Below are 66875 nucleotides of genomic sequence, written 5' to 3'. Positions count from 1 at the left end.
AAAAAAAAATAAAAAAAAGAAGAGCCTTTCTATTAAAAGTCTTACATTTCATTCTCAATTTTTTTCCAAACCAGTTCATGTGTGCACTTAGGGATTTTTTAATACATATTTTTATTGACCATTTTTTTATTTACACCTAAGATTTTATGCACGATCTCCAGCACACTAATATATTTCCACCCCCTTCTTTCCACAGTAAAAAATCCTTATTGGAATGCTACTCAGTGAGAGTGACATTGTCACAGGGGTAACCTTGAAGCCACTCTAATCTATTAAACACAAAAAAGTAAATAATTCATGGGCTGCTTTTAGTAACCCCCCCCCACGATGATCCTTGTGTGTACTTATTCACAGCCTGCCTCCTCTCATGGACTTCAGCCTCCATGTGGGCAGGGCAGCACCAGCTCTGACACAGATCCACAGTATCCCCAGGTGCTGCAAAACATTTTTGGAGTTACTGAATTTTGAATAACAAGATGACATGTTCCACTACTTACACCTTGTCTGTGTGTTAAGATGCAATAGAGAAGACTGCTACTCCAGCTCACCACTGTGTTTGCAGATTAGGTAGAATGACTTGCCCCAAGTGACTTGATTCATAGCACAGCCAAAACTATAGGAATAGTTGTACTGGAGATTTACTGAGCTTCCCACTGCCATGCGTATGTTATGTTCTTCACAAATGAGGAAAGACAGCCTTCAAGAAGTTAAATAACTGTCTCAGTCAAGCCATGGAGCTAAGTTTGAGACCACAAGGGACACCTGCAGAGCCCCCCTGCCCACCTGCTCCTCTCCCACCTCCTGAGGACCCCTCTGCATACTCTAGATTTCTCTGCACCAGCTCATGAAGCAAAATTACAGAGCACCAGTTTGTGAAGATTTGTAGTGAACAGAGGGTTTTCTTTGTCAGCTGAGCCCTTGATGAGTCCAGACAGCCCTTGATGCATAAATTTATTTCTGTAAAAGTCAACCTCAAAACCTAACGTTCATCTATGGAATTCCAAACCCCCCATTAACACCCACAATAAAACAGTAAATATATTCCAGGGAGAAAGCAAAGACAGGGAGCCATTTTTTCACTTGACTCAAAAACTTGCTGAATGCTTCACCGGCCCCAGGCACTTTGCAAGCAGGGGCCTGTACAGAGGTAAGCAAGGCTCAGCTTGCCCTAGGAGCCCAGGATACAAAAACAAACAATTTCAAGACAATATGCTGTGTGGTCAGTGAAGGGAAAGGTGCCGTCTTGCTGGTAAAGACCCTGAAGGAGGTGATGTCTACAGTAAGTCTGAGAATGTGTGCAAGAGGGAAGTACGAACAAAGACATGGAATCAAGACAGAGCATGGTGCACTTGGGGAACCATGCCGGGGCCCTGGCACAGAGGGGGAGGGAAGAGCAAATGTTATCCTTGAGGAAGTGCAGGGAGCCCAGGTGATAGGAAGCTGGGAAGTTATATTAGAATCTGTCCCATAGGCCAAGGGGACCATAGAAGTTCTTATTGTGAGAGAGCAGGGCAGTGAAATGTAACCGAGCGCACACAGCGCGGAACCCAAAAAGTTCAGAACACAGACATTAATACTGTAGGTGACAAAATCAAACCCAATCTGATCTTAAGGCCACAAAACCTGACCTGCACTGGTGTGAAGCTATATATAGACTTTATTTATCCAATTAATGTGAGCAGAAATATTAATGCTTTGGAACTTGAGGTGCTACCTCAGATTCTGCTGGGGGTGTTACAGAATATATGGAATGTATAACGTATTGCCTTTCTAAAATCTACAACATTCCAAAACCTGGCAGGCCCCAAGGGACTGGGGCAGCAGACCTGTACCATTCCAGCAGCTCTGTGAAGGATGGAGGGGAGGGACTGTGATTTGAGGTGGGGAGTCCAGATCAGCTGTTGCCATATGTTCAAATGACGGGGGGGGGATAGGGGGGCTGAATGGTGGCATGGTAGAAGGATAGAGGAAAAAAGAAATGATTTGGAGAGAAGTCAGCAGGATTTGGTGACTGTGAGCAATTGGGTTAGGCTAGGGCTGAGACAAGGACTCCAAGGCTTTTGCTGGGTGCCCATATGATGGTGGTGTCACCTTAGAGATGGTTCACAGGAAGCAGGGCAGGATTAGGAAGTCGCATAATAGGTTACACTTGAACACACTGAGTTTGAAGTACCGGTGAGACATCCAGATAAAGCTGTCCGACAGGGAGTTGGGTATACAAGTCAGAAGCTCAGGGAAGATGTTGGCAATGCATGGTGGTAAATTAAAATTTGATAGAGTAATCCCAAACAGAGGCAATTCAGAATTATTTTCCATCTGACAAGCAGAGAAAGGCAGAGAGCATCTGGCCAGGCTCTCCAGAAACTCTGTAAAGGAAATCTGTCAGGTACAGTTGAGGCAGGTGCAAGAAAGCAGAGAAAAGGCTCTCGAGTTGCCCTAATCATCTGTTTCTCCTGAATTCCTTGTGCTGGCTTGATCATGTACAAAGCTGCTTGCTCCCATTGGGTCCCATTAGCACCAAAACACCTCTCCCTATACAGCCTCCCCTATTCTTCAATGGTGGTCACTATCCATGTCCTCTTTTGTTAATTCCAGAGAGACGAGTTATCAGGCAAACAACACGGTAGCAATTCAAACACCATTAAATGGCAATAAAATAGAGACAAGTTGTTCGCTTTCTGTTCTATTTTTATAGAGGTGGGAGAATGTGGGTTTGTGCATCTTCAGAAATTGATGCAATAAACAGTTACAGAATCTTCTGAGCTGACTTTTCATCAAGTATAGGCAGATATAATAATAAGACAATCATATATCCTTCCACCACCACACTTTCCCTAGTGCTGGATTACTTGTATATGTATTTTTAGTCTTATTTGGTTAACTCTGAAATGGTTTCAAAAGTCATTTGTAAAACACAAATGTGTCTCCTAGTAATAAACCACTGAATTCCAAACCAGAAAGAATGTATAACAGTGTACCCATCAAACAGTCACCAACAAGGTGGCTTTATTGAAAAGGGTAATCCTGGAATAGAAAATAAACAACAGAATTCCCAATGACTGCAAAATCAAGTTCTATGACACAAAGTCTTCTCATTCAATGAACATAGATGGTAGCACAGCCATTTTCTGTTTTTGTCATTAGAATTTGTTACTCATTTCAAGTGGACAGAACTCTGCTGTGAAACACCCAGCATAAAGCTGCTAAAGATGAAGAACGCTGTCTTAGATAGAAAAAAAGGCAAGATGAAATAAAGGGATTTAACAATATAGTGACAATAATATCTTTCTTGATTTCTCTTTTAACAGCCCAGAGTATGTGGGCTGGACGCTCTATTCTATGAAAGTATTTCAGGAACTGAGGTTTCTTCCTGTCAATCTCTGCCATCCCACCAGCCCCTAGGACATTGGGCTTGTCTTCAATGGTCAAAGTTGAGTCTCAAGGTCATATGTGTTTCAAATCATGGGAAAGAGAAAGATGGGGGAATGAGCATGTGATGTTTGCAGCCCAGGTCCAAAAAAGCCATAAATCACTTCTACTCACATCCATGGCTAGAAATTAATTAGGTGGTCAAACCTAGCTGCAAGGGAGGCTGGGCAATTGAGTCTCTAGCAGCGTAGTGATGAACTCAGCTACCCACTAGCTGGGAGAAGGGAAGAATGAACTGGAATCGACAGTGGTCCCCACCTATCTGTGGTCCCCACATCAAGCCCAGTGACAAGGTAAGCCCAGGCAGATACTGTCTCAGGGTTCCTGGACTACCCATAGGCCAGATCTCCTCTGCATGGAGATGAAGTAAACATATTCAAAAAATTAAACAGAAAGAAGGGGGCATGTGATTGGGATACATAAAGGGAAAATTAGAATACTGTCTTCTAAAGTGGACTGTCTCTCACTCCCAGTGGAAACAGAACCAAATCAAGGCACTTCACTTCCCTAGCTTACATTTGTTTCAAACTAAAAGAAGAGGGAGGAGGAGGAGGAAAAGAAGAAGAAAAAGGACAAGGAGGAGGAGAAGAAACTAATGAGGGGCCATCGCTTCACCACTCTGGAATGTGGTGAAGGTAAATGAGATTGTGCCTGCCCTCTGCTTTGCATTCCAAGAGGGACTGCAGCTTGCAAAGGACAGTACAGACTGCAAGTTTGGACTGCCAAAGCAGAGTCAGGAGGAGCACATGAAAATCCACTATGATTTAAGAAAAATGCTAGGTGGGAATTTCCAAAACATAGGAACCTTAGCGGACAGCCCCCTTCTGTGTTGTAATACAGTATAAAGGAGAAAAGCTTGAGCGAAAGTCAGAAAGCCTAGGTGCAAACACAGATACAGCATGAACTAGCTAGTTTGCTATCTGTAAAACAGGGATAATAAGTTCCTTGCTATGTTATTTTAAGGATTCAAAAGTAAGGTACGTAAAGATAGCCAAGATCTGATGAGTGCTTACTGTGTGCCAGGCACTAATGAAAATACTTCACAAATCCTCATGTCCTTAATCCTGACAAGAACTCCTACACAGATAGCAAGAGAGGACCAAGCTAAGACGCAAAGAGGTCTGCAATCTCATCCCAGGCCACAAAGTTGGAAGAAGTGGTGGAGAAGGGGATTCAAATCTAGGCAACCTGATTACAAAGTTGATACTTTTAAACACTGTGTTAAATGACTTGGTGGGGAATAGTTTTTTAATAAATGTTGAAAATGATACTACTGGCAATTCCACTATTCTTAAAATATCTATCAGTCTCATTAATCTTCCACCCCCTGAGAAAATGCAAATAAATATTCTTTACAAACTGATATTACCCAAATGTGAATTAACACCAGTATGATTAATACTGCACTGGGTTCTCAATCTCTTTTTATGAATAATTAATTAAGCAGCATAGTTGGAACATGTGATTCTTAAGTCCAGTAGATTCCCATTTGGTGAAGGCACTGCAAGGCACAAATTGGCCCAGTGTCTATTGATACAAACCATAGCTGATTTATTTACTGCCCACCAAGTGAAAAGTTCTCATTCTACGTGTTGAAAACAAAACTGAGGCTCTGATTGGGTCTCCTCTCCTGTACATATAACTTGTTTTCAGACCATTAATCCATAACCCACTGTCTTGACCTTCATGTCATAGTTTAAATATAAAATATTTTATCTTAAGTATAAAGTAAAAGGATAATTCTGTCATTGGATTACACGTTGTATTAATTCTTTCCCCTAATCTCTCACAAACTTCACAGCATAGTCTGAATTCTGGCATTTGCTTCAAATGCTCAGCCCTTTCTAGACAGCAGTAGCTAATCAAATGGGTTTATAATTTGTTCATACATTTGTCGCATAGCCCTTAATATAGTTCCCTGAGTGTGCTCAGAACCATCGGGTGTGGTTCCCAATTTAGCCTCGTGACAAGCTGTCACGTGTTTCTGAGATAAAAACAACTAAACAGGAATTTTGAAACTTAATTCCTGTTCTGAACTAAAAATATAGAATTAATCATTACAAAGCATCTCCAAAAAGGTACTCTATATGATATAACATATACATCTTGATTTTCTTGTTGGTTTTTTTGTTTTACTTCCACATCTCCTTTGTTGCACGTTGTAAGTCAAGTCACTCTCTCCTAAATTAACAGCGTGCTGTCCCTACATGAAGGCTTCATTTAAAACTGGGGTGGGGCACACTTCCAGCCATCACTCATCAGGAAACGCTCCTCCCCAGATTCATCTGCCCCTCTCTGGCAGATCACTTCAGTCCAAAATGGTCGTCAAGGACAAATATCCTGATACTTCTTCCCTTCCTGTGAATTCTCCCTTTGTCTGCTATTTGGCAAATTTTAGGAGCTCTTCCTTATGGGAAAACATCAGGCTATAGTTGTAAGTAAAGGGAGCTGACTTGTAGTTGGATTCCCTATGTACCAGGATCACACTAGCATCCATTATATCCTTTTATCTATGTAACGGCTCTGGAAGGTTGGTACTGTTTGTAATCATTTCACATTGTTTATATTTTTATTGTGGTGTAATTGGCATACAATAAACTTCACAAAAGTATATAATTTGATAAGCTTGACATATTTACACACCCAGTGTATCAAGATCATTAATGTATCCATTATTCCGAAAGTCTCCCCATGTCCCTTGGAAGTTCTTCCTCCCACCTCAGTCTACTCACCTCCAGGCAACCATTGATCTACTCTCTATAACTCTACTTTAGATTGAATTTTCCATATTTTACTTAAATGGAATCATACAGTATGCAGTATGTCCTCCTTTGTGTCTAGCTTCTTTCATTCAGCATAACTATTTTGAAATTCATCAATGCTGCAGCATATTTCAGTAATTCACTTGTTTTTATCATTGGGCAGTATTCCAATGTATGGATATGCTATAGTTTATTCATTTACCTGCAGTGTACATTTGGGTTTTTTCCAGTTTTGTGGCTATTATTTAAGAAACTATGTATTTTTATGAACATATGCTTCTGTTTCTATTGGGTACACACACTGGAGTGGAATCACTGCATCATACAGTAAATATTTGTTTAATATTTTCCAAAAAGATTGTAAAATTTTATATACACCAGCTGTGAATGAGAGTTCCAGTTCCTCCAAATCCTCACCAACACTTAGAATGGTCTTTTTTTTTTTTTTTTTTAATTTTAGCCGTTTTAATAGGTGTGTGATGGTATCTATCTCATTCTGGTTTTATTTTGCATTTTCCAAATGAGCAATTATGTCGAGTATCTTAATGTACTTATTTGCCATTCATAAATTGTTTGGTGAACTATTCAATATTTTGCCCGTTTTCTTGAGTTTTGATAGTTACATTCTGGATATAAGTCCCTGGCTTGTTACAAGTCAAGACATACTTTGCAAACATGTTCTACCAGACTGTGACTTTTCTTTTCATTCTCTTAATAGTATCTTTGAAAGAAATTGTGCTCTTTCTGTGTCGTATCTGAGAAATCTTTACCTAATATCAGAAATATGTTTTCCTTTGTTTAATTCTAGGAGTTTTATAGTTTTTTGTTTGATGTTTTAGGTCTATTATCCATTTTGCATTAATTTCTGTATGCAAGGTATGAATTCAATTTTTTGCATATGGATATCCAATTGTTCCACACCATTTGTTGAACAGTTGTCTTTCCACTGAATTCCCTTTGCATCTTTGTTGAAAATTAGCTGCCCATGCTGACAAGGGTGTGGAGCAACAGGAACTCTCATTCATCGATGGTGGGAATGCAAAATAGTACACACTTTGGAAGATAATTTGACAGTTTCTTGAAAAAACTAAACATACTCTTACCGTATGATCCGGCTATTGCAATCCTTGGTACTTTCCCAAAGGAGTTGAAACTTATATCCACACAAAAACCTGTACTGGATATTTATAGCAGCTTTATTCATAATGGCCCAAACTTGGAAGCAACCAAGATATCCTTCAGCAGGTGAATGGATAAACTGTGGTACATCCAGGCAATGGAATATCATTCAGTGCTAAAAAGAGTGAGCTATCAGGTCATGGAAAGACATGGAGGAAACGTCAGTGCACAATATGAAGTGAAAGCAGCCCATCTGAAAGCACTACCTGCTGTATGATTCCAACTTACAACATTCTGGAAAAAGCAAAGCTATGGAGACAGTAAAAACATCAATGGTTACCAGGGGCTTACAGGGTGGAGGGATAAATAAGCAAGCACATACGGCTTAGGGGGCAGGGAAAATACTTTGTGTGTTACCGTAATGATAAATACATGTCATTATACATTTGTCCAAACCCACTAAATGTACAACAACTAAAGTGAACTGTAATGTAATTTATGGACTTTGATTATGAAGTATCAGTGTAGGTTCATCAACTGTAACAAATGTACAACTCTTATGAGGGATGTTGATAATGGGGAAGGCTATGCATGTGTGCAGACAAGAGGTATATGGGAAATCTCTGAAACTTCCCCTCAATTTTGTTGTAAACCTAAAATTGGTCTAAAAAAGGATTAATTTTTTTAAAGTATATAGATGAAAAATGATAAATTTAGCATGCCAAATCTCTTTTTCAGTGATCTTGTTGCTAACTTATATTTTCTTTATTGGTATTTGTTTTCCAAGGTAAAATAGAGCATAATAAATATATTTTTTAAATTAGGGGTCTACTTATATATGGGTCTATTTATGGACTCTGTATTCTGTTCTATTTTCTCTTTGTCTATCTTTTTGCCAATTCCAGTCCTAACTACTGTAGCTTTATAAGTCTTGAGTTCAAATAGTGTCAGTCCTCCAACTTTTTTCCTTTTCAGAGTTGTTTTGGGTATTTTAGATCCTCTGCATTTCCATATGAATTTTAGAATCAATTTGTTCATTGCTAAAAAGAAAGAAGAAAGAAAGAAAAAAGAAAAAGAAGAAAGAAAGAAAAAGAAGAAAGAAAGAAAGAAAGAAAGAAAGAAAGAAAGAAAGAAAGAAAGAAGAAAGAAAGAAGGAAGAAAAGAAGAAAGGAAAAGAAAAAAAGAAAAGAAAAGAAAAAAGAAAGTGTGAGAGATTTTCATTGGCAATTGCCTTAGATGAAGATATCAATATGCAAAAAATTTACATCTTNAAGAGAAAGAAAGAAAGAAAGAAAGAAAGAAAGAAAGAAAGAAAGAAAGAAGAAAGAAAGAAGAAAGGAAGAAAAGAAGAAAGGAAAAGAAAAAAAGAAAAGAAAAGAAGAAAGTGTGAGAGATTTTCATTGGCAATTGCCTTAGATGAAGATATCAATATGCAAAAAATTTACATCTTAACAATTCATAAATATGGTATATCTTTCCATTTATCTAGACCTTCTTTCATTTATCTCAACCCTGTTTTGTAGTTTGTGGTGACTTGATCTCAACTATCTTTTGTCATATGCACCCCTAAATATTTTTGTCCTGTTAAATGTTATTTTATTTCAATATCTGATTATTCTTAAGAATTTATAGACATACAATTGATTTTTTTCTATATTGATCCTGTATCCTACAGCCTTGTTAAACTAATTTTTTTGAGTCTAGTAGCTTTTATGTGGATATGGTCAAATTTTCTAAATAAATGATCATGTCATCTGCAAAAAAAAAAAAAAAAGGATAGTTTTTCTTCTTACTTTCCCATCTGGATACCTTGTATTCCTTTCTCTTGCCTTATGACTCTGACTAAGATCTCTAGCACAATGTTGGATAGAAGTGGTTAGACTGGACATCCTTGTCTTCTTCCTGAATTTTGAAGCAAAGCAGTCGGTCTTTCATTAAGTATGATGTTTACGTGGTTTCCTTGTAGACCTTTCATCAGATTGAGGAAGTATATTTCTATTTCTAATTGGCTGAGGATTTTAATCAAGAGCGATTTTAATTATGTCAAATGCTTTTTCTGATGTTTATTAAGATGATAATGTTGTCTTTCTTAGCTTGGTAATAAGATGAATTACATTGATTGATTTTTAATTGGTTAATCAACTATGTTTTCTTGTGATTAATCCTACTTGGACATGATATATGATCCATTTTACATATTGTTTTGGATTCAGTTTGCTAAAATTATATTTAGAATGTTTATGTCTATGTTCCTGAGGGGTATTTTTTGTCATTTTCTCCTCTTGTCATGTCTTTATCTGGATTAATTAATAAAATAAATTTTAAAGTAATTCCTTTATTTCAACTTTCTGAGTTTACCTTAAAATTGCATTTCTTTTTCCCTGTTTGGTAGATTTTAGAGTGATGCCTCTGAGCCCAGAGTTTTATTCGTGGGAAGATTTTTAACTACTAACATTAAATTAATTATGAATTTAATAATGACTATTAATATATAGTGCTATAGTTATATTTAATTTTAATATTAATTTATTATATTATTACTATTAAATTTTAAATATTACATTAAATATTAATAAAATAGGCTACTCATGTTATCTACTGCTTCTTGAGTCAGCTTTATTTGGTAGTTTACATTTTCCAAGGAATTTGTCCACTTAATCTAATTGTTTAATTTATTCAACATCAAACAGTAGCGTCAATTGTTTCTGATATTCCCTTATTTTATTTTAACATCTGTAGAACCTGGGGCAATGCCTAATCCTTTTGATTTCTATAAATTTGTGTTTTCTTTTTTTTCCCAGTTTGGCTAAGATTTATCGATTTTATTAATCTTGTCAAAAAACAGCTTCAGGTTTCATTGATTTTTTTCTACTGTTTTTATGTTTTCTATTTCATCAATTTCTGCTCCAATCTTTATTTTTCTTTTCTTCTGCTTACTTTAGGTTTATTTCCTCTTTTTGTTCTAGTTTCTTAAGATGGAAGTTGAGATCATTGATTTGAGAACTTTCTTCTTTTCTAATATAGGAAGTTAGTGCTATAAATTTCCCTCTAAGTATTAAGTTAGCAGTGTTCCACACTTTTTGATATGTTGTGTTTTAATTTGTATTCATTTCAAACCACTTTATAATTTCACTTCCAACTTCTTCTTTAAAGCAGGGTTATTTAGTATTGTGTTGTTTAGTTTTCAATATTTAGGGATCATCCAGAAACCTTTCAGCTAGTTAAAATCTATTGTGATCAGAGAACATACTTTGTATGACTTAAATCCTTTTAAACTTATTGAGATTAGTTTTATGGCTCAGAATATCTTCATAAATATTCCTTGTGCACTTAAAAAGAATATATACTCTGCTCTGGGAGCCAGGGAGGGGAGTGTTCTATAAATGTCAATTAGGTCAAACTGGTTGATAGTTTTGCTTAAATATTCTATATTCTTAATGATTTTCTGTCTACTTATTCTATCAATTATTTAAGAAAGTTATGGAAATCTCATATTATATTTGCGAATTTGACTACTTCTCCTTCCAGTTCTAACACATTTCATTTCATGTATGTTGAAGTTTTCTTTACTAGGTACATAAATATTTTGGATTTTTATGTTCTCTTGATGAAGGACTCCTTTATCATCATGAGATGAACTTCTTTATCCTTGATACCATTCTTTGCTGTGAAATCAGTTTTGTTTGATGTTAATATAGCCTATCCTGCTTTGTTTTGTAGGATGTTAGCATGGTATATTTTTCCATCTTTTACTTTTTATTTTTCCATCTTTTTACTTTCCATCTGTGTCTTCAAAGTTTGTTTCTTATAGATACTGTATAACTCAATTTTGCTTTTTTAAATCCAATATATCTCTGTTTGGGGATGTTTACATCATTTACTTTTAATGTGATTATTAGTATGGGTAGGTTCAAACCTATGATTCATAGTGATTAGTATGGATAGTTGCAACTCTATGATTAGTGATTGGCTTAGAGTTTTATACCACACATCTTTAACTTATTGTGATATTTAACTTATTATACCACTCTGTGGATATATAGTATAAGAACCTTACAATAATGTACTTCTATTTATCCCCTTCTAGGTTTATGCTATTGCTGTCATGCATTTTACTTTACANACTGATGTGGGGCTCGAACCCAAAACGCTGGGATCACGCCCTGAGCTGAAGGCGGACACTTAACGACTGCGCCACCCAGGCGCCCCTATACCACACATCTTTAACTTATTGTGATATTTAACTTATTATACCACTCTGTGGATATATAGTATAAGAACCTTACAATAATGTACTTCTATTTATCCCCTTCTAGGTTGATGCTATTGCTGTCATGCATTTTACTTTACATATGTGATAAACCCTACAGTACATTTTTGTTATTTTTGTTTAAATAGTCAATTATCTTTTAAAGAGATTTAAATATGAAAAATCTTACATATTTGCCCATGTAGTTACTCTGGTGCTCTTCATTTCTTGGTATAGATCCATATTTCCCTGTGGTATCTTTTTTCTTCTGCCTGAAGGATTTTAAGATTTAGAATTTTTAACATTAACAAGGAATATTTACAATTTAACATTTCTTGTCGTACGGGTCAGCTGATGATAAATTCTTTAGTTTTTGTATGTCAGAAAAAATCTTCACTTCAACTTTGTTTTTGAAATATATTGTTGCTGGGTATATAATTCTTGTTCAAGAGATTTGTTCTTTCAGTACTTTAAAGATGTTACTCCACTGTCTTACTGCTTACATTGTCTCTGAAAAGAAATCTGCCATCCTTAACTTTGTTCCTCTGTATGTAATATGCATTGTTNGGCTTACATTGTCTCTGAAAAGAAACCTGCCATCCTTAACTTTGTTCCTCTGTATGTAATATGCGTTGTTTTTTTTTCAACTGGTTGCTTTTGAGATTTTTCTCTTATGACTCGTTCTCAGCAATTTGGTTATTATGTGCCTCAGTGCAGTGTTTTCGTTTTTGTTTTCACATTTATTATGTTTAGGTGCACAAAACATCCTGGATCTTTGTGTTTGTAGTTTTTATCACATTTAGAAACTTTCTGGCCATAATTTATTCAAATATTTTTGTTTCCTCCTCTCCCTCCTCTCTTTTGAGGACTCCAATTATATGTATATTAAGCTGCTTGAAGTTGTCCCACAGCTCACTTTTGCTCTATTCAATGTTGTTTAATTCCCTTTTACTCTGTCTTCCTTTAGATCGTTTCTATTGCTATAATTTTGAGTACACGCATCTTCTATTTTGCAATGTCTAGCCTGCCATTAATCCCATCTGATGTAGTTTTCATATCACACATTGTACTTTTTTTTTTAAGATTTTATTTATTTATTTGACAGAGATAGAGACAGCCAGCGAGAGAGGGAACACAAGCGGGGGAGTGGGAGAGGAAGAAGCAGGCTCATAGCAGAGGAGCCTGATGTGGGGCTCGATCCCAGAACGCCGGGATCACGCCCTGAGCCAAAGGCAGATGTTTAACCGCTGTGCCACTCAGGCGCCCCCACACATTGTACTTTTTATCTCTAGAAGTGAAGTTTTAATCTTATGTTGCACCTACCCTGTCNTTGTTTAACCGCTGTGCCACTCAGGCGCCCCCACACATTGTACTTTTTATCTCTAGAAGTGAAGTTTTAATCTTATGTTGCACCTACCCTGTCCCAAAATTCTTTTAAAATATGGAATATAGTTATAATAGCTATTTCAATTTATTTCTCTGTTCATTCTAAAATATTTGTCAGTTCTACATCAGGTTGAATTGAAGTTTTTTTCCTCCCTCTCATTATGGGTTTTATTTTCTTGCTCCTTTGTATGTCTGGTGATTTTAATTGGATGACAAACATGTATTTTATCTTGCTGGGTGCTAGATATTTTTTATTTCCCATAAATTTTATTGAGCCTTGTTCTGGGATGAAGCTGGCTTAAAATAGTTTGATCCTTTTTGGTGTTTCTTTTCAAACATAGGTGTGGGGTGCCTGGGTGGCTCAGTTACTTAAGCATCTGACTTTGGCTCAGGTCATGATCTCCAGGTCCTGGGATCCAGCCCTGCATCAGGCTCCCCACCCCTTCTCCTTCTGCCCCTCCCCCACCTCATGCTGTCTCTCTCTGTCTCTCTCTCTCTCTTAAATAAATAAATAAAATCTTGTAAAAAAAATACATTAGGTGAAAATAAATAAATAAATAAAATACTTTAGGTGGGACTGCGATTGTATTTAGTCTGAAGCTCATTATTCTTCACAACTGAGGCAAGACCCTTCTGTGTACACTACTCAGTGCTCTATGAATCTTGAGGTTTTCTAGTCTGCCTGGTAGGAAGAATTACTACTCTTTGTAAGCTCCAAGCACTGTTACCTCTCATCTTTTAGGGTGGTCCCTTCTCTATCCTCAGGTTATTTCCTTACACTCATGTACTAATCAGTGTACAACCCCTTTCTAGAGGGCAGTAACTAATCAAATGTATTTATAAATTGGTCATACATTTGTCACATGCTCCTTAATATAGTTCCTTGAGTGTGCTCAGAACCATTGGGTGTGGTTCCCAAATAAGATAGCCTCATGACAAGCCATCACATGTTTCTGAGATAAAAACAGTCACACAGGAATTTTGAAACTTAACTGTTGTTCTAAACTAAAAATATAATCATTATAAAACATGCCAACAAGGTATGCTAAATGACATCATATTAGCTTTATGCATGTTTTATTTTTCAGAGACATTTTTTAATTCAAGGTCAAACCAAAAAGGAATTCCTTTGGGAACAATTTTAAGCACCCAGTTGAATGAAAACCGAAAGAAGATCTTAAGATGGCTTAAGTCCATTATGTAAAGTACCTGCTTTAAAGAGATGGTATTCTGCTTCAAACCACATCCTAGTCCTCTTCTCAAAGAAAAAGTAGTACTTTATATAAGAAGAAAAACTTATGACAGTTTATCACACTTTTACAAGGGGTAGGCATAAGCCAGCGAGTCAATATACAGTCATATTGTATATGAGAACAAATTTTAACAATTCTGTTTTTATCTTCATAATCCCTAGAATACAGTATGTATCAAAAATTGCTTCCTGAATAAATTAATGAGTTTCAATGAAAAGTTCCCTTCCTTTAAATTTTGGTCAGGTTCTAAATCATCCCTTGGGTATTATATAGGCATGTTGAAAAACCAGGGGTTTATCTAAAAATAAAACTCAATAGCTGAACAATTTTTTAAAGTTTGTTAAAAATAAAAGCACCAAATGTGAGCCATGACTACAAAAAATAACTTTTAGTTACTCAAACTACAGTAATGCTTTCATTATTTCTATTTTATTTTTAGTTTCCTATACTCCGAGCTTCTGCTACTTCAAAAAAAAATATGTCCCAGGTGTCTACAGTAGCCAGATAATTATGTAGAACAACTAATCTGAGAGGCAGTTTAGCCATACCAAGGTACTGATGCGTTTGAGAACACATTCAGGACCACATGGAACACAGAACAGGACCATGGCTTATGGATATGAACTAGATGTGACTAAACTATATTTTCAGGCAGGTTAATTCCCTTCCTTCAACAGGAAGCATTGTTAAAATAATGCAACTCTACCGCAAAATATCTATATTTTAAAAGAAATAAGCATTTTGCATCTGGAACCAAATGAAAGCTCTGAGACAAGCGTAGTAGAATTCAGTCTTCTTGATTGGAAATACGCCAGGAGGAAGAAACGGGAAGCATATATATAGGCACATTAGAGTCACCACAAAATTTAAAGTTGCTTCTCTGAAGCTGATCATCAAAAGAAATAGACTGATTTCTAACTTTTCACCCATTTACCCAAGAGTCATTTACAACTTGAATCTGTCTCACTTCAGTTATCGGGTAAATGCAGCATCATAGAAACATCCTTCCCAATATGCCTTGCTTTGAGTACCGCTCTAATTCAATTAGCCCTTATTTCCTAAGCCAAAGTTGGGATCATAAATCTCTTCCGGGAAAATTCCAAAGACCATCCATCACATTCTGTCCATTCTATGTATTCTGTATCATGCCCTAAACATGTTTACTCTTTAAATGTGGAGTAGGGAGGAGGGCCAAGCAAGTGGGAAGTCAGAGTACTCCTATAACAGAAGAGGAAATCAAAGCAAGCAACGAGGAAATCAGAAGTTGATTAACCACAGATATGTAAGTCTGATGAAGACAAACAATGAAAGATGTATATTTCATCTCTCTGCTATGGAAGCTATGGTCATATACCCATTTATATTTCAGTGAGGTGAATTCTATGGGAAATAAAGTATTTTCCAAAGCTCCATTAGTTATTTTAGCTTCACTGAGTTCTGGTACTCTTAAAAGACCTCACAAATCTACAGTTAATAAACTTTTAGAATTCCATTGTCTTTTCCTTTGGATTTCCCTAGAGAGGGAAAAATGAAACAGTGTCTGTTCTAGTTTTGGTTTTTCCTTCAAATGAAATCCATTTACTGTCAAGAAGGAGCTCATCTCCTGAAAGAATCTGTATCATCAAATCTGAGAACACTCTTAAAATGCTTAAAACAATAGGATTTGAATAGGGTTGCCTCTGAGTTTTTACATATTAGTGTAAACTGACATAGTTGAAGAAAATGAAGCTCATGGAAAATTGCCAATGTTGTCCTAATTACCTTGTCATGTGGACATTCCAGTCCTATAGTATCTTGAACAAGTACTGTGTGTTTGTATCATCATTGACATTGAGCCTAGCCTGGTATTTAGGATCAGATTGTCAGGTTTTCTTCCCTATTATATTCTCAAAACTGTCCCATGTTATATCACAGTTGTTCAGTGCATATTCATTGAAAGAATGAAGTGCATGTTTTAAAAATTATGTTTTGGGGAGCCTGGTTGGCACAGTCAGTTAAGTGATGGACTCTTGGTTTTGGCTCAGGTCCTGAAATCAGGGTCCGGAATCAAGGCCCAGGTGGGGCTCCACACTCAGCAGGGAGTCTACGTGAGCTTCTCTTCCTCTCCCTCTGCCCCTCCCCACCCCATTCTCTCTCCCTCTCTCTCTCTCTCTCTCCCTCTCAACCTTTTTTAAAAATTATGTTATATTGTTCCTCTTTTATTATCCTATATTTTCATCGCTATTATGTTGTGGGTTTTGCCTGTGATGTAAGGCAAATGTGAGGGGGGAAACTGAAGTGATAATATGAACAAAAACGAATAGAGTCAGCTTCCTCTGGATAAAAACCAACAGTAACCAGCAAAAGAACATTCTGAGCATGGCCTCCAATTCAAAAACTGATTCTGGTCATCTCCATGAACCAATGCCCCTCCACAACGGGTAGGAAACCCTCCAAGACCAATGCTGGATAGTCAACCAGCACTTTTTACATCCTCAGGCTCAGTCAATCACAGGCACCCAGGAAGCATCAGTAAAGATATGATGAGTCTAAACTCTCCAAGTACAAAGCACTTTTCGACCCAGTTAGAATGCCAGTGACTACAGCTATCTTTTCTGTACCTCCTATCATTTTTCGCATTTCACCTTAGACATCACCAGCCGTAAGTCTATACTGGGCACACTATGCCCCACAGCCCCTGGTACCTTCCTTACCATGCGTTCATCCAATATACCAGGATGCCTGTTTGTTGAAATTCTTTGTGTGCCACCAGGAATTGGGTCTATTCATTTCTCTGTACAATAAAACAAAGGAAGGCACTGGGGGGGGGGCAGGGAAGGAAAAGAAAAATAGAGGGGGAGGGAAAGAGACTTTGGCGAACCATAGAGTAAAGAGATGTTCAGAGTATGGCTTCCTTCTAAAAGAAGAGTTATAATTCTAATATTGGCACAGACTAGGAAAAGCCTTCTTTTCATTAGTTGGAAACAAAAATCTCACAAAGCTGTCATTTAGCCTGTACATATGCATACACTAGAATGCAGCTTACAGAATGTTTCGCAACATCCCACAAAATGGTTAGGAAAAAGGCGGCATGAATGTTTTTAAAAATAAGTGTCTCAAAGCTGGACCATGAACACCATCAATAATGCTTATCCTTCCTCTGTGCGAGGAGGGCAGGACCAATTGTTCACCTTCGAATGTCTTCATTACACTTTTTAACTCTTTAGTTCCCAGTATCAAATGTTCCTGGCTAAATCCACTAATAACAATGAAAATCATAACCAGGAATGCATATATCAGTAGAAGAATCCTCAGAAAGGACAGGGGAAAAAAAAAAAAAGAGCCGGTTAGAAGTGCAACTTGCCAAGGGCTATTGAGATATTTGGTACGCCTACAATTTTTTTCAATTAAAATTTTAAGTTTTAAAAATGTTTTCCAAGATATCAGATGGAATGTAATTGGTGGTAATAACAACTCTAAGAATTTTCTTTGACCATTAACCAAAATAACAAAGAGACCTCACTTTGGTGTTTCATTTGCCTCCCTGGTAGCCGTCACAATAATCATCCAACCTTAGAGCCAAATGTCTCTCAACCTGCTGACTAAACCAGCATAGAAGCAAGAGGGAGAATACACATTAAGAATACTCATTTTCACTTTCTTTCCAAAGAAAACAAAACAAGAGGTTATTTCTTATTTCCACATATTCCTGTCTGGTGAAGAAAATGTTACATCAAAAAAATGCTTGTAGATGATGGATGGTAACTAAAGTTATTGTGGTGATGTAAGTAAAATCATTATGCTGTACACTTTAAACTTATACAATGATGCATATCCATTTTATCTTACAAAAACTGGGGACAAAATTCTCCTACAGACCTAAGAGAAAGCATTCACCAAAGCACACTGTAAGTAAAAGGTAGAAATCACACTCCCAGCCACTGTTCACACTTTGGTGACCACACCTGTTGTGTCCAGGGCCATGGTGCAAAGCTGAATCCCAGAATTTGGGGCTACATGCTGAAGGAGGTAGGCACTGTTTATTCTCATAATCCCTCCCCCTTCCACTTTTAACAATAAAATATCAATTGTAAAATGTGAACCGTCTATGGACAGACCCACCGGGCATTATGTGGCATATATATCACATGTACACACACACACACACCTGAGGGGGCCAGGTGGCTCACACACCTTTTGAATCCATCTGGCGTATTTCCCCACCCCCGCGATTTCATTGCTCTTTCGTGCAAGTGACCACAAACAGTGGATCTAAATTTCAAGGTCAAATGATACAGCACACAGAATTTGACCTCAAACGATATGCCTTTGTCCATTCACCCATCCACGTAAATGTGCGCACACACTGCGCTTTGCTTGCTGTGAGTTCATAAGTCTTTATCCCAGATCACTCATTTCTTCATCTAATGCTTACAGAAAAGACATCTGGATATGTTTGTTCCTCCCCCTCCAGCCCCCACACCCCCCATCCCCTCAACACACACGCAACAGCTGTAAGAGCAAGGAGAGCATGTTTTTAAAATTCCATTGGTTCATGTAGGCACATAATCTGAAGCAGCTCCAAAATGGACATCAAGTAAAAAATACCAGTTTTCAAAAGTCTGTAATTATGTATTTACACAAATTACATAATCCTGTATGTATTTACATACAATTACAGATTATCAAGTAAATAACACAATGTTGTAGTGTTAATGAGATGAAATAGAAGGAAAACACCATAAACTAAAGCCATTCATTTATCTACAACACAGGACCTGGCAGGGACAGATTCCCCAACACTGACCTGGCATGTCCTTCGCACTGCCTGGGACGTTCACATGACAGATGCGAGGGTGGTTCAGTCCATGCCCGTTAAGTCTCTGACCAAGGTGCAAGTGCTGGCACCAATAAGACAGTGGTTTGGCTATCTGAGCATCTGTTTGTGGAAACTGGAACCACCCATTTCACAGTGGCTCAGAGCTGCCATCCAATGGGCTTTGGGTCTCTTACGACAAGAACCGGAGGCAAACCCACTCGCTCTAACGCCCACAGGACAATGCCCACACCAAAACCCTGAGCCATCTACTCTCCCAGAACACTTATTTACATAAATTGCATAAGTCAATATTTATTTATTTACAGACCATTACAGTTTATTGTATCCATTGCCAAAAGCATATAACATTTTGTTTTTCTTTAAAAAAGAAAAAAGAAAAAGAAAAAGGTTCCAAAACAAAATCACTCCAAAAGCAGATGTTAAAGTAGCATTTTCTAGGAATGCACGGAGATCTTAACCGTGTTCACAAATTGGTCGCTTTCGTTCAGGCCAATTCTCTAGCATCTCATGCTACTTCAAGATTACTTTTGGCTAACTCCTAAAACCAATTTCTTCAGTGCTAAGTATTGTACCTATGTCATCCTAGAAACTTGCTTCTTCCCTGTGGTCAGATGTTTAATGTTTTCAGCCAAAAATATCAAATGCCTTTTGGAAAAACTAAAGTCTGAATATGTGCACATTTTAGCAGCAGCAAAGGGTTAAGTAATATAAGAATACTACATCTTGGAATTTTTACTTTCAGTCTCGAAAGTAAAAAAAAAAAAAAAAAAAAAACCAAAAAAAAAAATGAAGAGGACATTCTGAGTTTATCATAAATCAACTATTTTACATTGCTTCTGTCCCCTCCCCCCAAATATTTCTTAATTCCAAACATTAGACTTAGTTTTTCCTTAATGCACGTCAGCAGGAGGGCTCTGCTACATACTCAAACTTGGACTACAGAAGGGCCACATGTGCTCATGGCGATAAGTCATCCACTTCTACTTCAAAACAGCTTTCACTCAACAGTGACATACTTTTATTTTTCATAAAGAATGTGCATCAGAGCAAAACAAAGTTGGAATATTAAAGTTTAAAAATTAGTTACATAAATCCCAACACATTTTTTAACTGTCACTTTCAATTTCCCAGCATAACTGGCTAGAAAGTGTTATATGTGGTATGAGAATTTGTTATAAATTCCTTTTTCTTAAATATTGCTTTAAGAATTTGGCTCTTTTCTCCTTAGTATATAGTAAGAAATAGTCTTCCTCGCCCAAGGGCAAGTTCCAAAATTATTGCTACTAAAGAAATATGTATTCTTACGCTTTTCAGCATAAAATGTTATAAAAGCCTTGGAAAAGATATTCTATATAGTAACCTCCCCTCTAAAAAAATTGAGCGCTTGTGAGGACCATTTTTAAAAACAAAACACAGTCAACAAGTATAATACTTTCCCTCTTTGTCATTATTGATGAAGATTTATTAGTTTCGTTTTGCAAGTTTTACTTGAAGGGTGCTATTCCCATGTATTATGACAGTTCACACCAAAAGCAATTTTCTAGAAAAGATGTTACAATGACCCCTATGGTGCTTGTATGATGTCATATTTGATAGCCAAGTGCACAAATAAAAAGTCTCCAAGAATGATCCTGTTTAATCTGACTCTTGTCCCTTAAAAAAAAATTTTTTTTTAAATCTGTGCTATGTAAGCTTTTTTTTTTTTTTTCTTTTTGAGGATTCTAAATCAGTACAATGTTTGATGTTAGTCCTGTTGTCCTGGCGATCAACTAAAATAAGAGCGTATTGTTCAGCTTTGGTATATTCTGCAATAGATTTAAACACGTAGGATATATACCAACCCTTATAGTTTCCAACCGTGAAGTTACAATGATGGAATAAGTCACTTATGAGAGAGGAAATATTACAGACACAGAATAAAAGTTTGAGACCCAGTTTTTCTTTAATCCTCTGGGATAAGCTATGAAACAAGCAGTCTGAAGAGTGAATACTCAGTGTCATGAATGATGTGCATAAGTTTACAATAATACGGGCACAAAAGAGATTGTCGCCTTTAGTACATGAGGGTCATTAGAATTTCTCATATCCATGCACCGTTATATTTACTTGCATGAATTTACCACAGGTTCGTAGCGGACTTTGCCATTTAATGCTTACAGAGCCTAAAGCTTCCAAAATGCCTATCTGGCCTGTACATATTTCATTAAAAATAAACTCTATATAATAAATAAATATATAAAATAAATAAAATGTTGCCTTTGGAATTTCTATAAATAAATTTAACTTTTTTTCCTCTTTTTTCTTTTTTTCTTTTTTTTCTTTTTTTTTCCTTTTTTTTCTTTTTTTCTTTTTTTTTTTTTTTTTACTAAGAGGTCTTTGCTTTAAATTCACCGGGATGGCACCAGTGAGCATTAACTGAAAAAGTCTTTTAAGTAAGACTGCACCCTCCATGCCTTTGAAAATGCAGCGTACCCTTGCGCAGGCCACCAGCCAAAATCCTGATGAGTCGAAGAATGGCAGCTGTGCTGATACAAGATGAAGTACAACTGATCAAAAATGTAAAAGCGCGTCTAAATCCCAGCATGCATCAGGCGGCGGTCCTCTCTGCTTCCGCTTCTCTCTTCCATCCCCCCTGCTACTCATCCACACACACACTCACACCCCCGCTCAGTCTCCCTCTCGTCCTCTCACCACAAATCCAGCAAGCGGGCAGCGGCCGTCCTCCAGGAGGACCAGCCTGTAAGTGCAGAACAAAATCAGCATGTTCCCATCCAAGCCTCCATCGTACATTAAACATGCGGCAAAGTTTGGCAACAGTGGAGCTGGTGTGATGACACAGCTAATCAGTAAGAACCCACCGCGTGAAACCTTTATAGTGGTTACTTTTTTAAGGGCTCAAGTGAAGAAATTGTCTTTGTCAACTTTGGCTTAGAATATCCTTATATAGTTCAGGTACTTTGTCGGGGTCCACTGGTCTAGGTAAAAAATGTGTGAATTTCTGGTGCCGTTTAGTCCTCGTTCCTTCTCTTGGGGTCCCGTCTTTATTTAATGCAACATAGTATCGCCTTCCAGTGTCCACGTGTTTATATAGATTCGAGGAGTACGTGTTATACCAGTTTTCTTCAAACTGTTCTCTGAATACACACTCTTGGGTTAGTTTTTCCTGTTAAAACAAACAAACAAACAAATAAGTGTTTTGAAAAATAGCTACTTTCTGTATTTAAAGCAATATTCCATTGCGACACCATATAACTCTGGTGAGAAAATACTGATTTTAACCCACTTTACCCATTGTGACGTATTTTGCAAAAAGTGCCTGACTGTATAAATTTAACTACATTCTAATTGTTTTTCATGCTTACTGAAGTGCAAAAGATTCCAAACGTTTTCTAGTTAAGATTTTTGCATATGCCCATTATTTGAATGAGCCAGGCAAGCAAAGGACAACCAATGCTATGAGCTGTTGCCACTTCTACTGCAGCGATTAGGACAGTGGCCATCCTGTGAGGGAGAAATTTAGCTGAAGCCAAAAGTTCAGATAATAACTGCCTCATCTTAATATATGCTTTTTAAAGTACTTGCAATGTAGACCAACATTCTCAACATTGGCACTGAGGTCAGATATCTTCTGCCTTCTGAAGCAGGAGACTTTACTTATCACTCCGTAGGAATGCTTTTCAAACTTCAGGGTTACAAAAGAATCACCTGGGATGCTTCTTTAAAATGCAAATTTGTCATCTCCAATCCTTTAAAATTCTGATCCAGAAAGTCTGGAAATATGCAGTTTTAACAGGCCCTTGGGGAAATTCTGATGCAGTTAATCCATGGTCCACATTTCAAGATAGAAGCTTTCCATGTGACTGAGTCTTCCTGAATACAAAGAAGTAAAAACAATTGTTGTAGCCCTCCTACTTCCTTGAATTCAGACGGAAAGAGCTTCTCAGACATTCTCTGGCACAGAGCTACCAGAGAAAAGCTGTACTTACTCCTACGTTCCCCAGGTTCAAAGGTTCCACACTGCCACAGGTGTGTCGCACCTCTCCCTCCACCTGAGCTTCATGAAACTCTAGGTCCCATTCAACACCACAACCCAGGGCTCCTGCAGCAGTAGTCACGACCAAAAACAACACACACGTCCCATCCCAAAACCAAGAGCACACCCAAGTCACAAAAGCTGTCCCCGGGAGAAACAAGGCAACTGGGACCGAACGGCCTCTTTGCTCTCCTCATCACTAGGCCACAACTTTTCAAATCAATCAATACCTTCCTCAGTGGTACTTTTAAAAAATGAACACAAAATGACCTTGAAAAATACTCCCCTTGCTCTTGCCCATCTGGCACCTTACAAAAATAAGAAAACAAACCAAAAACAACACATGTCCATGCACTGACTTAAAACAGCAGAACAGATAAGGGCATTTGGCGTTCTTCCGTTTCTGACATTCAGACCCAGCGGACAGCAAACTAGACATCACCACAGTACAGATGTCCTTTTTACGTGCACACACCTGAGACACAATTTAGTACCCTGGGTTCACAGAGAGCAGCTGGGCAGTATCTATTGTGTCCTCACAATGGAGTAAGTCAGGAGAGTAAAGGGGGGAAGGGAGAGAATTTGACAAAATCCACAGTCCAATGTCAGGCCGGCTCCCCTATTTCTTTCATGAACTGAAAGCTTCACACCCACTCCAAAGCACACAAGACCTGCCTGCACCTCCTGATGGGTGCTCTTCCAAGCCCTGAAAGGGTTTGTGACACAATATTATCTCACTGAACAAGTTTAACTTAAATCAAACACGGCAAAGCAAAAAGAAAAAACAATGTGTCTGTCAAGGACAGAAATGATGGGGAAACTTTGGAAGGCTGATGCTGGGTTTGCAGGGACAAAATCAATTGCAAAGAGTGAGAAGTCATCCGCGGCTCCCCAATCAGCTGGATGACGGCACTGGGGTGTCAGGAGATGCTCCACCTTTGGGAGGAGGGGGTGGGCACTGGAGAGGCAGCCCTTCCCCGTGATCCACGTGGAAACCTAGAGGCGCATTCTTCTGAGAGAACACAACCCCTACCCTCCCCTGCGCCCAAGGATGAGGCTGCATGTGATCTCACTTTCATCTCTATTAAGACTGACGAAATAAAAATAGTGTGTTAAAGACATTACCAGCTATTTTAGTCTTTACTTCCATCTGTATAATAAATATTCTCTTCACAGACAAGATTATTCCTGGCTAAAAATGTCTGGTTTGAGTTTGCTGTGATTAATTTTCTAAACAAATTATGGTTTTGTTTTTGTTTTTTTAACTAATAAAATGAACCAGCATACGGAACTGTATGCTGAACCTTTAGTTCCTCAAAAAAACATGAAAAACTAATTCAAATTAAGCTTTCTTTTTCTCAGCAGGAAATCTTATCACCTGACAGACGTTTTACCTAAAAAATAGAACACTTCTTTCTCCTTTTGGAACCATGAGTTACGTACGGTTCCTGTTTGCTTTATAGAGCTATCATACCTATAATACAATGGCCTTTGTTGGATTAGAAACACAGACATGTCACCTCAGCAGAAGACAGGTAGTTTGCACGCTGGTGAAGAGCCCAGCTGTGGCTTCAAGGGCCCATGCAGATCCCAGCTGCGCCCTTCACTAGCTGTGGGACATTTATGACCACGTACTTAACCTCACGAGCCTTGGTAACTTCACCTTTAAAGCAGGTTAGTATCTTGAGACGGGGCTGTTAACAAATACACAGTCAGAGACCATGCCTGGCACAGAGGAAGCCCTCCATAAACAACGGCGTTTGCTGACATTATGTTAACATCCTAACCTCTCACAACTGGGAGAACTTTGAAAACAGCTAATACAACTTGTCCTGTTAAATACATGGGACAGTGAGACCCAGATGTGAAATGACTTGCCCCTGGTCTATGCCACTGGATCTCATTATTATGGGAATGAAGCCACTTGAGCAAGAAGTTTCCAGGAGCCCTACTGGAGGCACCACACCCTGGAGACCAGTCCCTCCTGGGTTTCTTTGCTTTTCACTAAGCACTGTGATTCCTCCAGACCCCCTCCTCCAGGGAGGCTTCTGGTGCTGTTTCCAAAGGACCAGGCACTAGAGAGGACCACGCAGGGGAAAGGCTAGGGCTCACAGACCATGCTCAGGAATCACATGAAGCAACTGTTATTCTAAGACTCATATATGCTTCCTTTCGTCTTTACCTTAACAAAATGTAATTTTTAGAAAACACTATTTGCTTTGCAGGAGGAATATGTAGAGATTATGAACAAAATTCTAAAGTGGTAGGGACATCACAATCTAACAAGGGAACACATTTGTTTTCAGAATTTATGAAAAGATTCTCATTGTATATGTTTTGTAGGTTGTTTTTTTTTTTAGTTTATAAAAAAAACTTTTTTAAAAAAAGTTATAAGCTAAGAAACTGAACTAGCCTTTTTACTGCTCAGAAAACACTGCTCTATTCCCCCTACCAGGCTATTATAGCATTTTTTACTCACACATTATAGAACTTTCTAGGCAACCCAGAAAATAAAGTGAATTATTCCATTTAAAACAGTATCACCTATAGCCAGCACTTTTTGTGATGGTTAAGAGTTCAATTGCCTCCTACACGGAAGGGTTTCTGACTTCAGTTAACAAGTTAAATGAGATTGTACAGACATTACATTGCAAAAGTGCTGCTACATTTCAGCTCCTATAATTATGACACAATTAGCGTAATGCTACTCAGATAAACTGACGTACCTTAAAAATTAAAACGATCATTAAAAATTAAAGACCCTGTTACTTTTTTATGCCATGTATATGTTTTTAAATAATTTCTTCCTCTTACTGGGGATTATATTAATGCGTGACTTTTGCTTTGGACAGACAGATAAAATAGCAAGATTGACAGAATTACTCTCTTTATGATCACACTTTAGAACTCAGTGACAAAATACTTAGTCGAGGTGACCATGCTTATGTATTTGTACTCCGCAGTGATTTTTCTAAATTAAAAATAAGCAAACGAGAGAAAATTGGGACAGCAAAAACATACTGGTCTATATTCTTCTATATAAGTAGAGGAGGAAACAAAGTTTCTGCCTTCAAATCAACTATACACTTTAGAATTATAGAACTCAGATGTTTTAAAACCCACCACATGTTTCCAATGCAGACAGTTTATAGAGTATTCCACTATAAAGTGATCAATTCTTGTTTTATTGTATTTCCATGTTTTAATTTTTTTTTTTTAGATTATTTAACTATAGCTGTTTATGGCATACCTATCTTTGAACTGTTGGATTATATCACTAGGCTTGGGTGGAGAATGTGGATTTAATTCAAAAGTCTACTAAAGTCCATGCTTTGGAACAAAATCTGGTGAATGTTAGCAACTATGGAAACCTCTTTTCATTTTATGTCATCAAATTCTAAGCAGTGGGAAAAACTAAAATTAAAACTTCAAAACTTGTACGAATCCTATTAAAACCAAAGAATGAGATAATAATGTGAAAATTACAGCACACCCTAGAGAATGCTTAGGAATGTTATAAGACATAAACTCATATAGACACCACTTTAAAATATTAGACAATTGGAAAATGTGTAATCCACATGGGCATTATTATGCCCAATTCATATCTATACCCACTTAAAAACTGAAATCAGAATTTTTCAAAATTTGAGGCTCAACAGTACTCATGGAAAACATATAGGCTTATGTCGTGCTGCCACTTTAAAACATTATTTCCACATTTATATATATAAATATATTTATAATATATTAATGTTTATTTATAAATATATATGGTGTAGCTTTAACCACACTATCCAAAATGGTTGTATTTATTCAACTCAGTGGGTCACTTAAACTAGTTGCACAAACTAGCCCAATCCATAATTCCGAGGTCAGCGACTATACAGAAACTAACTTGATAGTAGAGTTCCCAAACATTTTGTTAGTTAATGATTTGATGTAATCACTCATTCTCATATCTTCCATTTATTACAGTCATGGTATTTAAACCTCCCTGAACCACAATTACTCGTACAGATGTACTCTTCCTCATTAATAATCTAGCAGTAAAGTCTTAATGGGAGTTGTTGCAAGGATCGGGGTGATTAAATATAATGACTAAAGGACCATTAATAAGGACCCAGGTCTTTTAACACTTTTCTCCCGGGAGAAGTCCCCAAATAGACAGAAAGCAACAAACAGAGGAGAATAGGCAAGAGGGCACTATTTCTTATTTTATTAGACTCCAATTCAAGGTCAACCCCCTTGTGCCTTCGATATGGCTCACTGTACCCCATCTTTCAAAACCCTTTCAAATCCCCACTATTCCAGATGGGTCTTCTTTCATATCCATGATCCTGGAATTGTGGGAACAACTGAATCAGTTGTGCCTGGTCAATGTAAACAAAATGAAGCAAGGAGGCAGGCAATTTTTCATTTGGTCTCATCAAAATATAGAGAAAATTAAGAATTCCAACATTCTCTCCACTTCTTCCCCACTAAATAGTAAACAAAACAAACACAAACTACCTTCTTTCCAAAAGCAGCTTACTTGGGCATTTGGGGATTCAAAGGTTGGGGTCCAGCCTCAATCCAGGGATACATGGACACTCCTATGCTGTGCGCTCACCAGCCTTGCGGCAGCAGCAATATTGCCAAGGACAGAACCTGCCATAGACAGGCTAGATGATTCGGGGGCCTTCCTTAGAAACCGCCTCTAGACGTAGATATTTGTTCAGCAAATCATATTAGCTTGCCAACTTGTAATCCATTTCCAAAGATGAGTCCCGCAGGGGAAAGAAAAACTTGCTCCAGGTACAAAGATTCAAATTTGAGTAGTCCAGTATTCACTTTAAGAAATACTGTTCCTTGTGTCCCTGTGTAGACAATGTACATTTAATGCTTCCACTAAGAACTTTACAGGAAAAATTCATGAAACTTCTTTTAGGATCTTAGAACACCAGAGTAAAAAGAAATCACATGTAACATTTCTTACACTAGATGATAATTTGGTAAGAGCAGCAGGTCATCCAGCGACCACTTAAAATATACATCAAAGACCTGCAAAGGCTGAAGAGACTTCACGGTGCAGAGTGCGAGACGGAAGAGCCCAGAGCAGAGGGAACGCCCCGGAAGAATCTGACGGACACACGATGCCGGAAACCCCTAAAGCTGCACAGCTGGGAGGGGAAACGAAGGAAATAAGAGATCCAAAAAGACAAAGACAATTGAATCCAACTACTTTCTTTCCATGAGAACCATCAGATAAACCGTAGGGATTCGGAAAATGAAAATGTGCCAAAGGTTTTCTATGATAGACAAAATGGGTTACATCAAGAACTTGGTTTGTAGAAATAAAATTAAGCGAAATCGAAAAATGAACCAATACAATGACAGTAGAAGCCCAAAGATTATTTTTGAAGATCTAAAAGATTCGTGGAATTTCCTTACCTAAAAGAATGCCAAACTTCCACAAACACACACACACACACACACACACAATCTGGGAGCAGTGGGCAGGTTGATTAATAATCCTGGGCCTCAATTTCCTTATCTGTAAAATGAGGGAACTGGACTAAGACATTCCTAAGGTCTCTTTGAGTCTAAGATTCTAGTGATTCAGTCTTGGAACATCAAAATGGGGAAAGCAGAGCTATCCACAAGAACTCTGGAAGGACATACTGAACAGGAAATGGAAAAAGAAACTGCAGTGGAGGAAAACAGGGAAAGAAACCAAATAAAATGTGCTGCATCAGTTGCCCACTGCAGGAGGGTGGGGAGAGCTGATCAGAAATGCAGACTGAATTCATGCTTCCAGAAGCAGCCAAGGGAATGAGGCTGCTATTTCAAGGAAGAAATGAGGACAAGGAAGAAGACATCACTTGGGCACAAGGGGCCCCTTCTTTCTTCTCCCTGGAAGACCATCAGGATGATCCCATCCTGGAAGGTGTCTTGCCTACTACGTCCTTGCTCTTTGGAACTTTCCACTGACCTCTTCGCCATGTTGCCCACCAGAAGCATGGCTCATTAACGAATGCCTGCCTGACCCACAAACCCTACATCGTAAGTTCTCCAACTTACTTGGGAGAAAAACCAAGTCTTGCAAGAAAACAAAAAGTCAGCAATGTCATGGAGCACTCAAACCCGACAGAAAAGCTGGATGCATGCGTAAGGCAGACAAAATGCAACACTGAAGACAAATAATACCAGAACTCTTAAACTTCTCAACACCCCCAGCAAATGCTCATGGGCCCTGACACCCCCATCCCCACCCAACACCCACAGAGAAACCCTACGTAAAATAGCAAGGTAGATAAAGCCTGTGTCTGGCATCCCCCCCTACTTCTTGGGTCCCCAGCTCCTAGCTCCATCTATACTCATGCCAGCCCAGATTTTTCTGGAACCAAACTTTTCCTTCCATCCCTGGACTTGTGATATATAAATGGCCCTGCTCTCTTAGAAAGTGACTGGTGCTGCTGTTCTTTCCCCTTTGTAACACGCAGGTGACTGTGTCTCTCTCAGGGCCCCTCTCTCTGCTAGAGTGAAACAACCCACTTCCAACAGTAATCAGGGCTAATACCATCAACTAATAATTCCATTGCTCCAAAACCAAATTCATATGCTGACATGGATCCTTTTTCAAAACAGTGCTTTAATCCTGGAAAACCAATTCTGATGGTAGACATTTCAGGTGCTGTGACAGCCCGGTGAATCCACTAATATGTGAACATTAGAAAAAAAGAATTACAATAATACAAAAGCAAATTCAATCCCAAGGAAAGAAACTTCTTTACATGGATAAAATAATAATGAGCTACATATAAAAATGAAGTATCTAAATTTAATCTTGATAAGCAAGGCTTTATGGTTAACACTTTAACATATGATTCAAGGGATGCAGGAATGAAGGAAATTTATATTGATTTTCATAGACTATGTCACACATCTTCATTCCAGAATTCAAACTTGCGAGAAACACACTTTCTGCGCATCTCGCATCCAGTATGGAGTATGAAAGACTGTACCCGGGCAGCGCTCCACCACCGCCACGCCCATCCACGAAAAATGCTAAGGCAACAAGCCTGTACTAACGAGCCCCTGCGAGCCAAGCAGTGTGCTGGCTGTTTTATGGGCTTCGCCTCCTCTAATCCTCAGAGCAATGCTGTGATGCGGCTGTTATTAGCCCTGTTTCTCAGTTACAGCTCAGCAAGTTTGAGTAGACTGCCCAAGGTCGCACAGCAAGTGAGCAATAGAGCTGGGATGCTAAGCCTTGTGTTTCCGTGCTTTGCCTCCAACTTCAAACCGTTCCAAATGCAAGTACAGGCTTCGACATTCCATCAAAACATTGCAAACTGAAAATCAACTTGAAAGATAGAGAAAGAAAAAGAATACAGGCCAAGTTAACACAGCCAAGAGAAAATTATCTGAAACATAGCAATTCAGGCAGAAAATGGATAAAAGGATGAAATCTAGAGCCGAGGGTGGACAGCAATTACGTGAGAACATACAATGCAACACGGCAGATAAATGGGCAAAAATTATTCCATGCAAAGCAATCACATCATGCACCACAGGGAAAAGGATGTCTTTGGTTTGACCTTGGCAAGTCTGTTCTTGGAATACTGCATTGAGCTTTGAGTACTTCATTACAAAGGAAAAGCAAATCACGATGGAGATTTCAATGAATTACAATACACACCAAAAAAAAAAAAACAATAAGAAAAGAGGGGCTCAATTTCTGTCAGGATTTTAAGCATTTATAAAGAGGACAAAGGAAGACAACTCTTTATGTGTCTCTCCCACTTAACACCATAACCTTTTAATCCTGAGGGGGAGCCCTCGGCAGCAGGGGTGTCAGGAATGCAGACATTTTTCTCAGCCACCTGTTAGGATGCCGCTGAGGTGTACCAGGTCAACAGACTGAGAAATGATGTCTGTGCACAAGTACAAGTCAGTCCCTGGCATGGGGGCGGGGGGTAGGAGGGATGAGGTGTCCCGGCCACCACTGTAGCTGCCCTCAGGTTAGCAGCTCCCCCTTGGCTCTGGGGTGGGGGGCAGCTTTCTTTGTGAGGCTTGAGGGCACCTCCCATGCCACCTCCCATGCCACAGCTGATGATAATGACAGGAAAAGAGGCTCCAAATGTCAGCAGTGTAGCCTCCGGCAGAAGCAGAGACAGGACCATGGCAGGGGGAACCAAAGTAAAGATAATAGAATTAGGATACATCCAGCAGCCACCACATTTCTAAACCCTGCAGCAAAGTTGCCTTCGCAAAAGCCTTCCTCTCTTCAGGACACCTACCTATTTTTCTCCACCTCCTCTGTGAATAATCCTGAAGTTCTCTCCTACCCTGGAATTAAACTCTCTTCTCTAAGTTCCCTGAGCCCTTTTTGTACGTAATTGTATCATAACAAGTATCAGACCAAATTATAATTCTTGGTTTGTATATATCCCACTGCCCACAAGGTTGCCAGTTCTTGGACCAGTTATAATCTCACCCAGCAGAGGAAGTACCATTTGCATCTGTATGTACAGTTGATCTCATTATTCGCAGTAGTTCTGCTCTCTAAAGCCACTGTGAACACTGATGTGAATACTGACGCCCTGCTCCCAAGAGAACCACAGGGTTAGGTTCCATGCAAGTCCGTCATAACACTTTGGTCAAACAATCAACACATTAGCTTGTTTTTTGTGGTTCTCTATTGAAGTTAATGTTGTAGATTCATTAACAGTGAACTCGCCACTAACAGCACCCTGGCTCATGCTCACACGAGACTATCTCATTTATCTGGTGTGCTCCCTTTAGAAACACCAGACAGCACTTCAGCACTATGCTTGGGGGGCATTTTAAACAGTAAAATCACTAACAAAAAGCACAGAAAGGAAAAATGTGGCACTAAATAGATCCCCCAAAGGACACTTGTTCATAGTGTGAGTGAAGCAAGAAGGCAGAGCATCACCTGGCAAGACCCCTGCGGGAAACGTGCCCAGCAGGCCATTCCCTTCTGCTTCTCCTTGAATGTCTGCAAATGACCGTGGAAGTGCCACCAGTAATGATCTCAGGGTCACAAGGACATGTAGTAAGTAGACGGAATTTGCAAATATACAATCTGTAAATAACGAGGAGCAGGTGTTTCTGTAGCTCCTAGCCAGTACCAGCATGTGTTAGTAGTAGGTGGTGTCAGTGATTCTTGTTGGTTCATGAAAGCCAGGAGAGACTGAGGGTGTAAGTAGAGAGACGCGAGAGTGTGAGTGAGTAAATAGAGGAGTGAGTCGGTGGTGAGCAAGTGAGAGTGTGAACAAGTGAGGGTGTGAGCAAGTGAGTCTGAATAAGGGTGTGTGTGAGTGTGTGAGTGAAGGTGTGAGCCAATGAAGGTATTATGGAGTGAGGGTGTAAGTGAGTGAGTGTGTAAGCAAGTGAGGATGTGAGTGAGTGAAGATGTGAGGGTGTGAGCAAGTGAGTGTGTGAGCAAATGAGGGTGTGAATGAGTGAGGTGTGAGTGTGTGAGCAAGTGAGTTGAGGGTATGAGCCAGTAAGGGTGTGAGTGTGTGTCTGAGTGAGTGAGTGAGTGAGCAAGCAAATGTGGGAGTGAAAGTGTGAATGAGTGAGACTGACCCAACTCTGATCAGCCTGTCCAGCATCACTAATTCAAGGAACCGGAGAGACTGATAAACTTAAAAGAGAAGCAAAAGGCTCTACAATTCGGAACGTGTCTGTGAAACAGGCTCCAGTGAGGAGGAGTTCAGGTTCTGTGTGACCAACAATCCATTCTGAACCGAGAGGTGATGCTGGGGAGGTGAGAGGGAGGACAGGAGAGGGAAAGAAGCAGGTAAGTGAGGAGTGGAAGAAGCAGGGGGCACGTGGAGGCGATCAGCTTGTGCCTCCGTCGTCCCCAGTGTTGTTTTCTCTTGGTGGTCCTCACGCTCTCCAATCTACAAGATTTCATGAGTGCCGGAAGGCTCAGGACAAGAAAACCATTAGTCAGCATTGCCAGTCAACTATGTAAGTGAAATAGCCATTGCAGAGATATGCTGCTCCTTTCAAATGTATATGTGAACTGCTCTGTAACAAATTCATTTTACAATGTTAACGAATTCTGTTTTTGTCATAATGTATTTTTTTCAATCAAAAGACACAAACACAGGGGCGTCTGGGTGGCCCAGTCGGTTAAGCCCTCCGACTCCTGATTTTGGCTCAGGTCTTGATCTCAGCATTATGAGGTCAAGCCCCTCCTGGGGCTCCATGCTCCGTGGGGAGTCTGCTTGAGATTCTCTCTCTCTCCCTTTCCCTCTGCCCATACCACCCACCTTTCAAAGAAATAAATAGATCTTTAAAAAAAAAAAAAAGGCAGGGGGGGATGCTTGGGTGGCTCAGTCAGGTAAGCAGTTGCCTTTGGCTCAGGTCATGATCCCGGGGTCCTAGGATCAAGTCCCACATCAGTGGGGGGGGGGGGGCCCTGCTTAGCAGGGAGTCTGCTTCTCCCTCTGCCTGCCACTCCCCCTGCTTGTGTTCTCTCTCTCTCTCCCTGAGAAACAAATAAATAAATTTAAATTTTAAAAAAAGGCACAAGCACAATTACTATTCTATGGGACTCCCAACATTTTTTATCAAAAAGGGAGCCTTATACACAAACCAGTCAGGAACCCTCTGGTCTGTATGTAAACCCGTCTAATCTTCATGAATTAGGTGCTTAGGAGCCGGGATCAGCAGGGTCTTCTTAAAAAAAAAAAAAAAAAAAAGAAAGAAAGAAAGAAACAGGTGATTTGGGATCCCACTGACAATATATTCATACTTTCAACATGTAATAAGTGCCAACTGCATGCAAGACACTGTTTTAAGTACTAGCAGTGCCATAGGAAACAAAAGTAACAAAGTCCCCGCCTCCATGGAGCTCCCCTTTATGAAACGGGATTCTAGCAGGGACACAGATGAACTGGATGCCAGTGGAGGCCCTGGCCCAAGAAACAACCATGCTCTCCAGCCTTCTTCCTCAGCCTTCTCCAGCAGACACTGAAGCAGCAGTGTGGAGCAGGGAGTATGAGTAAAACCGAGGGCAGCAAGACAGAAGCAATCTTGTGTGAAGTCTGCACCTGTCGTGAGGAAGATTCCACTGTAAGACTCCTGAGCTGGAACGAAGACCATTTCTGAGCATGTTGCCTGGTACCCAGGACCATCCTCCTCCAGACGAGATGAAAGCAATCTCCTGAGCTATTAATGATTAAAACCGAATCCTTTCCATGGCCTTTAAAGTCTCCAGACCTGTGTTCTGTGACTTTGGTCATTGCTAATATGGGAGGTTTTAAACATGTCTCAGTAAATCACTAAAGCTAATCCACTAAACAACATATACTTAACTAAAATTAAATAAACAAATAGATTTGTTAAAAGATGATTTTCCATGAACTAATAGCCATCGGTACAGATGCTAAGGAAACAAACCAACCACAAAATAAAAACCAGGCTACTAGAAAGGGAAAAAATGCTCCAAAATCCTATCTGTAAAGCAAATACTAAATCCTTCTCTAATACATGGTTAATCCTGGTAAAATTATTTTGTTTTCACAAAAGTGGATGGCAATTCTTATGCATATGTTTCAGACAAAGTTTATTCATTCACCTACATTCAAATCGTAATTTGTCACTATCTATGTGACCTTGAGTAAGCCAACAAGCCACTAAACCCTCACTCTCTCCATCTCTAAAACAAGGACAGTGTATGAACTAAATCAAATAATATAGTAGAGGTGCTCTTCTGAGGTGCTGCCCTCTTCATCATCAAGGAATTATTACTCGATCCTTTGAAAATTGGCAATGTACTTATGCAGTATAAGGCAATGCTCTTTTTCCCAAAGCATCTGTTTACAACCACCTATTTCCAGAGCATACTGCTATCAAATAGATTACTAAACAAATGACCTTTTTCACTTCCTTTATATGAATTACATTCTTTGGAGCCTACCTACAGGACATGCCTAAACATCTACCATCAAAGTAATCTGAACTGACAAACCACACTGACAAATGGCTAAGTTGAGTGGTGCCTTGCCATTTGGTATGGTATCCTGTTCCACAAACACACTAGCTTATTCTGCTCGCTCAAAAGTTGCTCACGATTGCCAATGCAGAATGCCCGATGGAGACAAAAAGGCCTCGGTACATTGCCGGGGTCAAGCTGCCTCTCCAGCATACCACTAAGCCTCCTTGCTGGCTTCACACCTGCTGTGATGGGATATTTTCAACACTGGCATCTGCAGACCCCTGGAAGACAAAGGACCTAATCTGGAGGACTGCAAGTTTTCTACATGAATGTTTTCTCCTGGTCTTTTCATTTCATGAAAAAGCAAAGGGATTGTTTTAAGGCTATTCTGGACCCTCCAGATGACCACCTGTAACCAGATATGGCCACCCAAGAATGTATTTGTGCTAAGTAATGCTAACTAGTGCTACTTTCACCATCAGGACTAATAGCAAAAGAAAAAGACAAAACTAGCACATCATTTGGTCTCCCAGGAATTAGAATAGGAAGACTTGAGTGGTAGGGGGACAACTGTCTTCCCAAGGTGCTCTAAAAAGCTTTAGGGCCACACTGACAGTGAAGCAGGATCTTAGCCTCAGAAGGATAACGTCTTCCATCACACCAAATCAATCACACCCATCGGGATTTTATTGGTCTTAGACTTTAGTGTAAATTTTAACATTAATCTGTTTTGAATTGGAGTTGCTAAGAAGTGTAAGAAGTTTGTGTTGGTTCATATTCAAAGGACACAGTCCCAATCGTTTAAATCAGTATGGGCTTCAAAGGGTCTGCAATACTTTGTTTTTCCTCTTAAAGAGATTGTTACATTCCTTCAGTCTGGGACAGGTGGATAGACAGGGTCTCTCCCCCCTCAACCCCACACCATGGAGACACCTGCAAGGGAAATTCTTTGACTCACATACCTCTAACCCAGTAGAGACAACTGCCCCAACCAATGTACTTTTTTTAAGTATATGTGCATAGGAAACAGTCAAAAATCCATCACACCTTGTTATTACATGGATTCATATAAACCAAGGCCCAATCATGTCTCTGGAAACATAACAACAAAATCTACTAGGAAACACATGTTTAATAAGCATCTCCATCAGGATGATGGTCAGCTTCCAAAGCACTGGTCTGAGGGCTGCAAGAACTAGGCATGAGTCACTCTGCCATCTACGAGGTCTGGGTCTTTAAATAAGGAAGAAGAGGACTCTGTAAGTAGGCAGCACATACGAGGCAGGGCAACCGCCACCCGATGCCCAGATACAGCGAGGCTCTGCATCTATGCAGGTCGCAGGCATGCCTTACACTGACCATATGGCGACTGCACAGAACGTGCATAGCCGGGCCTTTAAAAAACAGAAAGGTTGTAAAGACAGAGAATCTGACTCCTAGAAATTTAATCTAGTGGAAAAGACCAACAGGAATTAAAATTCTGAACAGAAAAAATTAAGTGCTATAACAGGGATACAAACCCGCAATCTGCACGTCATCCTTTTGCACCACTTTTATAGATTCTATGCTCTACTTTCCTGTATCACTGCCATTTCAATGATTGTGCTACCTTTTAATGAAAAGGTGAAATATCTTTCATTAACTGCAAGCTCCTTGAAGGACATTAATTTTCTCGTGGCATTTTTTTTAAAGAGATATTTATTTTAGTCAATTATTCTTGATGCTTTAAAGTATCTTGATAACAGGGGCACCTGGGTGGCTCAGCTGGTGAAGCATCTGCCTTCAGCTCAGGCCATGATCCCAGGGTCCTGGGGTCGAGCACCGCATAGGGCTCCCTGCTCCGTGGACAGTCTGCTTCTCCCTCTGCCTCTTCCCCCTGCTTGTGTGCTCTCTCTCTCTGACAGATAAATAAATAAAATCTTTTTTAAAAAAATAAAGTATCTTGGTAACATTCAGAAAAGAGTAAGACTCCAAAAGTAACTATCCAAGCCTTACTTCTAGTCTCCTTGATAAGAACAAAAGTGACAAATGTAAACTAATACTCTAATAAACTATAATCTTCTGGCCGTGTGTGTGTGTGTGTGTGTGTGTGTGTGTGTAGGTGTGTGCGTATGTGTGTGTGTATGTGTGTGTGTGTGTGCACGCACACACACACACGATCTAACACCCTCTCTATGACTCAGGCAGGGTACTCTAATCTTTACATTTGAAAGCGCATGTGCCCTAACTTGCCTGCCCTGCCTTTTCTGAGACTCCTATACATCCCTCAATATCCAGTTTAAGTGTTACCACACAATTTCCTCAAGCAGTTATTTAAACACTCTTTTGGACCTCCAAGATATTTGTGTTTCCCTACTATAGTGCACTTCACATTGCACTGAATTATTTATAAATATATTTCTCCTACCAGATTGTGAGATCCTTGTCACACTGGTATGCGCTCAGCACAGTGCTAGGCACATAGTGGGTATAAATGTTTGTGAATGAATGAGCAAAGAAGTAATTGATGCGGGGGTGAATTAACACATAAATATGAGAATCAAACTCCACCCCAGAGCCAGAATTTTTCAGGTTGTCCTTAAATCATATTATGATACACACCAGCAATATCATTTTTCCTATTGCCACATTCTAATAGAGCACCAGAATTCCATGCATTTTTCTGAAGAAATATGACCCCATTCACCTCTGGGCTTTTAGATACATTCCTAACACAAACTTGGAAACAAAAGAATTACATAGATGAAAAGAGAAAATTTATCCCAAAATACATTTTAAATTAGTATTTGCTGTATTTTGCTTTACTTTTTGAAGGGAAATCTGCTATTTCCCCAGATCTCCTATTTACCTTCTTTCATAATAAGATAAGTCTTCTCAAGTTTTCCCCAATGTTGAGGAACTTCTCTACTTTAGTTTACTGAGCTTTACACAACTTCATATAGGTAAAAATTCTTTAAGCTACAATTTTCAGTGTACAGTTGACCCTTGAACAATGCAGAGGTTAGGGGCACTGACCACCCGCACAGTCGAAAATCTGCATATAACTTTTGACTCCCCCCAAACTGAACTACTAATAGCCTACTATTGCCTGGAAGCCTTCTGATAACATGAACAATTAACACATATTTTGTATGTTATATGTGTTACATACTATAGCCTTAACAATAAAGTTAGCTAAAGAAAAGACAATGTTAAGAAAATCGCAAGGAAGAGAAAATACATTTACAGTACTGTACTGTATTTATTGGGGGGAAAAAACCTGCCTGGAAGTGGACCCACACAGTTCAAAAATGGGTTGCTCAAGGGTCAACTGTATTTAATAATAGAATCATCGCCTATTTCTTTTCTTTCCTTCTCCCAATCTCATCACAATGAAAACATACTGTTTTGGTCACTCCTCATGTCCACTGCCACACCAGATGCGATAACCACAAACCCAGTGGGAAATGTGATTCCTAGCCACAGAGGAGCACAGATCCCATCTTCAATCCCCCCTCCTGCCTTAGGGACAGCCAAAAGGAAAACCATCTGGCTACCCAGAAACCATCTTCCCAGCTCTGTACATAAGAGGCAAAAAGATCTTGCTGCATAAACACTTTGTGTACATAGAGAACATCATGCATGAGGCAGACAAGACTCAGGAGTAAAGCCTAAAAAATCCAAAGCATAAATTCTTGAGATCCAGAGTAGGAAAAGACACTCCAGACATCGAAGTCAAGCTATTCATCTCACATTTGAGGAGAATGAGGGCCCAGCACCTCACTAGTGGCAGAGACAGAACGAGAGCTCAAGTCTCCTGACTCCTGTTGCCATGCTTTCACCACTACACTATGTCTTTCCAGCCCCAGCCCCATCCCCCTTGGGCTGGACACACCAGGGACAACATATCACAGTCCAACTCAGCGTGGGAATGGAAGAGGCAGATTCTCCCTTGCAGCCAAGTTCTAAGTACCCCTGACCACACAAGCAGATACAGTGAGGTCCACACCCATGTGTGTCTTGAAGCATCAAAATAAATCACAATGCTTAGTTCATTTCAATCCAACAAGTGTTTATTGAGCACCTACGAGGTGCAGAGGCAGGCAAAGTGGTTGGTGAAAAGTACTGAGGGCTAGGATAAAGTACACGGGCATTCGCCTTCAAAGGGAATGCATTTGAAGCATTTGAAGGGATCCACACTGAGAAGTGACACTCATATCTGAGTTCTGAAAGGTAATTCTCCTGTGAGTGTGGAGAATGGACTGAACAGGGGAGAAGCTGGATACAGAGAAGGCGCTGGAGATATTCTTCCACAAAGGAAATCACAATTTGGAAAAACACTCGTTATTATACTTTCCTCCGAGCAGTTTCCATGCCTGAAGATACTCTTTACATGAGAAACTGCGCATTTCTCAAGCACAGGAGGAAATGGAAGCCTTTTCTCAGACTCGCCCCTCTGCCTAGCTGGGACTCTGTGATTGGAACTGTGGGGCTTTGCAGCCATGCAGCAGTGGAGGTGGGAAGCGTCCTCCCAGCCACACACTCTGTGTGCTCAAAAAGCCCTACACGAGGCAGTTGGGCTTCCCAGAAAACATGCCAAGATGGGGTTCTCCAACTTCTGCCACCTGGCCACCATTTCGGGCAGTACTGTCACTGATAATCACTGGGTCTACATTCAGGATATCTTCCAGAGCCCTCACTCTGTGCTGCAGACGGGAGCACACAAAGGCAGGAGAGCAGCCAGAGGAGAGAAGAGATGAGCAAGAAGCCATCGGAAGAGTCCGGACAGGGAGATGAGGCTCAGCTGGACAACACACATAGAGGCCACTGTGCTGAACACAAGGTTCCACCAGTCTCCTTGTCAACTGATAAACTGCAGGAGGCTGTCATGCTGGTGATTTCATCTGAAAGACTGGTCATCTTTCTCCAGGGGAGGGGACTCTGCAGGGGCGTGCAAGGTGGTCCGTGGAGTGGCGAACAAAAATGGCCTCTGTTTGTGTTTACTTATTTGTCGCAACCTTTTAAAATGTTTACCTTAATATGAGTTTTATAAAATAAAACAATCTGTAGAACTATATTTTAGATATAGAACCTTTAAGGAATTAAGTATACCCTGTTGAGACTCATACTCAAAAAAATTGTTTTGGTGGTACTATGTGATCAAAAAAGTCTGGAGACCATAGTGATTAACCATGGAACCTTCCACCCACTAACAGTTGGATTGTGCCCTACACACGAGAAGCAGTTTGTCGAGTTTAACTGCGGCCAACTTAATCCATATATTAAATCTTTATATACCTAAAAGTGAAAAAAATTGAGGGGGTGACAAAAGGAGAACATCATTTTATGTTTTAAAAGTATGAAAGCAAGGGCGCCTGGGTGGCTCAATCAGTTAAGCATCAGACTCTTGATTTCGGCTCAGGTCATGACCTTAGCGTCCTGAGGTTGGGCTCCGTGCTGGGTGTGGAGCCTGCTTAAGATCTCTCCTTCTCCCTCTCCCTCTGCCTCTCTCTCCTCCCTGTCTCACTCTCTAACAATAATAATAACAACAACAACAACAATAATAATAGTGTGAAAGCTTCCTTATACCTTGTATCTTTGCACTTAAAAGTGCTGACAAAGAACATTTAGGCAGTAGATAACTTTATCTAAAGCACAAACTGTGTTTAAAAAGCTAAACCCAATCCCTATGCTTAAAAACGTACTTTAAAATAATCTATTCTCTCAAAGAAGCACTTTTTTAAAAGAGACTTAATTATCTAACAAAATCAATCAATCTAGATTCAAATTTTACCAAGGCAGAAAAACCAATCTCGCACCATGGTGTGTGCTATATTCAAATTACACAGGCCATTTATTGTATCTGGAGTGTTTGAGTAAAAGTTTGATACTAGTCCAACCCTTGCATGTGTGTGTATGTACACATACATATATTTACTAATATGTGGACAGGAAAGGAGTAGATCTAGAAAATGTTTCTCCTAATTATATGTGAAAATGCCCCTCATTTCGTCTCCCATTCTGAGTTTTTTTTAATTTTCAACTTTTTATAGATTCTAATCAAAGTTCTCCTATGTAGGTGACGTGGATTAAATTCTCATTTGGCCACCAATAATGGCAAGGAAAAACTAAAGGCTGATTTCACTATGAGCTTTTTGTTAAAAACACAAGTTAGTATATAGTAACTTATTTGATTCACACACATACATTTAGAAATAATATATCAATTCCTACTGTGTAGCATGCACTGTGTTTTAGAAACTCTGGTTGGTAGCACAAGTAAAGAGATAACAAAGATGTAAAGTCAGTCCCCTTCTCTCAAAGCAGAACGAGGGACTTTGTCTCATTTGCTGCTGTCCCTGAGCACATGGAAAAGCACCTGGTAACTTATGGCTATAATAAACACTTCTTCACTTCCTCCTGCAAGGAGCTTACAACCCAGGAGAGATGGGAAGTGAGACGGGGGGGAAAAAAGGAACTCATAATACTTGCAAATAATTATAATATTTTTATATTCTTATTCACATACAAGAATATCTGACAATAATTTCCATCTCCCTTGTCTCTCAACATAATGAAAGTCTTATGTAGCTCAGAGAAAGGGTTTATACTCACTGCACGGTTGTCTATTTCTAGTTTTAATTACACTGCTTTGCAAAGCTTAGAAGATCATTTCGATTCATTTCAAAAATAACTTCCATTCAATACAAGAAGATGGGATTTTTCACACTTGTGAATTTTTTATTTACTTAATAATGAAAATGGTTTGGCATATAAATAAAGCAATTTCTTAGAAACTTTGGTCTAGTGAAGATGCAGGGCTGATATCTATAAATAAAAACAAAATGCTTTTTCTCAAAAACCAAGAACTTACACTCTCTCCAAACAGACTCAGTTTCATTTCTAGATATTTATAATCTAGAGAAAATGCAGTTCAAATCAGATGTGAGGCATAAAGATTGGCAAAGTCTCTCCCAGTACTTACTGATCCATACAGCTCCCCCTTCTCATTCATCCCGAGGTAGAGTCCACTGTCCACGCCTCGAATGCTGACCAGGCCCACTGCTATACTGATAAATTCCAGAATGCCTATGAGACAAAATGGCAGAGGGCAAAAGACAGGTCAGAGCATAGAGCAATTCTTTAGTCTCAGCATCCCTAGGACTTTCTGAGAGGACACTGAACCCAGTTCCCAACTTGGATAATCTCACACTCATTAAAGAAGTTTCTTCTCTTAAAACCACTTCCTAAAAGAACTGATTTTTCAGCTAAACTCTATCTTATAATAATGATACAAAAATACTTACCAACACAACACATAACAAAACATTTTAAAAATGAAAAAAATAGTATTTATAGATACCCTAAGAAGTGATTTGACAGAAAAACCAAAATATATCTTCTAATTAACCTTACAAGAGTATAATTTAAGAGAAAAACAACTCATACTTTGTAAATATGAAACTAAGCATTTGTGTATGGGCATATATTGGAAAACATTCTATTCAGAGAATGGTCTTCTGTCCCTTAAGAGTACCAGGTGCTAACCAAAGACCTGATTGGCTTATGTGGAAAAAACAAACCAAGATAAAGTTATCGTATAACTTTATTGAGCTCCATCTGGAAAATTAAAATAGCCTACACACATCCTAAATATTTCTGCTTAAACAAAGTATTGATTTTTGCTGTACTTATCTAAGCCTCAAAGAGCTAGTTAAGCAATTAAGATAACATCATATTCTGGGGAGGTGGAAAAAACTGACACCAAAATGCTTTTGATTTAAAATAGGCATGAAGACTATCCTAAAATCAAACTAACTAATGATCTTCTTTTTTTCCCCCTTATTTATCCTTGCTTACCTCACGAAGAATAATAACACCTAAGCTGGCTATAAATCCAGAGTTTTATGGCCGTACAACAGCAGCTTTAACTTCCCTAACCATACTGTCGTTTTAAGATGATTACCCAACTGGATATTTGGACTACACTAGTATTACTTGTGCTTAGCCATTTGCCCAAGCCTGCTGTAAAGTGCTACATTTTGTGTAGACCTTGAGTTAACACATACCAAATACCAAGTTCTTATTTTAAAAATATCTTCAAATATTGAAAAATTCACTCATATTTAAGAGCTTAGGAAAAAACTAAGGATAACAGTATGCTATAGGCAGTCTCATGTGACTAATAAAAAAGCACTTACATGGATTTTTAAACAATTAATTTTGCAACTCTCACAAAATAGACTGTGCGGCAATCAAAAGAAGACATGCACTACATAAATCTGATGAAGCAAAGGGCTCCAAGGCGATGTAAAAAAAGAAGAGAGAGGTCTTATAAAAGGGTATTCTTAATTCTTTGATAAACACAAAATGTAACAAATATCTTGTGTTCGCATTTTATAGAATATCTACCTGGATATGTGAAACTATTTTCATAAAATGGGAAACAGCATGTGGAAAAAATATAAAGAGAAATTACAAATTGCATTTTGGACCTGATAACCTGCAACTCTATATTGGAAGATGCGTCTAAAAGCAGCTAGTTTATTACTAGTCTTCCCTACCTCATAAATCAAATGGAAAGATAAATAAGGAAATATTTCCATGAGATTCATTTCACGAGATGCCCTCCCTTATTGATGCAATTATTTCATTTCATTGTACTATTTCCAATTCTTAGAATTAAAAAATAACTTACATTGTGGCATTTTATTACCATTAGGAGCCATATGCATATGAACCTCTTCTTAGCTACCTGAAAACACACAATATAGGTCGTAGTGATCCTGAAATTAGTGTAAGGAATTCATCAATGTCCAATTTTCCTTATAAAATGAATGACAGGACACATTTTGCCCCATTGAGGTCTGACCACTTTAACATTCCACATCAAGGGGGAAGAGTTTATCACAAAACTAAAAGGCACTTGTATCTTCCAACAGGGTCTTTGATGACCTCTCGGTTTTCCCCTAACCGGGAAGCCCCTCAGAGAACTGATCATGAATATTCATCATCATCATTGCCCATCGGGCCCCAAAACAACAGGGTGTGTGTGATCTTACAAAACCTTATGACTAGCTTGTCTCCAGAACAACAAGAAGACTATCAATAAACCACAATGACAATGGTAAATAGCTTGACACTTGAGCATTTTGTCTGTGCCAAAGGAGAGGCCTTCTTTCACTCCATTCTCAGAGCAACCCTCGCATTACAATATGTTAATCTCCAGCTCACAAATGGGTACATTGAGGCTTAAAAATGTTAAATAACTTGCCCTCAAGCAATGAAACACCAAAGCCTAGATCCTTATTATGTACATCTTATCACTGTTTTTACCTTTTTTCATGTGTCCATGATTTCTGTATCATTTTTATATAGTCATTCCCTTACTAGTGACTAGAAGATGTTACCTAGATCTGACTCCACAGACCCAGTGAGCAGAACTAGAAGCAGCAGAGAAAATAAGAGCAGGTAAGTTCCTGGGACTGTGCTCTCTCATCACGCCAAATTTGGGAAGGTGGGCATCTCCTACATAGGTAGACTATTTACCCAAATTGTTTATGTGCACAGAGTTAACGGCTACTAAAAGACTCAGGTACTGAAATTATTTATTATATATTTTAGAAATGAAAGTATTAAGATATCTATCTTGTTTCTTTTTCTGGCATCAATGAGAGAGCTGTTAATTCATACGCACTGATTTATTTGACCAACAAACTATTACTGAGTGACCATTATAAGCCAAGAAACATGCCATTTGTTAAATACACAAAGATGAATAAAATATAGGCTAAGCCCTATATCCTCAAAGAGCTTACCACCTAGTGGAAGGAAAGACAAATAGATAAATATAACAATGTGGTAAAGGCAGTAAGAAGGAGATGTTTAGGGTACAGTCACTCAGGTTTGGGAAGGGGAGTCAGAGGGGGCCTCCTGAAAGTGAGACAAGTTTCTGAGGGGCTCTCCTGTGAAAAGGAACTACCTATGTAGTGACCCTAGGTGGAAAAGATTCATCATCTCACACCACCATCCATACCTCTATAGCTCCTTGAAAAACAGTGACCTCAAAAGAACAGCCCAGCCTTTTATGAGGTCACCTCAGTGATCCAAGGGCAAACAGAACACTTGAACGTGTGAGTCAAGCATTCCCCCCACACAGAGAGAACACCAATGTTGTAAGGTCAGAAAGACCTGGCAGCCTGGTAACAAGATCCCCAACGCCCAGAATGGAATCCTCATCATTCCTGGTACCACCTTGTCCATAAGAAACTCCATAACCTCCACCAAGTCAACGAAACTCTCCCTGGGCCTGAGCCAAGCAAGTACTTTTAACCATATTCATTTGTGTACGGCCCACTCCCCACGTTCTCCGTTTGCATGAGTGTGTAGTACAGAGGGCTGATGGATCCATAGCAACCCAGGAGAAGACTTCTGTGATGAGCAAAAGGAGAGGCAGGGAAAGAAGGGAAGAGCAAGGAAGATAAGAAAAAAGACTGGAAGAGAGGGAGGGAGAGAATGGTAGAATTGTGCCTAATGTTAAAACTGTGACCCTCACATGCGTACCATGGTGGGCTCTCTCTCCTCTTTGGCAGACACAACCAAGACATCCTCAAATCAGGAGGGCCACAGACATGGGTAGTGATGAGTAATGAGTAACAGGGGAAGCACAGGGTCAGTGGCTAGTGGCATTTGACTCTTCTCTTTCACAGCAGCCAACAGTTCCTTTGGGGATGTGCTCACTAGGCCCAAGGGGGTCTGATGGGGTCTGAGGTCATCTCTGGTCCACAAGAGGCCAGGACAGTTCCTGGGACCACTTTAGGAAAATGACCACCCCAGACTTTATCCTTGCTCCAGACTCGCTAGGTATTAGTGGTCAGCCCAGAGCTCTGTTCAAATGGACCATTAACCCAAAGCTGGCCCAGCTCCCAAGAGACCCTCTGCATTGAGCCTCACTTCCAAGGCCATAATAAGGCCAGCCGTGGCAAATGGGAGGACAGGCAGAAGCTGTTCCACTCTGGCCCATGCTAAACAACCCTCTAGCCTAAAAGCCCCCAACACTTAACAGAGCTGCATTCTTTAGAGGACAAGAATGTATGCAGACTGTGGAGAGAGGCATGACATGAAGCTTTCGAAAATAGATTAACCCCCCTCCCTACAGATCTCCCTGCTCACCCAGAGAATCCCACACCAGGGCTGCCAAATCAATCATCTCAAAGCCCGGGACGACTAAGTCCGAGTCTGCAGCAACCTGAGCAAATCTCAGAGTTTCCTTAGGAAATGACTGACTAAATGGGAGTTTACAACTCCAATTTTTCAAGAATCTGAACCAACCCAGAAAATACCACCTTAAATAGCAAGTCTTTCCCTTAGTGAGATACTGAACAGGAAGCCCCAGGTCAAGCTCATCAAGGGTCTTGATGAAGTCCGGCCTTTTAGAGCCACCACTCCAGGCCAAAAGGCATAGCAGCAGAGAAGCACCTCATCTTTCCACGAAGTCAAGTGGTCAATCCACACAGGCCTCCTTGTGCCAAGTTAAATAGCGGTTCACGACCAACGCTCACTTTTTTATTATTCGGCATTACCATTTCCTCAATTGATTTTCTCCTTACTTTTTTCTGTCTAGCAAGTACTTTAAAGAGAAAAAATATATATATGAAATGAAACCTCTCGCTCCCCCAGCCTATTACCCAGAGATACGATTCCTCGTTCCTTTTCTCCATGCTCAACTTCATCTCCACACCACCACCCCCAAAGGAAAAACAAAGGGCTCTCTCAAGGTCCCACCTAAGTTGTCACTGCCACACCTCCTGCTGGGACAACAGTAAGATTCCCCTGCCCCCACGTCCCCTGCACTGCCGCTGCTGTGTCACCGCCAAGCTTGCCAGCAGCTGCAGTCACCTGCGGCTGCATGGGGGTGGCAAAAATCCTTTTTCCAGCACATTTCCTTCTGCCGGTTCATTGCACGTAGAAATACACCTTCTATTTTAATCAAGGTGTAAACCTACCCCCATCCCCTGCCTACGGCTACTCTTTTTTAGAGAATCGGGGTGAAGACAAAGTCCCCTGAAGGGAGCCGGGATGGGGAGAGGAAAGCTGCAGATAAGGGAGGGAGGAGGGCAGAAGGAGAGGCTGCGGGGAGCTAGCTGGAGCGCCAGGTGTGGCGAGCAGCCGCAGCCCCTCGGCCCCATCCTGGAGCCCGCTGGCTTCCCGGCCCTCCCCTCGCGCTCCCCGCCGGGTCCTAGCGCCGACGAGCCCAGCCCTCCTTCCGGGCGGGGCTAAGAAAGCAAGGGTAAGAGGCTCCCGGCACTCGCACCTCTCTGCAGAGGTTGCTAATATTGGGACCTGCCGCAGCGGTAGCAGCGGGAGACCGCGGCACTGCTGTCACCCCGGGGGCCGCTTCTCTCTGCAACCGGCTGAAAGACTTAAATAACCCTCCTGCCTCACCCTCCTTCCCCACCCCCACTGCGCACAGCCACCCACTCAGCTCCATCCGAACGAGGGTGAGTGGCACAGTGGAGCGCCAGGCGCGCCCTTCCCCCGCAGCCAGCTCCCGGCCGACCCCCGAGCTCGCCTATACGGCGACCCTTCCCCCCAACCCGGGCCAGGGCTCTCTCCCCTCCCACCCGCACTGCCCCTACCAATCCAGCCAACAGCGCCTAGCGATTCTAAGGAGTAGAGATGTCACTTCCTTGGCGACACCTTTCTCCAACCTCTAGTATTGGGGGTGGGGTAGGGGGTGACGACGTCTAGTTTTTGTTTTCTGATCTCTACTCAGCTGCTGTACCTGCAGTCCTTGTCCGCTGACCCCATAACTCGCCTCTTGGGTTCTCTCCACCCTCGTGGTCCCCACAATTCCACCACCCTTGAAACCTCACTCTATCCTGTGGCACTTACTGGATTTCTAATGACTCAACTGCATTAAGCAAACGTCCTACCCTAAAGCTGACTGCATTAAAAAAAAAAAGCCGGGGGGGGGGGTGTGGGGACATGGAGGAACCCCAACTGGAACATCCCATAATCTATCCACGCCGGGGCCCAGTCGGGCTGCGCTGGGGTTCCGAGGTGCTCTCTCAAAGGCAGGGCTCGGCTAATACACACAATGAAGCTGCCCTGGCCTTGCAGCGGTGTACCCCGCTGCGCTCCACCCCCACCCCACCCCCACCGGCCCAGAGGCCGGGGCCCAAGACGGGGCGCTGAAACGCAGGCCCGCGAGCCGCGAGCTCTGCTCCCGGAACGTCGTTAACAATAGCTCACCGCCCCCTCCGCCCGCCTCCACGGCCCTTTGTCCCCCCACCCCCCATCCCTTCCCTGTGACTCCGGCCCTGTCGGCCGGGGCCCCCGACCCACCTCCCGGGCACAGCGGAGCCATCGACTCTCCGAGACCTGGCTGCGTGCTTCAGATGGGGGAGATGGGTACGACATGGCACGGGGGAGGTCAGGGGTACGACCTCCAGCCTGTCCTCCGTCCCCGCCACCAACTCTCCCGCCGCGGTGCGCGCCTCCGGCGGTTCCCACACCGCAAACAACCGCGCTGCCCGAGGCGGCGGCTGTCAGCCCCGCTGGACCCACACTCACACACACAAAGAGAAAGCGAAGGGACTAAACTTGGGCAATAAAAAATCTCATTCCCTAAACACAGCCAGAAGTGTGTCAGCCCCTGCCCGTCGCCCCCGGACAGAAGGAGTCCCTGCAAGCGGCGAAGGGCGCACTCCAGCCGGGTAGAAAGGGGAACCGAAACGGAGTGTGTTTAGGACCGCGCGGAGCTGGGTCGGCGGCCGCTGAGTGCGCCGGGGGGCCTGGGCTGCAGACTCGGCACCTGCCGGCTGGGAGCGCGGGAGGACTGGGGCTCCCGCCGCCCAGCGCACCTAGGCCGCCCGCCCACGCCACTAGCCATCCGCCTGCGCGGTGCAGACGTCCAGCGAGTGCCCGCTGCGGCCCGGGACACACTCGGCTTTCCCACCCACCGCCGCCCACTGCCTGTTGTTCGGGTACTGAACGCTAGGCACTGTAGCCGCCCTTAAAGCGGCCAGATAGAACAGCACTTCTAGTAAAGTTTAGTCTTGGCTTTGCAACACCCAGAGCCGAGTTTATTTCGGGGGGTGGGGGGTGCAGTTATAGTTCAACTGAAAAATTGCAAAGCAAAGAACTACAGCTTTGCCTTTTCTTTCTTTTCCTTTTTTTTTTTTTTCCTTTTTATCAGAGAGGGGAGACTGCCGGAAATTTACACTAGTAGGTTCAGCCTGGGGCTTGGGCTCGGCGGTGAGCAAAGGGAGAAAATCCTGGGCCTCGTGTATCTGCGACCATCCCCATCCCAGGCCTGAATCTTCCTCACCTTCTGGCATCATCTACAGCCCCACAAGCCTAAACAGATAGTTTAGGCTGTGTTCAACATCTGGCATTAAAGCATGAGGAAGAAAAATCACCACAGGACTTTGTTTTTTACGACCTAGTTTAAGTGTTGTCAGGTGGGTTCACTGAGAAGTTAACTCCTTCCAACAGTCTAGTTGTCCAACTGGCGCTTTCTTTTTAGTAAGTAAGGAAAACACCCGAGAGTCCCTCCAACGGTATTGTGTTCGCTGACACTGTGCTGCTGGGGCTCAGGGTGGCCCCGCAGGCACGTGTGTGCAGGCATTAAAGTGAGCAGAGTCACCAGCAGTCGGGTCTGCAGCCCTCAATGCTGAGTCACAAGTACCCTCCTTGGGAAATGAAATCCTCGGAATGCCCTTTAAAATTAGCTCGCAGCTTTTGCACGCGCGCGCACACTCACACCAGAGAGCCACCCAGGAAACCGACACAGGGCTGCACACCAGAAAAATGGAGCATAGGTAATAACTTGATAGCTGCAAGGACAAACGCCCCTGGTGAGCGTTCTGCCCTTTCCCAAGTCATTTAACCCCCAGCGCCTCTGCCTCTGCTGCTCTCGGAGTCTAAAATATGACTTTAGTCCTCCCAACAGAACAATCAGTCAGCAACCTTCGCCTACGGGGTTTTCAGACCCTCGCGGTGGGAATAAACAATACGCTTAATTTACAATTCAAGCAGTATACTTATTAGAAGAAAAAGAGGAGCAAAAACTTCACTGGAGCACAAGATGATAACCACTGCTTTCAGCAAAAAGCATTTTCAAGTTCTCAGTAGTTAATGATTAAAGCTTTAAACTCGTGGAATCAGTCCATTCAAAAGAAACTTCCTAAACCCGATCTTCCCGAGTATCTGATGCAAAAGAACTAGAGACTTTTGTTATATTTATAAATCATGCCCTCCTTTCAAAAAAAAAGGGGGGGGGGCTTTCAATGTAGACTTGCATCAGTGCCAGCAGCAGATCTGCAATTCCCGAGGCTTTTTCTTTTTTCTTTCTTTTTTCCCTTTCTTTTCTTTTTCCTTTTCTTTCTTTCTTTCTTTCTTTCTTTTTTTTTTTTTCTAGCTGGCAAGACAGAAACAGAGGAACAGATCCCTTCCCTCAACCCCCGCCCGGCCACCACCTTCTTGGTAGTTATAACCCGAACATGTCATCGCACGGACACTAAAGGGTTAATGGTATACCTACCAAATCGGCTGTGGTCTTTCCTGGTTCCCTGGATAGTACCATTGGGGAAGATTTCTAAGTGAAATCCAGTCCTGCAGTATAGCTGCCTCCGCCTGAGAATCCCCTTTAAATGATCCAAGTCCGTGACTGCGGGTCCCCTGGGAAGCCCCCCTGCTTCGGACTGACCCAGGTGGTCACTTAACAAAACCGGACTGTCCACCGGCAACACGGGCACATTCCCAAATGGTACCGCATCCTGCACACCGAAATAGTTCCCAACTTCACCTAAGGGAGCCATCAGAGGACTCGGCTTTTGGAGCACAAGAATAAACAATAATGACGGTATCAACCCAGAAGATATTAGGCGAGGTATATCCAACTCCCCTCCCTTACTGCAGTTGCAGAGAGAGAAAAAAAAAAAGGTTCTTTTCTTCAATCCATTAAATGCATAAATAAAAGTAATCTGCTGTTTCACTGGCACAGGTTCAAGGTCAAACCACTGATAGTCTAAGAAACCACCACTTTATACTCACACACTGACATATTGATAAACATATCTATGTATCTCTATAGATAGATCCCCAGCTCTTAGCAGGCAGGAAGGTCTTCATCCCATCCGACCGTAATAAGGAAAAAAAATCCGTAGTTTCTCCATTTGGTTTGAGATCAGAATGACCATAGCAACTTAAATGCCTAGGCGTTATTATAGGGATTTTTAAGATGCACGGGCTACGTCAGAATTTACGGATCCCGACTCCAGGAAGGCATGCGCTGTTTTTACTCTAACCGACTCTGCAGACATCAGCATGAATCCTTCAAGGGGAAAAAAAAAAAATCTCACGTTGGCGGCGGCGACAAAATCTCCCCTCCTGGTCCCCCCTCTAAAAATAATAAGAATAATTACAAAAACAAAAAGAAGAAAAAAACTTTAGGCGTCCAAAGCTAGTATCCAGAATTCTCCAGAGGCTCGGCAGATGTCCATTGGCTTAGAACGGGTGGCGAGCGGCGAGCGAGGAGAGCCACGACCGGGAGCTCGCGTGCCGCCCTGGCTGCCGCGAACAGGTGTTGCCGCGCCGGCTCGCGGAGCGTTGTAGCCGGGCGGAGCGCTCCTCCTGCGCAGCCCCCGCCGGCGCGCAGAGTGGCGCAGGCAGCGGCATTGGGCTGGGTTTAAGGTAGCGCCGCGACCGCCCGGGCTCCCCGCGGTCCTAGCGCCCGCCTACACACCGCGCCGCTCTGCCGCAGGCCCGGCGCAGCGTGCCAGAGGGCGAGATTTCCTGGGGGACAGCCTAGGTACACTTGCTTTACAAAGAAAGATGCATGGAGAGAGGCAGGAGGCAGAAACCCTTGGTGTCCTGCGGAACTGAATCTGGTAACCTAAAATCTTGCTCGATACACTGATGGAGGTTCAGACTACAATTGGGAAACTAGTTTTCACATGGATTCTGTAATGTTGCATTGCATTATAAAATAAAACTTAGTTGAAAGAGTTGGAGGGAAGTGGGATTGATTCAGTGAGCTTGAATGGATACAGCAGTTTCTCTTTCATTCTTCTGCCAGACACACACAGAAGCGCAAACTGTATTGCAGGTAAGCCGGATGGATGTGAACCCAGCCTGTGGGGGGGGGCGGGGAGTGTGTCCTCTCTGTGCGTCTCTGTCTCTCTCTCTCTCTATCTCTCTCTTTCACACACACACACACACACACACACACACACACACACACACATGCAAACACAGAGGCAGATGTGGCCACCGATTTGTTCCAGGCTTCCTGATGGCATCGGTTGGGGCTATGTTTAGGTCCAGCCCCGCCGCCTGGGTCCGGGCTGCGGCGGTGGAGTCAGCAGGGGGGGCGCCAGAGAACCGCCACTGTCCCCGAGTTCGACTAGTGCGCGCATCTTTGGAGAGTCGGGGTGGAGAAGAGCGCGCCAGTGGGCTCCCTCTTTCCCCAACCACCCTAATTAGGGGGAGCTGTGTCACCCCTCGCTGTTTCAGCCTGTTTCGCTGTTGAGGAAGGGAAAGAGGAGCTCCAGTGTCTCCCCCCACCACGGTCTGAAGCCCGCCGCGGAGCCAGGAGAGTCGGCGCGAGGTGCGTGGGGGTCGCCCTGGGGCCCTCAGCAGCTCCTTCCTGCTCTGCCTTGCGGGGCCGCAAGTGGAAGCCTGAGCACCAGAGCCCAGGCTCGGCTTTCTGCTCGAGGCCGGCTGCCTTCGCGCCCAGCTACCGGCCGGGACAAAGAAATCCGCCACCCCGGGCCGCGAGGGGCCCTACGGGGCCGAGCAGACCCGAGAGCCTGGCAGCGGCGCGTTCTGTGTCCGGGACAGCCCGCAGGCGCCGGAATCCTCTGCGCTGAGCCTGCACTGCCCTCGGTCCCCAACACCCACGCGCTCACGCATTCGCCCGGCAGCCCGGCAGCCCGCCGGCGGGCCCCTCTTTTCCCGGCTCCTCTTTGTTCACATTGTCTTAGAAATGGCCCGACTTTCGGGTCAGAATGGTGAAAGTTGCCAAGACTTGAGCACAGCTCCAAACGGCAGGACACGCGAGTGGGAAGCGAAGTCCAAGCAGAGACTGGACCCCTGCGGTGGGAAAGGGAATCAGCCTTTTGGGAGGGGGGTAGGAGGAGGGACCTTCCTCAGTAGTCAGCTAAAGGCTGGAGATGAAGAACTGGGGCTGGCCCTACTCGGGACGGAAGGGCTTCGCCCTAAGACGAAAGAGAGTCATGAATTTGCAGATTTCTCGGGTGCAGGAGGTGCCGGCGACCTGGAGCGACCTTCCTCTGCTCCCGGGGTGGAAGGCGTGCTTGGGCCCCAGCAAAGAGGAAAGAGAGGGGCGAGGTGGTCCTCCCTTCTTGCCATTCCCACACCCCTTTGCCGCAGTCCCAGGTCATTGGGTGTCCGCGGGCTGACTCCGTGCGTCGTGCTTACGTCTTTATGAAGCACCAGAGCCCTGCCCCGTGGTATTTACAGCAGTCACATCGACGGTGGGCTTTAACGTTAACTTCTCAGTGGCAGATACAAGAAGCAGGGGAGGAAGTGTCACTTCTCATAAACCACCCGAATAGCTGGCATTAATCACGGATGCAGCCGGCAGCTCTGGGTTAAGCAGGCGAATTCCGGACCACTCGGGTACAGTGTGCCGGGTGGGTTACTTTTTTATAAAACCCGATAGAGACAGGCGGACGGGGAGAGATGGAGAGAGGGAGACGCTTGATAAGGGAAGACATGAGCAGCACGTGGACATTTACACTGAAGACAGGACTGGGACAATTACCACCAGCTGTCTCCAACCACATTCTTTCGGTCTGAATTTAGATTGTGAGCCAATGAGCAAAGACCATTTCCGCTTCCGAATCCTGCAGCCTCGTGACTGTCACTTTAAAAAGGATGCAGCAGTGGGAGAGAGGGCTAAGTAGCTGATACCGCACTTTCCCAGTTAGAAGCAGCCTGCCTGCTCAAGCATCTCTTTTCTACTGCAGTGAATTTAGTCCACATTTCATCTGCATCCCTAACTCTACCTGCGGGAAGCTTTTGCTGCTTTCTTGCCCCCTTGAACCTGTCGGGCAGGTTTCTTTCCCTTCTTCTATTTGGTACTGTTTTCCTATTACAGTAATGCAAAAAATATCCTTCCTTTCATTGATCATATCCCATTTTCTCCAGAACTCACTCCACTGGCTCTGTCTGGCCAGCTTCCTCATGATTCCCTTCCAGCTCTGCCATGATCATGAGTTCCTATGTCCACGCCTGTATGCATGTTTTACAAGTGTTCTTCAATTAATACATGGATGTTAAGCTCCAAGAGGAATGAGGCCTTGCTTTCTAGACACGTGGTGTAATTGGCTTAATAACACCTGCCTTGGAAGCTGTTAGGAATAAAAGGAAAAATGCACATAAAACAGGCAGCACACAATAGGCACTTAAGACATAGTAGCTATTATTATGCTGGTCCTAATGTAGTTCCCCCTAGAATCCGCCCATGGGATATTCAGCAAATACTATTACTGAGTTCAATCCCAGTGCTCTCTCAGGCTTTCTATTCTTAAAATATTTTAATCCTTCTGGTTTTCTCCTCTTTCAGTTTGTCATCTGTCTTTTCTGCTGATAGTTTAGTGCTTAGACCCAGATGGGAATCATGATGAGGTAAATGAAGAGAGAGATGATGAGAAGTGAACTCTAGAACAGAGGTCAGCAGATCTGGCACAAGCTTCTCCAGCCCTCCCCGCACTACCAGTCTGCTCCCTGTGATACTGATATCCCCTTCATGGGCCCCAGGTGAGCTGCTGTAAATACGGGTTTATGATATATGTATGTAAAAATGGCCTGTAAGCTATGAAGTCCCTACAAATTTAAGGTGACCACTGGACCAAAGTGCTTTGTCCACCTCTCCTGCTTTGTTCATTAACATGTGTCTCTTCCTCTGATTTCTTTGGACCCCTCAAATGCACATCACCAAGGAATACCTTCATTCCTTTCCGACAACAATAAAGGGATAATTGGGCCTCCACCCTTCCATCTCCATTTCCCCAGTTCTCTCCACCTCACTCTACAGCCCTTCGGTCAGGGGCTTTTGTTTGGGAACTGTGATGAGTATGGAGTGGAGAGGAGTGTTTGGGAAGGTTGAAGTCTGTTCCTAGTCTGATCCCCATGGACTACATTTAAGCTTCAATGGACAGAACTATTGTGGTCAACATTTATTGACTGTTTTGCTATGTTCCAAACACTCTACTAAGTGGTTTTATGCTTTATCTTTTTAATTTTCAAAACTTCCCTATGAAATCAGTACTATTTTCCCATTTTACACATGAGAAAACTGACTTATAAAGATTAAGTAAGGGGTGCCTGGGTGGCTCAGTCAGTTAAGTGTTCAACTCTTGATTTCAGCTCAGGTCATGATCTCAGGGTTGTGAGACCAAACCCTGAGTTGGACTCCATGCTGAGTGTGGAACCTGCTTAAGATTCTCTTTCCCTTTCCCTCTGCTTCTTCCCCCACCCTCACTCGCTCACTCTCTCTCCCTCCCTCTCTTAAAAAAAAAAAAAAAGGATAAAGAAACATGCCTATTGCTAAGTGTCAATAAATGATGGAGCCAAGTTCATAGACTTCAGATCCCCATTATGCACACTGCCTTCTATTATAATAGGCATATACTTCTAAATTTTTATAAATGGCATGTTTCCATAAAATAAATATATAGAAGTAAATAGCTTATATATATATACATATATATATGAACAACCAGTTAAAAGACATAATGAAGAAATAAAGAAAATAAAGAAATAAAGACCCTAGTTACAATAGGGGTGGGGGGAAGAAAGATAAATTCCAAGGAATACAATTAACAAAAATGTGTAAGATCTAGATGAAGAAATACATTTAAAGCTCTCTAGGGACACAAAAGAAGGCTAGAACAAATAGAAAGGCATACAGTGTTCTTGGATTTTAAAAAATCCCTCAATTTCATAAATATGTAATCATTCCTAAATTAATCTAAAAACTTAACCCTGATGCTAAAGTTAATATAGAAAATCAAATTTAAATTGACAACAAAATGTTTGAAATTAACAAAAAAAGGGGAGAATAACTAGCCATACAATATTTTTAAATATTTTAAAGCTATTATACTCAAAAGAGTAGTGTTGTCATATGAATTATTCATATTAGCATATAAATAAGGAGATAAAGCAATAACACAGAATAGAAATCACAGAAATAGACCTAAATACATGGTATAATTTAATATATGATAAGCAATCATGTTGGGGGGGAAATGAACTATTGAGTGAAGGGTTTTGAAACAACTGAATAGACACCTTGGAAAAAATAAGTGGTATCTATTCCTCATACTTTAACATGTGAATAAAACCTAAATGGAGCAAATATTTCAATATTTTTTAAAAGAAAAAGCATAACAAGTACTAAAAGAAACAATGGAAGAATTCCTTTATAATCTCAGTTGTGAAGGTCTTGCTAATTGTATCACAAAACCCAAAAAAGGGATAATGACAAATTCTACCACATACAAAACAAAACATTTGTTTAACTATGTGGAGGGAAAACACAAATTCAGAAGATAAATGACAAAATGGAAAAAATGTGCATCTCATATCAAGATAAATAACTCATTTCCATAATATATAAAGAGCTCCTATAAGTCAATAAGAAAAATATGACTTCTGTTTTCCAGTCTGACATGTAAAAACTTGGTAGTCATTACTCCTGTCCACACAACAAGAAAAAAGTTGGACAAACTAAAGCCAACAACTATTCTTAGATCTCTCAAAAATTCAGGTCACAGGACAAGCTGCTGCAGTGAAAACTAAAGAGATAAGTAGAGATAGAGAATCACACATTACTGGAGCAGAAACTCACATCTGGAACCAGTATTAGTAGGAATACTAAACTGTAGTTGATGAATTAATTGCTGGGGGCTGTTTGGACAAGCTTGAGAGTTAAAAACTCAGAAAAGGCCTGGTCTTAGAAGGGCCCCTACACTTTCCTGAGATGTACCTCCAGGAGCTCTACCGGGTACTCACTAAGAAGATCTGAGAAAAATTCCTTCCTGCATCCTTCAGGGGAAGGGAGAAAATAACCATTTTGAAATATGCCCAGAGTTCTCTGTTCTCCTTAACAAAGCCTGCCCTCAAAGGAAGATATTTTGCCAGCCCCTAACCAGCCTGGACAAAGGGAAATATCCACGTCCAGCCCCCTCCAGACCTCATTGCGGGGAAAAGGAAGTACCCAGCTAGGGCTTTCTAAAAGACTGAGACCTAGTCAGGGAACTGAAGAACACTTCCCCTACCTCTACTCTTACCAGGGCATCCAGAGAGCTCCTGTATAATAAGACGGATTAGAGCTGAAAGAACTGCAAGACTCAGACCCTATTTTAGAAATTTCTAGGGAAACCCAAAGACAACAAGGGAAACAAAGACAGGGACACCATAAGAAATTTTAGCCCCTGCCCCAGAGCTACTGCAAACAATAAAAACAGCCGAATTCCTCACCAGATAAATATAAAATCTCTGCTAAAGACTTGTCTACCTAAGTAATTTTTACCCAATACATCATATCCAGCTTTCAACAAAAAATTACATGGCATACTAAAAAGTTTTAAAAAAAATTAAAAAGTACGGTATTAAAAGACAAAGCAAGAGTTAGTGGTTTTGGAATTATCAGACCAGGAATTTGAAACAACTATGATTAATAAGTTAAGGGCTCTAATGGACAAGGTGGATAACATGCAAGAACAGATAGGTAATGTAAGCAGAGAGATGAAGACTAAAGGAAAGAATCTAAAGAAAATATGAGAAATCCAAAACATTGCAAAAGAAATGAAGAATGCCTTTGATGGGTCATCAGTGGAAGGAACACAGCCAAAGAAAGAACCAGGTGAGCTTGAAACATATATCAATAGAAATTTCTCAAATTAAAATATAAAGATAAATAAAAGAAAGAAAAAAAAATGGAAGAGAATATCCAAGAACTGTGGGAAAATTACAAAAGAAGTAGCATACACCTAATGGGAATACCAGAAGGAGAAGAAGAGAGGGAAAAAAAAAAAACAGAAGAAATATTTGAAGTGATAACATTGAAGAATTTTCCAAAATTGATGACAGACTCTAAGCCACAGATCTAGGAAGGTCAGAGAATACTAAGTAGGATAAATAACAAAAAATCTGCAGTGTATCTTATTCCACATTCCATGTTCATTCCATATTCAACACATATACTCCATATCTACAGTGTAGACAAAGACAAAGAAAAAATCTTGAAAAAGTCTAGAGAGGGGGGAGGAAACCCTTCCCGTAGAGGAACACGGGTAAGAACTACAATTGGACTTCTCTTCCGAAACCATGCAAGCAAGAAGAAAGTGGAATGACATATTTAGAATGTTGGGGAACAAAACCAAAATAACAATAGAATAAAATAGTTTACAGAAAATACAAATGGTTCTTAAACATTAATAAATATGCTCAACTCCATTTATAATAAAAGAAATTCAAAAAACTATGCATATATACCACTTTTTACCTATAAATTTGAAAAATATTAAAAAATAGTATAAAACACTATGTTAGAGTTTGGGGACTTCAGATGCTCTCATACATTACTGTGGAGATGAAACTGACCAGCCTTTAAGAAGGACACTTTTGATAATATCTACTTATAAATCACAAATACACAGATCCTTTGATTCAGCAATCTCTCTTCTGGAAATTTATATTCAATATCTATGTACGCATGTACAAAATCATGTGTGCAGAAGATTCCTTACTGTAGCACTCTCTGTAGAGCCAAAGAGTGGAAACAGTCCATGTGTCCATCGAGAATGACTGGTTACATGAATTTAAATAAATCCATAATAGAAACTTAAACAGCTTGGTAAAGGAAAAAAAAATTGGGAAGCTTTTTGAACACTGCTATGGACTAATCTCAAGGATATTGTTAAGCAGAAAAAATACAATCCAGAACAGTTTATATGTTATGACATCATTTGTGTCCTAAAGGAAAAACATTTTATATTTATACATGTAACTAATATCTCTGGAAATACATACAAGAAACAACCAGTAGCTTTGACTGCCTTCAAGAAAAGAAATTGTATAGCTAGGGGACAAAGGATAGGAAGGAGAATTTTCACTTTATACACTTTCTTAACCATATGAATGTAGTGTTTATTTACAAAAACATAAGCAGAGTTTAGCTTTTTAAAAACATTACATCTTCCTCTTTGGAAGGAATGGACTTGCAGTGCCTGATGCAAAGATCTTGAGAAACTGCAGAATATGTGATCAGGGACCACTTTCCTCCACACAACCCAGGTGCATGAATTAACATATGTCTGAAAATGTAACAGAGCCAAATCCTTTCCATCTCTTTCAGCATAATTCTTGTGTTTCCTTAGCAGTGTTCAGCATTTTTCCTGTTCCATTTACCTTTTGTCTCTCCTTATTTCTCCAGCATAAAACATGGCTGGCAAAGTCCTGGGACTTTCTTCACTTGTAATTGTTGGATCTTTACTTATAAACGTTGGATCACATTGCTGATTCAAAACGTACTACCTTCCACTCCAAGTTCATTCTCATGGCCAGCAATGCTGCCCAACTTCCTAATGTGACCTCCCCTCCTTATTTGCCTCTCCATCCCCATTGCTCTCCACTTTCCTTTTGGTCACTCCAGCATAACCCATTATAACTTCTTTTCTTGCCCATTTCCTTACTTTTATTATTATTTTTATTTCCCTACTTTTAGAATATAGATGGGGTATAAATACAATACTAACAATATTTATCACTTAGTACATGCAAAGAACTTCATATATACCATTTCATTTGAACTTGATTACACTACAGATTAGACATTATTACTTCTACTTGTTCAGGTTGAGGAAACTTAGGCTTAGAGAGCTTAAGACACTTGACCAGAGTCACACAGCGAGGGAGCAATGGAGCAGGATTCTAACACAGACCTTCCAACACAAAAGCCTGGGTTGTCCCCTCCTACTTCTTCTGACTTTAGGCTTAATTTGTAATCAGACTCCCACTGAGTTATCTGTCTATATTCTCTTCTCCATTTTTTTCTAACTCTGCCCTTTGTTGTTATTAACAAGAATGCTAAATTTAATGGAACATCTGTCTGTTTCATTTCTTATAGTTCAATGTTTTTAGTGATTTAGTGGATAATTAACAAGTTACTATTTTTTAATAAGAACCTAAAAACACAGACATAGGAAGAATATAAAAAATTATAAAAGCATAGGGACGCCTGGGTGGCACAGCGGTTAAGCGTCTGCCTTCAGCTCAGGGCGTGATCCCGGTGTTGTGGGATCGAGCCCCACGTCAGGCTCCTCTGCTATGAGCCTGCTTCTTTCTCTCCCACTCCCCCTGTGTTCCCTCTTTCGCTGGCTGTCTCTGTCTCTGTCAAATAAATAAATAAAATATTTTTTTAAAAAATTATAAAAGCATAAATTATATTAAGAAGAATAAAATAATATCAGAGGTGTGACTTACATTTCTAGAAGCCATATTTCAAATGTGCTGAAGGATGAGCAAAAAAGAGTAGGCATCTGATTCCTATTATCTATCAGCCAACATAAACTTCCTACTTTTATTAAAGAATTGCTTTTCCAATTAGATCAGAATCTCTTTACAATAAGAGATAATATCTAGAAAATTGTTTATTTTTGTACAGCTTATATTCATTTATGTCCATGCATGTCTAGATCGTGTTGATTATATGCCAGATGTTGCATATAGAAAAGTGGAGGTTCCTGCTGATGCTATATTCCACTAGAGAGTGTGTCCCTTTTCTCCTTAAATATGAGTGCTTGATCACATGCATCCAGCCAGGAATTGAACTGGGTTGGGGCTGGGCTGCAGTTATAGGAAGACGACAGACCTTTGGTTCACCCTGTTCCTTGGGTATAGCCTTCACCTGCTTCTGATGGAGAGCCCGGTGGGTGTCAGTTTCCTCAACTCGGGAGGATTTCAGACGTTTTCAAACCAGCTCTCCAGGTTCATTATCCCACAAAGCGTCAAAATCTGGCAAAAGTCTTAGGGCCAAGAGGAAACAGCCTTGTGCTTGAAGCAGGTCCTATCCCCCAAAGGCTTCTTGTTTTTTTAAGAACATAAGCCCGTGGGAGGTTTCATTTGCCCTTTAGAAACTTTCTGCCCCATTCCCCAGCATCCTGTGAATTCCAAGAACTCACAAATTTTTTTGTGAAGTAATGAGTGTGAAGCCCCTTAAGTTTGAGTGTGAAGCCCCTTAAGTTTCCAGTTTATCACACTAGGCCCTGTGTTGTTTAGAGCTTTGCTGGTCTCTCTTCCCTTCACAGGGGCTGTCTGCCTCAGCCACATCTGATCCTCAACCTGTGCCCCAAATCTACAAAGGCCACTTAGGCCAGAACAGCTATCAGTCTACAGCTCACCTTGGAATAATTCTTCCCTCTCTGTAATTTTAGTTCATCTGGTACTCATTTCTTCCATGATTCCTGGTGCCTTCCAAAATCTCATTTTTGTAACTCCTCCAGCTCTCCCTAGTTGCTGCAGTGGCACTGGCCTGCTTTAAACAACTACATTCTATCCAAAAGTAGAAGTTTCACATTTTATTCTTGAAGATGAGAAGGTGATTATTATAAGGATTCTACTTTATATGTCATGGTGTTTAGTACTTTGTGAAGATCTTACACATCCACTACCTCAGTTGGTCCAAGACACTTACCGACTCTGTGGCCTAGGTAAACTAGGCTACCTGACTTGGCAGGAAATCTCTGAAGACACAACACCTGGGCACCACTGTCCACGGGAAAGCAGAGCAGGGCTCTTCTCAGTTCTTCTGAGACTTAGCTTGTCTACAGTCTCTCCAAGTTAAGGACATAAAAATAAATGGGAGATTTTGATCAGGCGAAAGAGCAAAGTCTTCAACAACTGACTTATAGTCGTCAGTCTTCATTTACAGGAATGCTTAAATGCAGACAGATTCAGGGTGGGAGTTAAGGTTACTAGTGAATCACCTTAAATCTTCATAAATGTGGGTTTGCAGCATTTATGAAACAATCACCTCAGACAGCATTCTCCACTGGGTTACAGATTAGAGAAAATATAAAATCAAAAATAACACTCCAAAATCTTCTAAGCATATATAAGCAGTAAAATTAGACCTTATATGAACCTCTTGGCACATAAATTTCATGAATTATGCTGGTATGTAAACTTACCTCTAGATAACCATGCTTACTTCTCAATATTGTAGAGCTGGGAGGATATGTTTATCCTTAGTATCTCTGTAGATAGGTTTACCAAGCTGACCTTTCAAAGAAATGGAATGTGCAATGTCTTTAAGTACCTTCTAGATAGCTTTTGCAATTCAGCAAAGTCCCTTTCACTGTAGCAGAGAAGTTGCTATACAGCTGAGCTGGTCTTTGACATGGTGACCGGCAAATACTTATCTGGTATTCTCTGAAGGAGATCCAGAAAGTCCCTATAATCAGAAATTCTCCCCCAGCATTACTGCAATTTTTTTTTAGAAATCAGAGGGGGGGAGGAGAGCGAGTCTTATTCATAGATTGGCCAGACCCAGAAGACACACAGTTAATATCAACCTGTGTATTTTAAGCAAGAATAATTAAATAGCATGGGTTCAAAGAAAAGTAAAAAAATATAGCCACACTCATCATACAACATCACGATAAATAGTTAATAAGAGTTAATGCTGGGGAGGCATTCTTATTTGCAATATACAGGAGCTACTTGAGGGCAAGGAAGTGAAGGCATGTTTTCATGCTATAATTTGATCAGGTGCAATTAGTTTTAATCGGTTAGCCATATTTGTGATTGTTTACTTTAATGTGGCATTATTTACTTCAGTGTGTTGAACACACAGTAAGGCAACAAAAGTTCCTTAGTATTTCTAAGTATACCCAATATGGAAAGAATGCTGTGTTTTGAGTTACTCCTTCACATTAGAAGGAGATTCAACTGACAATGCTCATTCTTAATCTTTGAATATTTCTTTAATCATAGCTGAATTTTACTTATTTTTATTTATTTATTCATTTTACTTTACGTCATTCCAATTGAGTTGAATGATGATGTAGCATTTTTCTCTGTCAGTTTTCAGCATGTCTCTGATTGTGTGGATTTCAAATGGAACGGTTACCAGCAACTAACCCAAAGCCTAAAACCATGGTTTTCCATAGTTAACTTTTCCACGGTAAAACTTATTGGAACGTGAACTAAACTTGAAAACATAAGTTGAAATGAAACATCAATAGTCATGTCCCTAAAAGAAAAAAAGGTGTGTTCCACTTTGTCGAATTTTAGAAAGATGCCGACACTGTATAAGATTGAACCAGATGTTGAGTCTTTGCACATATTCTTTCACATAGAAAAAGATGAAAAGGGGCACTCTCCCACCATCCATAAATCCCTTTCTCCACAAGAGAAGATGGTGTAAAATAAGCAGACAAGGGGCCCTGGGTGGCTCAGCGGTTAAAGCGTCTGCCTTCGGCTCAGGGCGTGATCCCGGCGTTGTGGGATCAAGCCCCACATCAGGCTCCTCTGCTATGAGCCTGCTTCTTCCTCTCCCACTCCCCCCTGCTTGTGTTCCCTCTCTCGCTGGCTGTCTCTGTCTCTGTCGAATAAATAACATCTTTAAAAAAAAAATAAGCAGACAAGACAGCATGGCAAACTAGAAAGAGTGTATTTTTCCGAAGCTCTGCCACCTGGCAGACTGGACAAGCTCTTCAGTGCCTCCTGGAACAATTTCCTCATCTGTACAGTGGGGATGCTAATACTTGGCCGCAGGCTTGTTTGAAGGATAGAAAGATACAGTGGGTGGAAAATGTCACACATCTAAAAGGGGCTTACTAAAGGTACATCTTATTAGTGAGCGTAAATTGATTTTGCTTAAACAGTAAAGCTATTTTCAACAGAAAACTAAATAAAGGAAAAAGTGCAATTTATGAAAATTAATAACAAAGGAGAAAGCAGGGGAAATTTTGAATACAGCATGATTGCCTCTCGACAAAAACAACATTTGCTCGGGGTGGGGGTAGCCCGGGTGAGGGAAGCCTCAAGGAAATGTACCAAAATGCTAACACTAGTTATGTTATAATCATGAGCATAAGGTATTTTTGCCCTCTATTTTCCAGATTTTCAATAGTGTGCTTAGTGTTACTTATATAATGAAAATACTTTTTTTGAACTTTGAAAGAGAAATGATGCCTTTTTTTCATAGAAATCACCAACTTCCCAGCAGAGACATTTAAAATATTGCTTTAGATACTCCAGAGCTGTTCGCAGTAACTGCTAATAACATGCTTCATTCAATTCATCATTTATTAAGAGCCAAGTGCCAGACTCCAGAAGGAAACATAATAAATGAGATAGGGGCCTGTTCTTATTCTGTCCCTTGATAATAACAATGCTGGTAGTTCTCCGATTGTAACCCAGCTTAAACATTAAGGCTTGAGGCAAAACAGAGAAGGAGAGAGCAAGAGAGGGAGGGCAGAGAGTTTGCAAAGAATTCTGAGTGCTGGCAAGGCAAATTCAAAATCTGTGGGGCAAGCCTGCAAGCTAGAAACTCTGGGGCAGAAGCTGCAGCTGCTGGGGTAAACAAAATGTTTTCTACCTCAGGGAAACTTCAGTTATGCTCGTAAGGTCTTTCAACTGATTGGATCAGGCCCACCCGTATTATCCAGGGTAATCTCCTCTCCTTAAAGTCAGCTGATTGTACATGGTAGCCACGTATATAAAATACCTCAGAGCGATGCCTGAATGAGGGTTTGGTCAAATAACTGGGGACTGTAACCTCAACAAGTGGACACATCAAATTGACCTTCATACTCACCCAACATCTCTCCTATTTTCTCCTACCTCTTAATTTAGTTAAAGCCACTAGTTTCTCAGCTCATTTCAGACTTCACCCAAAACAGAACCCTCAGGAAGTAATGCGCTTGTTACACCCCTGCCTTCCTTCCAAGGCCAGCTTAACACAATCTTGGTTGATTGGGAACTTCATTACTTTGCTGAAGCATCATTAAATCAAACACAAAATCATCACAGAGGTTTAAAAGCTCTCTCACTAGAAAATGCCTTCACAAATCAGGACAGTATTCTTATTCTGGATAGGCTGTTACTTTAAATTTGGTGAAAACCAAGGTAGAGAGGCATTCTAAAAGTTGGTGAAAAGTTAAATCTGCTCCCTATTAACCACAATGTCAAATGGGAGGAGATGAAAAGTGGAGAACAGAAGAAACAGCTGATTCCCACACTGTAGGCTCCAAAGTTTTTTTGACTGTTGTTCTTTAGTAAACTTTATTTTTATTAGACAATCTCTCATTTAAATTCATTTTAGGCTATGGTCCCTTACTTATTTATGCAACTAGCCTTACTCATGCCATATGTATCTATACCAGTGGTTCTCAACTGTGGTGACTTTGCCCCACGGGGGGACTTGCGGCAATGTCCAGACACATTTTTGGTTGCTACAGTTGGGGGTACACAGTAGAGGCCAGGGTGCTGCTGAACATTCTACAATGTACAAGACAGGACCCCACAACAAAGAATTATCCAACCCAAAATGTCAGTAGTGCCAATGTTGAAAAACCCTGGTCTGGCCATGTGAGTATCAGTGCCGCCACAAATTCCAATCAAGTTCCTCAAAAACTAGATCTATGGAGAAAATAAGCTTGTTAAAGCCTCTTAACCTTTAGTTTCCAGACTTCGCTGGAATTGTTCTTTAAAATCATGTCAGAGTTTTTAGTGATTTTGGAAGGTAAAATGAAGAAAATATGTTCATTTTTTAAATGGCTGAAAATACTAATGTCCCGTATTACTGAAAGTTACTGATTGTAGTTAAACTATTAAAATGTTCAGGGCACCTGATTGGCTCAGTCAATGGAGCATGCAACTCTTGATCTCAGGGTAGTGGATCTGAGCCCCACTTTGGATGTAGAGATTACTTAAAAATAAAAATCTCTAGGGGTGCCTGGGTGGTGCAGTTGTGGGGCGTTTGCCTTCGGCTCAGGGCGTGATCCCGGCGTTATGGGATCGAGCCCCACATCAGGCTCCTCCGCTATGAGCCTGCTTCTTCCTCTCCCACTCCCCCTGCTTGTGTTCCCTCTCTCGCTGGCTGTCTCTCTCTGTCAAATAAATAAATAAAATCTTTTAAAAAATTAAAAAAATTAAAAATTAAAAAAGATCTCTAAATTATTAAAACTTTAAATATAATAGGATGTATGACATGTCAGCCATGCTACTAAAACATAACTCATGAAACATAATTTACATTACTGTTTTTAAATAACATATCTCAAATGATTTGTCCAATTTTCATTTATTCTTTAATTGAATTTATATTAAACATTATTTGCTCTTTTCAAAATCTATTTCATCTTGAAAGTAAAATAAGAGGAAGTTTTCTAAATTATAACTGTAGCACCTTCATGCCCAATGAATGTAATTCACAAGTAACACAACATATTTTTCTGCTAAGAATCCAATATATTTGGGGGGGAGAAAAGGTTGAAAAGACAATGAAAACCATGTGTTTTTCATCACCCATTGTACTAGGCAGGGTTCTCCAGAGAAACAGTCAATATGATATATATACATGAGTATAAATATGTATATATACTGAGATTTATTACAGATAAAATAATTAGACTTTATATATAAAGATTATATATGTATAAAGATTATTATATAGAGAGTGATTATATGAAGAGATTTATTATAAGTCTGAGGTCTGCAGAGCTGATGCCCCAGTTCAAGTCCAAAGGCTGGAAGCTGCCAAGTAGAAGAGCCAATGCCTAGTTCAAAGGCCATCAGGCAGAAAGAGTCTTCACACTCAGAGAAGATGGTCAGCCTTTT

General features: G+C 40.9%; 1 protein-coding gene across 1 annotated transcript; it reads right to left on the bottom strand.

Moving 5' to 3' along the window:
* Positions 1-21352: 21352 nt before the first annotated feature.
* Positions 21353-51636, bottom strand: FGF9 (fibroblast growth factor 9). The gene is made up of 3 exons (XM_002928925.4): positions 50536-51636; positions 41974-42077; positions 21353-22180 (listed from the first exon to the last, which is right to left on the bottom strand). Exons 1-3 carry the CDS (start codon positions 50810-50812, stop codon positions 21935-21937), a joined length of 627 nt encoding a protein of 208 aa, XP_002928971.1. The 5' UTR covers positions 50813-51636; the 3' UTR covers positions 21353-21934.
* Positions 51637-66875: the final 15239 nt, after the last annotated feature.

The sequence above is a fragment of the Ailuropoda melanoleuca genome, chromosome 7, assembly GCF_002007445.2.
Source record: "Ailuropoda melanoleuca isolate Jingjing chromosome 7, ASM200744v2, whole genome shotgun sequence".
Taxonomy (NCBI): domain Eukaryota; kingdom Metazoa; phylum Chordata; class Mammalia; order Carnivora; family Ursidae; genus Ailuropoda; species Ailuropoda melanoleuca.
This window is presented reverse-complemented; position numbering and strand designations above follow the sequence as displayed.

What these genes read in the sequence shown, in the direction of transcription:
- FGF9 (XM_002928925.4), bottom strand. Translation starts at nt 50,812, where the DNA reads ATGGCTCCCTTAGGTGAAGTTGGGAACTATTTCGGTGTGCAGGATGCG. An exon ending in GAAAGACCACAGCCGATTTG is followed by an intron (nt 42,078 to 50,535) that starts GTAGGTATACCA and finishes TTTGTCTCATAG; the next exon opens with GCATTCTGGAATTTATCAGT. An exon ending in AGGGGGAGCTGTATGGATCA is followed by an intron (nt 22,181 to 41,973) that starts GTAAGTACTGGG and finishes TTGTTTTAACAG; the next exon opens with GAAAAACTAACCCAAGAGTG.